This window comes from Grammomys surdaster, unplaced genomic scaffold (assembly GCF_004785775.1).
Source record: "Grammomys surdaster isolate TR1022 unplaced genomic scaffold, NIH_TR_1.0 126278, whole genome shotgun sequence".
Classification (NCBI taxonomy): Eukaryota; Metazoa; Chordata; class Mammalia; order Rodentia; family Muridae; genus Grammomys; species Grammomys surdaster.
In genome coordinates, this window is record NW_021621078.1 from 4,052,330 (window position 1) to 4,124,418 (window position 72,089).

General features: G+C 46.1%; 1 protein-coding gene and 1 pseudogene across 1 annotated transcript; both read right to left on the bottom strand.

Annotated features, from left to right (window-relative positions):
- Window positions 1-22,313: 22,313 nt before the first annotated feature.
- On the bottom strand, window positions 22,314-35,621 carry Lyrm9 (LYR motif containing 9). The gene is made up of 4 exons (XM_028759396.1): window positions 35,578-35,621; window positions 25,651-25,791; window positions 23,584-23,676; window positions 22,314-22,472 (listed from the first exon to the last, which is right to left on the bottom strand). Exons 2-4 carry the CDS (start codon window positions 25,774-25,776, stop codon window positions 22,455-22,457), a joined length of 237 nt encoding a protein of 78 aa, XP_028615229.1. The 5' UTR covers window positions 25,777-25,791; window positions 35,578-35,621; the 3' UTR covers window positions 22,314-22,454.
- Window positions 35,622-38,479: 2,858 nt separating this feature from the next.
- Window positions 38,480-38,616, bottom strand: LOC114613992 (annotated as a pseudogene).
- Between the last annotated feature and the right edge of the window lie 33,473 nt (window positions 38,617-72,089).

The following is a 72,089-nucleotide window of genomic DNA, read 5'->3' on the forward strand; positions in this document are numbered from 1 at the left end:
GCTATACACTCATTATCTGATACTTGTAACCAGGGTTTGCTAGCACTAGACATCAGCAAGTCTGTTCAGACACCAGATTCTTCTCACCCGTATGGCTTTTCAAATATGCGCTATATTTCTTCATTGATTGGTGGTATTGGTATTTTCATGATGGGCACAGGACTCTTGGTATCATGGAGTCATGGGATTGCTTCATCCTCAACCAATGGAATCCCTTCTATGGGCATATTGTATTTTAGCAGGATCTTTGGTGTTTGAAGGAGCAACACTTCTTGTTGCCATAAATGAACTTCGCAAGAGCGCCCAGGCCAAGGGCACATCATTTTACAAGTATGTCATAGAAAGTCATGATCCAAGTACACTCCTGGAGAGCGACCCATCAGTAAGAGCAATCCATAATGTCAAAGCCACAGACCTGAGATTAGCCAAAGTCAGATTTAAGGCAGAAGTTGATTTAGATGAACGAGTTGTTACAAGATCATATTTGGAAAAGCAAGATTTTGACCAAATGATGCAGGAAATTCAAGAAGTGAATACTCCTGAACAATTAGAAGCCTTTACGCTTAAACATGGAGAAAACATTATTGATACTCTAGGAGATGAAGTAGACAGGCTTGAGAAAGAGTTAAAGAAATGAAATCCTGAAATTCGGCACATAGATCTTGAGATCCTATAGACAAGATGAGTGAGTCACTTGGGCTGTGAAGAATGCTTTTACCTTTTCTCCATATATTGCAACCTAAAGTTATTAAGCCCAGGACAAGATGTTTCCTTTTTACCCATGCCAGTATGCATGTGGCCCCCCTTTGTGTTTTTTGTATATAATGGTAGTTATAATGGTAGTTTTTTGAGTTGTGATAATAGTACTTGCTTTTATGCTGTATGTTGGAATGTTTCTATATTTTCCTTTGCTATGGTTGCCCGAATGCCTTGTTATGTTCCTTGGCCTGTGGAAGCTCCTTCAGCTATGACGTTAATTGGGCCTAGGAGGGATTTTGACATAGAGATGGCCCAATTAGGTTGCCAATGGAAATATTCTGGCTTGTGTGTTGCTTCTATTTCATATCAAAATGTAAGTCATGCTGCTAATCTTTCTAAGGAAATTTCCAAGTATCTTTCAGGAAATTGGTCTGTGGAATTGGATAAGAAGATGAGAGAACTTCTCAAGTCGATTGTTCATATTAATTCAATTAGAGTGGATGCCTCCCTGGCCTCCGGACTGACTGAATGGATACATCAAGCAATGTCCCACCTTAAGGAATGGGCGGGTTTGGGAGTTTTAGCCCTGTGCCTATTACTGATCAATGGCCTTGCCTGTTGGTGTATGTGCAAAAGGAGAAATCAACACAGCAGAGAACAGGCCTTGATAGTGCAGGTGTTTGCAGCTGTGGAGATGGGACTATCTCCTCAAGTGTGGCTTGGCATGCTAGAGAAGTAGTCAGAGACGGTTAAGACTCCTTGGGCGTGTTACCAACCTAAGATAGGGACCAAAACAAAGCTGTTTGACTCCCGATGACGGGTAAGGAGCATTGTCTCAAGGGGCAACCTAAGACAGGCATTCTCTCTGCCAAAATTAAAAGGGGGAATTGTAGGAAGCGGGTATGGTGGCCATTCCAAAATGGCACCTGAAGCTAACACCTGACTTCCTCATACACCCCTGAAGAAGCCATGCCCACAGGCAATATTGCATAGGCTCACTGCTATGCATAATCAGGCCATCTGCTATGTAGGGCAACATCAGATCTTGCCATACCCACTGTCCTATCACATGCACCGATGTGGCAGGCTCTGATTGGAGAAGGCAGAGGGATTTAAGGGCGGTGGAGGAGAGGCTCGGGGGCTTTTTGAAGAATGTAAGGGTTCCTGAATAAACTGCATTGGGAAGAAGAACTCAATGTGTCGCTGGTTCTTTCCGCGGGTTGGTGTGGGCAGCGACAGTATACCACCCCATCTCCCCAATAAACTTCTCCTGTGAGATCTTGCATGCTGTGGCTTCGTGGTGTCCACTTAAACCATAACAATCTCGGCTGCCTTTTGGAGTTTGGGAAATTGGAGTCTCCTTTGGACCTGACATTCCAACCTTTTGTTGATGATAAGGGGCAGCACAATCGCTTCTATAACTTCTCAGCCAAGATCAGATCGCTGTTGTCAGGACTCAGGAAGGTTGGAATTCCAGTCAAAGGCCAGGATTGGGAAAGGGAGTGAAACAATAGCTGAGTACATCTGATTTTCTTCAGGACCACCTCAGGTAGCAAAGCACAGGCTACTTTGAAGAAGTTTGGAATGCTGGTCCAAAGAAGGAGCTTAGGCAGATAGGCAATGGTAGAGACCAGTGGAAATTACGTCAGAAGCATGTAGTTTACATAATGATGGGTAATTTTACCAAGTCTTTCCTGAAATAATCCAAAAAGATAGGAAATGATCATTCTTACAAAGAGTATGAAAATCAGTGGCCAAGGAGACAAGAGCCAGGGGCCCAAGGGAGATTTAAATGAGAGTTCTGAAAAAAGAGTTGGCCCCTGGAAGCCATAGAGTTTTCACCATCTCACATAAGGCTTTAATCCTTCCTTCCACCTGGCCAGACTAGTTTTACATCAGATTTTCAGCAAGCACAAGAGTTGCTGGTTCTGTGGGACCACCTGAGGCTGGCAGGTTGCAGGCTTGTTCGGAGCAGTTTGCATCCTGCCGTCAATTCCTGGATTGTGTCTATCAGCTGAGTGGAAGTCTGCTGGGACAGTTATAGATTAGAGATAGAAGGTAAAGCTCAGGAGATGTGGAGGAAATCTCTATCTTGGTCTGTGATGGCCAAATAAGTTCCATTTTATGCTAGGCATCCATTCTGGTACCCATCAGCCATTTGTCTCTGATTCCAGTCCCTGGAAGATAAGCTCCCAGTAACCCTGACTCAGTGATCCCACCCAGAAATGGAGAGCCGTGACATCCGCTCTGTTGTGATGTGACTAATTATTTTTGGCTTCAGTAACCTGCTTGTGCAGACATTTAAGGGCTATTTTGAGGTTGCCTTGAAGACCTAGTCCTGCTTGTACAGATACTCAAGGTCTTCTTGTGGGTTTTGCCTTTAAACATTCCTCCTTCACCACCCTTTGCACGGCAGCCTCTAGTGTGGCTCAGAGATTGCTGTCCTGCTTGCCGTTTTAATAAATTTAACTAGTTATAATCCAGACTGTGTCTGTGGACTTTTCCCTGAGCTCTCAAATCCTACAACAGGTACATACTTGAAATTTCCAGGCTTGTGGTCCTGGTGGATGGAAAGAGTCCCAAAAACGGAAAAAGGAGAACCCACCAGGGAGGATAGGCCATAGGAGAGAAAGCTTCAGCTGCTGACTGACAGGAACACTTACCTGGAGTCCTTTTGACCAGTGACAGGTGAATCTAAGTTGTGACTCCCTGAAACTTACATGATTTTTTAAAAGTTTACAAAAACAGATAAAACAGGTAAAAGTTTTAGATGTATTAGCAGGACCACTGTCTTCAGTCTGCACTGGAATCCTCATTATGGAAAAAGCAGTTATTAGCATCTGTAAGTAATGAGAGTAGACTTATGCATTTGAGTCATAGCAAAAGCTTGAGTCCTCAAAAGGATGCGTCAGGGTTACAAGCTTGAACAGTCTTTCCTCTCTCCAGAGGGCTGGAGATCTAAATACATCCATATAAACATATATATACATATGCATACGTGTATATATATATATATGTATATATATGTATATATATAACATATACACCTTATACACATGCATATGCACACGCACATGTGCATGCACTCACTCAGGTACATGCACACACGTATATGTCAGAGACGTTTGCAGCACGAGAAGCATTTTTAAGTCTATATTTGGAAAACAACCAAAGGAAATTTCAAATTTTTGAGCCTGTGAATGTGATAAAAGTAGCTAGAACTTAGAAGAACTGACCAGCCTTGGAGAGGCAGAGCAGGGTGGTCAACCGAACAGTGTCCGCATTTGGCCAGGGCCCTGGTGATGGGCAAGGCATGGGGCAGCTCCTTCCCCGGTGATTGACATTAATTCAATCCATAGAGTCCATTTTGAGAGTAAAGAACAGAAAAGGTTTATAGATAAGAGATGTTGGCACTATTTGTTTGTGCAGTGGCAGATTGTTAAAATCTGGGAGAATTTGAAATTCTAGCATGCCATCTTGGGCTATTGCTGTACTGAGGCCGAGCTGTTTGCATACATTTAAGCTTAAGGATGCTCTAAGTCCAAAGAGGAAAGGGAATTAGAGAAGACAGGTTAGAGACAGAGCAAGCTCCTAGAGGGATCTGAGAACAGGCTGGGAGGGAGAGAGGAGTGTCAACAAAAGCTTCAGTCTGGGGTGTCCCCAAGCAGAGCCAAGGGACTTGTCACAAAGAAATGTCTCCAATTACAAAGGAGAAGTGTCCCTTTCCTGGTGACAGATGGCCAATAGGATTAGAGAAGCTTCCTTAAACTATGGTGTGGCTTTTTTAGAGACAAAATAAGATCCCAGAGGGAGTTGAGCAAGGAGGATCCAGGAGCTGACACAGCAGGCAACTCCCAGGTCACAGTTACCGAAGTAGCAGGAGAAAGCAAGGGGAGAGAAGAACCAGCTAAGGAGGTGGACTCTAAACTTTGGAGTTGAATATAATACAGTTGACAACAGAATCCAGACAAAATAGATGATCCAAATCTTAGGAGAGTCCAAGCAGCAACTTGGTTCAGCTAGGAGATGTGGGTCCTTTGGAAAGGGGTCCATTTGTGCCCCTCTCAGGTTTAGGTATCAGATGTTTAATGGAGAACATGGCCACTCCATAGGTTACAGGGAAAGTTTTTATTACGGATGGCAGACATCCAGAAGCATCTGGAAGAGTCTAGAACAGAGAGAAAAAGAAATAGACTGAGCATGGCCAGCAGACTGGACCTAGCCAGGAGAGAAGCAACAGACACAGACACAGACACAGACACACACAGAGAGAGAGAGAGAGAGAGAGAGAGAGAGAGCACGCAGAGACAGTGAGAAGGAGCAATAGAGAAACAGAGAGACAGAGACGCAAAAGCAGCAGGGTTAAAAGGGGAATGAGTAGCTGGGAGAGGAAAGGAAACTCCATTAGCTGGAGGAAGTTTAGGGTAGGGGAGGAGGTAAGAAGGGCTAGGATGCTAACTAACTTTAACTTTGAAGTCCATAAAAGGTACTTGTGATACTGAGGGAGACTGGAGGCCAGCATATGCTTTGGTATGCTGATAAGCGGCACAGGTAGCTGTTTGTTCCTTCAGTCAATGATGAGGGAGATGGCTCCTTTGGAAGGGAACCAGCCTCACACATTCCTGAGGAATGCTGTCGTCTATCTAACGTCCAGAAGACCCGCCATAGTCCAGACTGAGCTTCTCTCTCCACTGCCTTGTGGAGTTGAAGAACCGAAGTCTCCTTTGGATCTAACAGTTATAAGTGGCCACATTTGGGTCCTGGGAACTGGTCTTGGGTCCTCTGCAGGAACAGTAGGCATTCTTAACTGCTGAGCCATCTCTCCAGCCCTATGCTATGTATTTTTAGTCACACTGTCCTGCTGGCCCAAGCTCTGGCCATCGTAGTAGTTTAGTCTTCTCAAGATGGTCACAGAAATGGGACATTGCAGATATAACCTTCTGAGAATGCTTCCTTTCACTCAGTGTAATGCCTTTGGGGATTCTTTAAGGTGATGCATATAACAAGTTTTTGGATTGCAGAGTGGTATTCCACTATTTGCACTCCCTGAGGAGAATATTCTGATACCCTTGGATGTTTCTTAGGGAAATTTGAAGTTAACTGGTTCAAAATTACAGGGTGTATTTTTTGAGTGGGGTGAGGGGACAATTTATCTGTTTTTTTCCAAAACATTACATATTTTTATTAATTATTTGGAAATCCCAGCATCCAAATTGCTGCTCACAACTGTCTGTAACTCCAGTTCTAAGCAAGTGTGACATTGGTATTTTTAGAGAATTTCCCCACTCATATACCCTAAAGTATTTGCTTGACAGGGTGTTCCCCCTGACAACCTGGCACCTAAAAGTACCGTGCTTCCCCACGTGGGACTAGTAGTGGTCGGACTCAGATGGTCAGTAGGCACTGGGGTCCAGTTCCTCTCAGTTTTCTTTTCTCAATAGAATTCAGGACTCCATCTTCAGCCACAAATGCCAAAGCCACTCCATGCTGCCACCTGGTGGTCACAGCCACAGCTGCTGATCCCTTTAAAAGAAGGCTTCCTTCATCTTCAGGTTCACTGCCAGGAGTACATCACTCTCCTCAGTCCACTAGTGTAGCCCCAGTGGACACAAAAAAAACCACTCTAGTCTCAAAGAGAATAAAAGACACCTTGTCCTTGAGCCAAATATAAGTGACCATGGCCCAGGGATGCAGGTCATCACAAATGCCATGAAATTTGTATAGTTATAGAACAAAAAAAAAAGTCAAGGATCGAGGCATTTTCCAAATACATTGATGACAGGCTCTGGCAGGCAGGTTACACCAGAGCAGAAACATCAACCCGTTGATGCTATGACAGCATTCTTAGCTTTGGGGTTGGTAGAAGTTAACACTAAGAACACATTTCAGAAGTTTTAGAGCTGGGCAACCAACGGCTATCAAGGGCCATTAAGAAAGATAAGCTAGGGCTGGAGAAATGGCTCAGTGGTTAAGAGCACTGACTGCACTTCCAGAGGTCCTGAGTTCAAATCCCAGCAACCACATGGTGGCTCACAACCATCTGTAATGAGATCTGATGCCCTCTTCTGGTGTGTCTGAAGACAGCTACAGTGTATTCATATATAATAAATAAATCTTTTAAAAAAAAAGAAAGATAAGCTAATTAACTGTTCTTGATCTTTAACACCCCAAACTCTGTAAGTTAATCAGTTGATCAACCTTGGAGAATCTTTAACATAGGCATGGCTTTTCTTTTCTGGGAACTTCAGTTTATAGTTTCCCCTGTTGACTAAGCATTATGTGTGTTCATGTAGAAGTCATACATTTTATGTCCCCACCATATGCTAAGAAGGCTTGTTCCTAGGATCCCACGTAGCTAAGGCAGCAAGTGGGTCTTCCTTAGCTACACAGAAGGGTTGAGAAGAACCTGGAATAAATAAGACTCTGTCTCAATAATAATGAGAAAATAATCATAATAAATACTTTGATTTGTCCTGTGATCTTGCTTTTACAACAGATTCCAGCTTAGAGAAATGAATGGATTATCACTTTATAAAAGAAACTAAGTGGCTACATAGTATCATTTTAAATTTCTTTCTAAAAAATTGTTGTTCTCTTTTTGTACCAGGTCTTACTGTGATAGGGGTAGAAAGAAGGCACTAGATTTATAAGAAATCAAGATTTTATAGTTTTTTTTTAAAAAAAAATATTTATTTTCACTTTATGTATATGAGTGGTTTTGTCTGCATGTATGAGTACCATCTGTGTGCTCTGATCTTCTGATCTTCTGGCCTGTGCCTCCCAAGTGTTGGCTTACAGACAATTCTGCTAGGCTCCTCCTCACAGTGACCTAGCAATAGCTGGTGTCATCACCTGCCATCATTGCCTGCCAGGCGCTAGCCAGGTGTGGCAGCTTATAAAGAGGACTTCTTGCTCTCCCTGTCCCACCTACACCTCCCTCTCTCTTTCCCCCTCCCTCCCTCCTTCCATTTCTCTCCCCTCCCTCATTCTCTCTCTCTGTTCCCACAAGCCTCTGTCTTTCTGTCCTTTATCCCGGCTTTCTCTACCCTCATGACGCTGTCTGCCTCTACCCCTTATCCAGGTCCCCAGTCTTCTACCTTCCCTGACAATAAACCTCCCTTACACTAGGTCTGTCATGGGGCGAGATTTCTCAGTGGGACACCTTGGCATGGGCCCCCTGGTATCCCCCTCTTACTCCCACTGCCTGCTTTATAACACCAAGCAGGCCATGGGAGCAGTAAGCAACTCTCCCTACTTCCTGGTGTCTATTTTCCCTTAACCTAAAACATTAAAAATGTCTGAATGATCTAGCTATGGTGGTGCATGCCTTTAGTGACAGCACTCTGGAGGCAGAGGCAGACACAGACCTCTGAGTTCAAGGCCAGCCTGGTCTACAAAGCAAATTCCAGGACTACAGAAAAACCCTGTCTTGGGGGAATAGCAGGAGTGTCTTAATGAGCCCTAACTCTGCTTCACACTTGACTTGTCCTAAAACTCTTTTCTGCTAAGAATTCTAGGTTTGCTTGAATGGAGATCTCTGTAAAGAACTCTGGGGCTGCTGTGAGTGACTGTGTGGAGCTGTGTCCCTGTCCCTACTACCACTGATATTTGTCTTTACTTAGACAGACATGGTGTGTACACATGTAATCCTAGCATTCAGGAGCCAGAAGCAGAAAGTCCATTAGTTCTAAATCAGCCTGAGACCCTCTATCTTTTATTTAATTCCTGACCCAAGATTATTAGATTCTCTTAGAGTTGAAATGGGGGGAGTGCTTTTAATGTTGTATTTTAGTGTTGCTTCCAAAATAGTTGTTCCCTCACCCAGTGCCTAAGGACTGACTAAAGTGTCCTGTTTCTACTCTTCTCAAAATGGCTCCCCTGCCCACCATGTGTGGTAGATGGCCAAAGTGGCCCCATCACCACCTCTCCTCATTATATGTGCATTTCATGCCTTCCTCAAGCCACAGAGTCTGTTTTTTTTTTCTTGCAGCTACGCTAGTGCTGTGACATGTTCTGACAATAGAGGTAGAAACCCAAAATACTCCACCCCAGTCTCAGCCTATCAGAAAACATAGAAAGGGTCTGAGAGGGGGATCGGTGGTTAAGAGCATTTAGTATGCCTCCTGAGGACCAGAGTTCAGAGAACTGGTGCCCTCTTCTGGCTTCTGTGGGAACCTGCACACACTTGGTACACATACAGAAATGTAGGCACACACATACATAAAAGTAAAAAAAAATCAACACTACATTCTGGAAAGATGGTTACTGGTTAAGAGCATTGGCTGCTCTTCCAGAGAACCATGTGTGGTTCCCAGCACCCACATGGTGGATCACAAATACCTATTATTCCAGAGGGATCTGATGTCCTCTTTGCCCTCTGTGGGCACCTAAATGCAAGTGGTACCCACTTAGACATACAGGCATACACATACATCCATAAATAAAAATAAATATAAATTTTCTTTTAAAATAATTTTTTAAAGATTTATTTATTTATTATATATGAATACACTGTAGATGTTTTTCAGACACACCAGAAGAGGGCATCAGATCTCATTACAGATGGTTGTGAACCACCATGTGGTTGCTGGGATTTGAACTCAGGACCTCTGGAAGTGCAGTCAGTGCTCTTAACCACTGAGCCATCTCTCCAGCCCCTAAAATAATTTTTTTTAAAAAAGCAGGAAAGCAAAAATCCCAGCTCCCACTCCCCTTAAGAAGCCAGGAAGCAGCTAAAAAAATGTGGGGAGTCTTCTGAAAGGCAGACCATGTAAGGAGACCAAGGTGCCTTAAGTTCTGCTTCGTGTTCTACCCCAAAACAAACAAACAAACAACAATGAAAAGACAAGCATATTACAGATGTTAGTGGGGGAGACTGGTTTATTCAACTCTGAGCTAGAGAAAGAAATCCATCTTTTGTGAGGAGCACCTAGCTTTTCAGGAGTTTTCCTTCCATGAGGGACCGGTAGGAAATCCTGCTCATGCTCCCTAGAGGCATTCTTGTGCTGCCGGTCAAGCCCTCCGCCTTTCTGTGACTATATCTACTGGACTAGTTCCTTCTCAGTCTTTTCCTTTGAAAGTCAGGTTCAAGCTGGATATGAGAGTGCATCCCTATAATCCCAAGAGCTGAGAGGCAGAGACAGGGTGATCATTGCAAGTTTGAGGGCAGCCTGGTCTATGTAGTGAGCTCCAGGAGAGCCAACATAAAAAGGTTGGGCCGGGGAGACCTGGGAAAACAGCAGGTAAGAGGCGTGCAAGCATGAGAACAGCATTCAGGCCCAGTATCCAAGCACTTAACAAGCTGGCTCTGGTCCTGTGCATGCCTGTAACTCCAACATAGCGGTTCTCAACCTTCCTAATGCTAAGACCCTTTAATACACATGTTGTGGTGACCCACCACCAAAAAATTATTTCTGTTGCTACTTTATAACTGTAAACTTGCTACTGTTGTGAGTCATAACGTGAATATCTGATATGTATGATAGATGGTCTTAGGTGACCTCCGTGAAAGGATTGTTTGACACTTCCCCTCTGGGAGTCACGACCCACAGGTTGAGGACCATCGCTCCAACACTCAGAGGAATGGACCAAAGGATAGTTGTGTCTTCCCAGTTTCCAGCCTAGTTAAAAAAAAAAAAAAAAAAAAAAAAAAAAAAAAAAAAAAAAGTGAGCTCCAAGGAGAGAACTTGCCTCAAAGGAATAAGGCAGAGAATGGTAGAGGAAGAGACCTGACTGCAGCGCCCTCCTCTAGCCCCTTTTCTACCCACACCCACATCTGCACCCCCTGACACACTACACACACACACACACACACACACACACACACGAGCATACATGAGAAGGAAACAGATAGAGAGGGGGTGGAAACCATGTTCAAGTTCAAAGTAGGTTTTCTAGGTCAAAGCTAACGTTTGACTCTTTTCCAGGCAGCTGGGGTTAGTGGTGGGGAGAGGGGAGCATCACAGATGCCTCTTGAGAATTTTGAAGGGAAGGGTAAATTAAATTATACGACCTAGTTGGGAAAGAGCAAAGCTATAAGGCCTAAGCATTCATAAATAAATCATAAGTGTCTGTGTCACTATTGGAAGCTGGCAGGTTGAGACAGTCCAGTGATACCATGTAATTGAGGATAACCTTGAACTCTTGATTTTCCTACTTGTAGTTCCAAGTGTTGGCTGGGATTATAGGAGCACAACAACAATAACAGTAACCATTATTTTATTATGTTATTGTTATTATAAATAAAATGTCACTTAAATCAATAAATAGCCGGGCAGTGGTGGTGCACGCCTTTAATCCCAGCACTTGGGAGGCAGAGCCAGGTGGATTTCTGAGTTCGAGGCCAGCCTGGTCTAAAGAGTGAGTTCCAGGACAGCCAGGGCTACACAGAGAAACCCTGTCTCGAAAAACAAAACAAAAAAACACACACAAAAAAAACAATAAATAGAGGATGGAGAAATGACTCAGCAGTTATGAGCACTTGTTGCTCTTGGCAGAGGGCTCAGCTTCCGATCCCAGAATATACATGGTGGCTCACAACCATCTGTAGCTATAGTCAGGCCCTTCACAAGCATGGCACACTTAACATGCATACGAGCCAAACACTCATACTTTTAAAATAAAGAATAAATCTTGCCAGGTGGTGGTGGCACACCCAGAATTCAGGAGGCAGGTAGATCTCTGAGTTGGAGGCCAGCCTGGTCTACAGAGCAAGTTCCAGGACAGCCAGGGGTACACACAAAGAAACAGTCATGAAAAAACTAATTAGTTAATTAATTATAATAGAAGTAAGCTTGCTACATAGTAGCTTATTTTATAGAAAGTTACTGTAATCTAGGCCGGTTTTGAGCTCCTTGCAGCCTCCTGCCTCAGCTTCCAGATAGTCTTCTTGATACTACATCAAAACTGTAAGTACTGATAAAATAGTAACAGCGACACTTGCAGGAACAAGAGGCAAAGTTCTCACGCCCTTAGTCCACGGAACACGCTAACCAGTGAGTTTCTCTCCTCCTTAGCAAACAATGTACGGTGCACATCTGCCTCTATTTCCTTATATCTTATCACAAGGAAAAACCCAACCAGGTACAGGATGGCGATCTGATGTCTGCAGTGACAAGATGGCCATTGACTCGTCTTACATGGGAAAGTCCCACCATGAAGAAGGAAGTTTATAAAGTGCTAGCCAGTCCCCAAAGTCCTAGCCCCGCTCTGGCCACCTTGCTGTCAGCAGCAGCCCCATGCTTCTTCCTTAGTCCCATTTCTAACTAAACCTTTGCTTGACAGCTCATACTGTAGCTTCCGTGTTTTGTTTCTGTGATCACAGGGATGAGTTCTCTGGCATTCGGGACCATCTGGTGATTCTGGTGGGTGTGGGAGATGAAGACAGGGCAGGTGAGATGCACTACACCTCAGGCCTCCAGACACCATCTCCTCCAGCAGCTAAGCAACCTCCCTGGTGTGCTCTTACCCAGAGTAGGATGGTAATGTCCCCAGCAGGAGAGAGACATTAGTGCCTCTCCTTTCATCAGTTAGAATATTTAGACTATGGGTCCCAAGGAAATTCCTTCAGAAGTCCCATGCTGGGAGAGGCAAAGGCAGAGGTGATCCATATCTTTCTCCCCCTTCCTTCCTCCATCTACCCCACTGGTCCCTTTTCCTCTTTCCAGATACCAAAGTGCTGGGGAATTCCAGAGATCTGAATGGTAGAGGGCTACCTAGCTGCAGACTCCATAGCTCGCGGTCCTGGAGCCCCAGAGATTCTAGACTCTGGCTGAGTAGGAAGAAGACACCCCACTTTTTCCTGGAATTCTTTCCTCTTCTCTCTTAATTCCCATTCAAGTTAGGTCACAAGATGCTGGTCTGTGGTGTTTGAGTTGGGGCACATTTGTCCCTTTTGGATCTTGCTATCAAATGTCCTACAGGTTAGAATGCCATAGCCCTGCTGTGTTCAAGTCAAGAGGTGGCAGGAGGCAGACCTCCCTAAGACTGGTCATCATGGGTTAAGGTGGCATGTGAAAGTCCCTTGCTGTGGTTTATTTTTATATTTTTTTCTTTCTCTTTCTCGTCTTCCTTTTCACACTGGCTCCTATTTCCCACAAACCTGTCTGTCTGCTTTCATAACCTCTGAACAGCCTTTGGGGAAAATAATTTCTTGATTGCTATCAGCTCCAAAGTCACACACACACACACACACACACACACACACACACACACACACACACACACGCTGACCCAATGGCAGTGCTGGTGACAAACTTTCTAAATAGAAGAACTTTGGTCAGAAAAACACAAACCGAAAGGTAGGTTTCAGTTTACTGGGAACCTCCCTTAATCCATTATCTGCCAGGATCTTTCCTTATCTACCACAAGGGTCAACTACCTCAGGCAAGAGCATCTAGTTCCAGGTCAATAATGCTTGTATCTCTCAAAGTCCCCCCACCTTTGCTGACTGCCGTACAAATCTGCTTGCCTTTCACCGTTTTGCTCTTCTCTCTGTCCCCGCCCAGAGGTAATTTGTTCCCCAATAAACCTTTCTTTTTACCCGTAAGAGGTCTAGTTGGGTGACTTCACTGTGCAGTCCCTTAGAGTGATCCAGCTGAGACCTGTCAGCATGAGATCCAGAGCCTTGTGCTGCCACCTGGGGGCCCAGTCTCTGTAAGCCAGGGCTCTACACTCACTGGTTTTGCTTCTAAAAATGCCTTACACTAGGATGGAAGAGACAGCTTAGAGATTAAGAATATTGGCTGCTCTCACATAGGACTAGGGTTCAACTCCTTCCCAGCACCACATGGTGGCTCAGGATGGTCTGAAACTCCATTTCCAGTGAATCTGATGCCCTCTTCTGGCTTCTGTGAGCACCAGGCATGCTAATGTTGCATAGTCATACACACAGGCAAACATTCACATACATAACGTAAAAAACGAGTAAGTCCTCAAAACACCTTGTACTATCGAGTTTGTTTGTTTCTTTTTGCTGTTAGTTCAGTCAGGGTCTTGTGTAGCCCAGGTATCCTTGAACTCCTTGATCTTCCTGCTTTAATGTCCCAAGGGCTGAGATTATAAGCATGGGCCACCACACCTAATTTGTTTTTACTTTGTAAGGCCATCTGAATACCCTAAATGGGACCACATTCATGAGGTATAGGGAGGGAATGAAGCTTTTCACTGCTGTGTAACTGGGTAGAAGGAAGAGCATAATTAAACCAATAAATCATGGAAGACAGCATCCAAGTGATCACTCAGTTATCAGACAACACAGCTGTACTCTCCTTTTCAAAGATTTATATATATATATATATATATATATATATATATATATGTATATTTTCTAATTTTCTACAATGTGTGCATACGCACAGGTAGTCACAGAGGCTGGAAGAGGGCATCAGAACTGGAGTTACGGGTGATTGTGAGTTGCCTGATGTGGATACTGGAACCAAACTCAGGTCTTCTGGAAAGAGCAGCAAGCACTCTTAACCACTATGACATCTCTCTAGTTCCTATCTTCTGATTTTTGCTAGAATTTGGCTGTTTGCTTCTGGAGGACAGGTGGTCAAACCTGGCTTCTTGGGGTAGAGCCTATGACCCCAAATTATGTTGGTTTACTAATAAAAGCCTGGCATCTCTGTTTCATTTAGTATCTGGATTTTGGGGGCAGAGAGATAAATCACTGTCCTTAACTTTTCCTCTTGAATCATCTTGAGTTCCAGGAAGAGCGACTTTTTTAAAGACAGACTACAACATACAAGTGTCTGCACTCTCAACAATGAACAGATGATTGACAGATTAACCTGTTGGATCACCGAGCAGAACAGAGCTAAGTCAATGATGGGCTGGACCACCTCTTGACTTAGACTGCTCAGTTATGCACACCTCTGGACACAGGAGGTAAACCTCATGTCAGCATCCCGAAGATGGACTTGAGGTTATTGAGAGGCAGGATGGGAAGGCAGGAAAAACTTCTGAGGCCACGGGAAGGAAAGCATGAGAACAGAATCTGGTTTGCCCTTTCTGCTCATAGAATTAAAATTTTTCAGCAAAGTAAAGCAGGGTAAAGGCAAAGTTGCCCTCAGAGGCAAACTGCATTTCCCTGAAGACATCTTGTCAGGGGTGGTAAGCAGGCGGTGCTTACTCAAGGCTCTAGCCTGCCCTTCTTTTCCCAGAGCCTCCACACTCACCTCACAACGGTTGTTGACAACAGAGGGTATTCATTCTTTTATTTTTTAATTTTCACTTTGTTGTCCTAGAACCCCATCTGTAGACCAGGCTAGCCTCAGACTCATAGATCCACCTGCCTCTGCCTCCCAAGTGCTGAGATCAAAGACATGCACCACTATGCTCAACTGAAATTATTTAAGTTTTATTTAAGTTTTAGCCATGTTGCAAGGTATACTCTTTAAGCAGTGTTAAAGGGTGAAGGGGGAGGGGTTCTTAACTTTTAAAGATGTAACCTCAGAGCCACCAAAGTCCTCCACATATCCCCACTGTAAAGACATCTTCCCCTCCCCCACCCCGAGAAGCCACTCTCCTTTCAGGTTCTTTCCCTCTCCCCCTCCTAGCACCTTTTCTCCTGCTTTTAATAAATCCAACTTTGCTTCATATTTGGCTCACTGTAGGAGGAGCTAAGGTGGGAAGAGTTAGGAGAGGAAGAGGAGGAGGAGGAGTAAGGTGAAGAAGAGGAAAAGTGTGGGGCTGCGTAAGGGTATTCTGGTTCATGGCTGGGCATGGGCATAGAACCCCAAGACTCTAAGTGAGAACCAACAGGAGTTCAGCCACATTCCCAGAACCCAGGGTCCTGACACACAGTCTCGTCTCCATAGACTTACATTGTTCAGTCACGGAAGCCATTACAGTCCCTCCCAAAGTGCACAGGTAGAGGGTGTGACTAGAGGCCTCAGGCCCTAGGGATTTATATACTAATGAAGGCCAGAGGGCGGAGGAAATTAAGCATGCTTCCCCAGAACCTCCCCCTTTCTCCCTCCCTATTTAACTCAAGACTGCCCTGAGTTTCACAGGCATACTTCCAGACCCATCCACCATCCGCCATGACAATAAACCCTTTTGGAACCAAGGACTTCCTCGTGTCATTGGGGTCTGCCACCACCAAAGCCTCCAGCCTCTGGAAACCTTAGATTTCCTCCTGTATGTGGGATCAGCCGTGTGGAAACCCACTGGGACTCCTCTGCTGCGGCCTATTTTTCCCACAGAAAAGGAAGAGGAGGAGCTAGGAACAAGAATGAGAGATGTAGGAGGATGGAGAACCACACAGGTATGAACACACTTGTGGGGAACAACTTATAAACTTATAATTAGGTTAGCTCATTGGGATACAACTCTCTTTGTATGGGCATCTTGTTATTAATCATTATCAAACATATAAAGCCTTTGATTAATCTATAAGAATTAGAGTCTCATTCTCTTACTCGGCCCGCATGGATGGCAGAATGGTCTGGGCAATGCCCTGCCTTGCAGAGACAGCATGGAAGATTGGCAGAGCCATCTCTCATGCTGGCATCTAGTGGGTGGCAGGGCTGGTGTTTCTGGCGGGCCAGTTCTAGCTGCAGCGCAGACGTGGCCTCAGGCCGAAAAACATGGCGGCTGGGCTAGGCAGAGCCGCTGCGGCTTAGATAGTCGGCCTGGCTGGTGGCCACATTAAATAATTAACGCAACAGCTCACCCTGACATTCATTTCTTTGTCAAAACCATAGGTTTTGCCAGGGTGGAGTTCTCCAAAATGGATCCCTCAGGCAGGTGTCAGTGCGACTTGGAGATGCGTCTCTTTTGCTAATGACAATGAGGCTACTTTATTGCTCTCCCTCCCAACATGACCACTCTGACTAAACCTTCCTCTGCCTTTCACTATGACTTGCCTTTTCAATTGGTTTATTGGGGATGGGTGACTAATACTAGTTTGTTGGAGCTCCAAGTGTCCAGTCTTTTACCTGAAAACTTCAAATAACAAGTGAGCAAGTCAATGCCCCAGCTTCAGGAAAGCCTTTTAAACTCATATACATTTAAAACAAAACAAAACAGAAAACTAGGTTTAGCTTTGGGGATCTTAACTTCCCCACACTGGGACCTATCCAAATTAATGTTCCATTTTTCCAAGCACTATACCCAATGACCCAGGGTGCATGGGGACAGGGGATGGGAAAGGTGGCATGGTTCAAGAGCAGGGGCTGCTAGTGTAATGATGGTGTCTCCTCCAGATCAAATGTGTCCACCATCATTCTGAAGCAGAGTATTGGTGACGATCCCACTAGACCATTGCAAGAAGGGACTTATTGACATTTTATCAAGGAAGGAAGGGGAAAGACCCAAATGAGACCCCTGAGATTCCAATCACAGCCACTGAGAATGGGACCTCCCAATGGTGATTCACCTGCCCATGCTCCTGAGACAGCTGGGTAAGGATCCTTGCCCACGCTTCTCTGAAGAACCCTCCTTTCCTACAGCTGCTTGCTGACCTCCATTGCTGACCCTACTTGGAAGTAATGACTTTCTTCTGCGTTTCTGTGCTCCAAGTATCTGCCAGCAACTATACTTTGCCCTGCCACTTTCCTCTCAAGCTTCCTTCTGCCTTTGTTTGAAATTCTTTTATCAACATGACAAAGAACCAGCAAAAGGGAAGCCCAAGTCGCCAGAAACATGTATATTACTCCATCATTTGGTTGAGCTATAAAGGGGCATCACAACATGCATGGGATACCTTGAAACCCTACTCTGGTAACACTCCACTACATAACCCAGATAAGTTCATTGGCTCGCCAAGCTGAGTCCTTTCTTCAATCTGTCTGCATTCTCTTTCTCTGAGATAAAAAGATGTTCTTGTGTCTCCCCAGGAAAAGACACACAATAGCTAATTATCAAGGTTTCCAGACTAACCTTGGGACAACAGACAGAAACTCAGAGATGACCCCAAATCCAGACAGTTTAGATATCACTGGCTTACTGGGGACTGACAAAGTACCAATCCTACTGTTGACCATTCCCAACATTACACTGTAAGTGTGTCAAACTAGAAATCCAGATACCAAGTTCCCAACCTCTGCAGACCCCTATCGACACCAGTGTGTAAAGATCACTGAGCAAACCTACTCCAGATGACCAGACTTAGAGATGTCCACTTTCATTACCTGAGGCTAAATGGTTTAGAGAGTAGTAGTTTTATTTTAAAAGGCATTGGAAACTCCAGGTATACAGTAACTGTTTAGTGTTGCTACTGTGCCACAGAAGCAATGCCCACTCTCCTTACAGCTCTGTCCCCCAAATGAGCTCACTGACCTTACTTATCTGAGCCCCACAATTAGAAGGATGACCTTCAATGTTCACAGGCTGGGGGGGTGATGGTTCTTGCACTCAGCCCACACTGCTGTTTGGGTGAAAAGGGAAATGTTGATGGCTAAAGTTTCCCCCAGTAAAGCAGTAAGATCTAACCTTACTGCAGCCTTGAGCAGTACTAAATAGGTGGCAATAACTCACTTCAAGGGACATCAATGAGACGGCTACTAAGTCAGGCAAGTTGATGATACAGGAGATTACAAAGCTCGGGACAATGAGATGGCTGAGTGGGTAAAGGCACTTACCACCAAGCCTGATGGCTTGAACACTTTGGTGCATAAAACAAACACTCAGTAAAAACAAACAGACAGATACATAGATAGATAAATAAATAAATAAATGAATAAATAAATACCCTGTCCGGGCACTAGCTGAGCATCCTTCCTGGGGCTACCCTCCCCACCAAAATTTTATTATTATGTACACAGCATTCTGCCTGCACGTACGCATGCAGGCCAGAAGAGGGCACCAGATCTCATTACAGATGGTTATGAGCCACCATGTGGTTGCTGGCAATTGAACTCAGGACCTCTGGAAGAGCAGCCAGTGCATTTGACCTCTGAGCCATCTCTCTAGCTCCCTGGGCTGCATCTCTTGCTGAATTCCTCCAAAACTGAAGATTGTCTAAGTCTTAGTTACATTACTAACCAAGATGTTGTAAAAAATTACTTTTGGGGACTCACTGTACCTGGGCTAGTCATTTATAATAAAACTAGGAGTGCTGGTATATGCATGCTGTATAATTAATTCCTTTGTCTTTTGATAATTTTCTAGATGATTTGTATGGGTATGGGTATGTGCACCTGAGTGGAGATGCCTGCCGGGGTCAGAGGTGTTGAGTTGTTCTGGAACTGGAATTACAACAGTCGTGAGCTACCAGATATGGATTTAACTCTGGTCAATGCCAGAGCAGTAGGTGCTCTTAGCTACTGAGCCATGGCTCCAACCCCATAAAAGTGAAATTCTTATAGTCATATTGTGTGTACGCATGATATGTGAATGCAGGTACATGTGTGCCACGGTTCTTATGTGGAGGTGAGAGGCGTTGGTTTTCTCTTTGCTCCTTAATACAGAATCAGGGGATCAATTGGGGTCGTCAGGTTTGCACGGCAGTACCTGTACCTGTTGGAGCCATCTTGCCAGCCCCTAGGAGCTAAGTCTTGCAGGAGACAATTACATCTGTTGCTTGATAGGGTGGCTTTGTTTACCATGAGGTCACATTACAAGCCTTAACTAAAGCCCTCGAAAACACAGGAGATGCACTAACTGGCTCCCCTACACCCCACTCCCACTCAATTCTGTGGCCAATATTGGAAGAAAACCAGAGAAAATTAGATTTCTTATTAACAGAACAAAGAGGGGTGTGTGTCCTCCTGGATTCTACTTGTTACACTTAGGACAATGGCCACACCCTGTGAGAAGAGGCTCTTAGGGAAGGATGGCACCAGATACTGTTCCATCTGTGCCTGGCTTTTGGCACTTGGGCAGCCATGACTGGCCACTGTTCTGCTGAGTTCAGCCTTTTGTTAAATTTAACATGCTTGGGGAGGATGTCTTCTCCACACTGTCATGTCCAAGTCAAACTGATGCCCACTGATGGTCCACCCACTGCAAACTGATGCTGCCACTGATGGTCCACCCACTGCAGACAGAGCCCGTGCCACTGCTCTTGTCCCCATCCCATCAGGCAAGGCCAGCAATCCCAAAGTAGCTCTGAAGTCAGACTTCCACCTGCCACCATTAAGAACAAGAAGGAAAAGCTGGGGAAGACAGCTCAGTGATATGATTAAGATCTGAGTTCAGACCCCCAATGCCCACATAAAAGCTGAGCTCACTGGCACACACCTGAAGCCTGGGTAGTGTGTGTGTGGCAGGAGAGAGCATGAGTTAGAGCCCCGGAATCTGCTGGCTAGCCAGTCTTGTCGATCAGTGACCTACAGGTTCAGGGAGAGACCCTGTCTCAAAATGTCAAGTAGTGGGCAACAGAGGAGACAACTCAACATCAACCCCTGCCCTCCTTGTGCAGATGTATACACAGGTACCTGCATATATATGTGCACATATACACACATGTGCGTTCATGCGCATGCACACACACAAGACTGGAGAAGACATCTTGGAGAGGGATAAAATAATAGAGATACATTCATGGAGACTCACTTAGTTTTTTCCCCACGATTTCAGTAAGTGAAATAAGCCTGTCTCTGAGCCCTTATTTTACCAAAAGGGACACCCCACTAGATATAAGTTGATGTCAATGCCATAGGGACAACCTGGCCACTGACTTGTATCTTGTCCTCTGAAACCATCCTCCTGACAAAGGGACCCCTCACCTCTCACCCACTCACTCTCTGTGAGTGGCAGCCCCAGGTCTTCAGATCAGTGTTAGCCCTTTCTCCTCAGCCCCATTTTAATGAACAACTCTGCCTAGGGCCAGACGTGTTGGCACACACGGCTACTCTACATCTTGGATCAAATGGTGAGGCTTGGTCCCTGGGGTCAGATGGCCTGGATGACAGCAGTGGGGATGGAGGTGCCTTGGCTTTGCTTTGCCCTTTGCCTTGCAGTCATCCGGGAGGGCAAACCTGAGGCCCTGGTTGTCTCTGGGGAATGATCCTTCCTGGCAAGCGGGTGCCTGACTCACCTAAATCCTTAGCGTTGTTTGACAGCGTGTGGCGAGGGAACAATCCTACTCAGAGAATAGCAGTCAAGAAGAAATAATACAGGGCTAGAGAGAGGGTTCAGTGGTGAGCGCTACCTGCTGGCAGAAGATGCAGATTTACTTCTCAGCACTTACATCAGACAGCTCACACTGCCTGTAACTTCTGTTCCAGGGAGCCCAATGTCCTCCGGCCTCTGAGGGCACCTGTACACATGTGGTATGCACAAATAAATAAAAATCTTCTTTTTTTAAAAGAAGAAATAATAAGAACCAACAGATAACTCAGCAGATAAAGGCATTTGCCACCAAGCCTGATGACCCGAGTTCAATCTCTGGGTCTCACATAAAGGAAGAAGTGAATGCCTCCTGCAAATTGTCCCGACTCAAACATTTATCATGGTTTGCATATTCTCACATGTGTATATGTACAAATAAATAAAAATATAAGAAGAAGAAGAAGAAAAAGGAGGAGGAGGAAGAGAAGAAGAGGAGGAGGAAGAAGAGGAGGAGGAAGAGGAAGAGGACAGAGGGAGGAGGAGGAGGAGGAAGAAGAGGAGGAAGAGGAGGAAGAAGGAGGAGGAAGAAGAGAACAACAACAACAAGAGGCAGCGGCAGCAGCAGCAACTGTAGGTATTGTGGCAAACCTGTATCTAAGTGCTTGAGAGGCAGAGACAGAAAGACTGCTGAAAGTTCAAAAGTTCAAGGCCTGCCAGGGTACACAATGAGATCCTGTCTGAAGTAAATAGAAACAAGAGGAAGAAAACTGTGAGCTTCACAAATGGACACACGTGCTTCAGGACTGTCAGTCACTTCTGCATAGACAGAAGTCACATCATCCCCCCGCATAACTGCAAGGACACAGGCAGGCACTAGCTCATCCTGCCCCATGGATGTTCAACTCCCAGTGTGGCTTCTCTGCATCTTCTGGCTACTTCGCCCATTTGGGCCACCTCTCCTTGGACCTGCTCTCCTCTCCTGTGAGGACACACTGTCTATATTGACCACTTGTACCTTTTTGCTGGAACTCATGTGGTAGGTGTTTCCTCACCTCAAGGGCCAGGGCTTCTGCCTGGAGCATGTTGGGAGGGAGTGTCAGGAGGAGCGGCTACTTAACAGACTGACAGACACAGTACGGTTACAGATAAGAGGGCCCATGGGACTCTGAGAGGGGACAAGACAAACTCACAGATGAGTCACTGAACAGGACGAGGAGCTGGGGAAGGGCACCGCAGCGGCTTCCTTGCAAGGTCCCAGTGCACGAAGCTGGTGTGAGGCACATCACTGTCACCTCACCCAGGCTCACCCAGGAGGCACCTGACAGAAGCTGGGATTCAGATCCAGACCTGCCTGGTTCTCAAGCCCACTCTTTTCTTTCTATACAGGTGGTCATCTGAGGGGACATCTCTTCTGGGGCTCGGAGGTGGGTAGCGGGACCTCCAGAATAAATTAATTGCCTTCAGAGCAAAGTAAAAGAAGAGATAGGCCAAAATGAGAAACACAGAGAAGAAGCAAAAGAACACCAAATTCTCCCCAAATTGCGTATCGTTTCTGTCTGGAAAAGCAGACATAAAGGATGCTGGAGACATGGCGGCAATGATGAGAACCACCTGACCAAATGTCAGCTAGGATTTCTTGTTTTCAGCCAACAAGGTCAAAGAATATTCCAGAACTGATGCTGCTCCTTAGTTCCAAAAGCAGGGAGGTTTCTCAGTTCCAAGAGTCTCCAGGGCGCTGCGCTGTGAGCTCCAGATACTCAGGTTTGTTTCTTATACTATAAGACAGAGAGATGAGAAATGGGTGATAGAAGCCATGGAGGAGGGCTCTGTTGTGTCACACAGGTCTGCCCATCCCCGCAGTGGTTTCTGGGAGGTGGTGTGACTCCATCAGGAAGTCTTTTACTGTCCTGTCCTAAGTTAGTGCCTAGACTTGTCTTCTTTATTGGGAAAGCTGAGGGGCTCTTGGGAGGAAGGCTGGGAGGCTGAGGGCACTAGGACTGAGCATGGAGCTTACCAGGGCTTGTCCTTATTCTGAATCTTGTTTGCAGAAGAAAAGTCCCAGGCAGAGGAGACCCTCAGAAGCCCAGGGTCTCCAGCCAATCACCAAAGTTTTCCTTTTTCTGTTTTTGATTTTTTTTTTCAGTCAGGGATTTTTTTCTGTCAGCCCCAGGGGCTTCTGCACTAGGCAAGCAATCTACCACTGAGGTCAATGCCCTATCAAAATCTGGTTTTTACAAAGTAGACTTTAAACCCTATATCTGGAGCATCTGAGTTAGGAGGACAAGGATCTGCTGGTACACTCCACTTCTGCACATTCCTGACTGCCTTTTCCCACCTACAGTCTAGGTGTTGGTCCTAGACCGCAGCCTAGTCCCAGGTATGTGGTCCAGGAGTGAATAAGGTAGCTGAGGGGGCCACAGGAACAAGCAGGCTTCCTCTGTAGCCTGCTCCAGTTCCTGCCTTGGCTTCCCTTGGAGATGGACTGTAGCCTGTAAGCCAGATAAACCCTTTCCTGCCCCAAGGAGGTTTCTGTCTGTGTTTTAATCACAGTAATAGAAAGCAAACTAAGAAACCACCCCCAAGACAGCCTCCCTCCAAGCCAGATACGGCTATGCCATGCTGGACAGTAGAGTTGTCTTTTCAGGGAAACACAACAGTCCCTGTGCCCAGGTCAGCTCACTCAGCACTGCCTGGCAGTGATTGGTCTTTCAGGTTTAAGGGTGACCCTCTCACTTTTGGTGAGAACGGAAAGAGAGTATCCTCTTACTTGGGAGGAGGGCAGGTGCCTCCGTTTTCAACTGTGGTGCGCAATCGCCCCCTAATGGCCAAGGATGTTACAGCATCTCCATTCCAGTGCACAAGTCGAGACCAGAGCCACTTACTTACCTTGTTCATGATCCAGTCGGCATCTTCAATGGCTCTTTTAATAATCTGCTGGATTCTCTCAGGATTGTCTTCGTCTGAGTGAACTTGGAAACTCTGTACGTTTCAGAATAAAAGGACAGGGCCAAGTGAAATTCAGAGCTTCATAGCCCAGTCCCAAGAGACTGTGGGGCACTGGTCACCTCTTGGGTCTGCTGAGGTGCGCTCATCCGGCCCATCCTGCTCTTAGACCGCAGTGTTTGAGCCCTAGTCTGTCTCTCAGCAGAACTGGCCGTGCAGCCAGCAGAGGGGATGAAAAGGGGACCCAGCCACTGGGCACACAGGCTATTTGACAGGTGATCAGGACCAGGGAGAACCACAATCTCTGGGTTTGATTTGCTCAGCATAGGAATCTACATCGATCAAAGTGTGCTGGGGAGGGATTGGCCTCGCCACCACCAGGTGCTGGTGCTGGGAAGCAATGGGGAAGGGAGAGAAGGCATAGGGCCAAAGGATCCTGGGAAATCCTGCGGGGCTTCTGACCAGTGACCTGAGATGTGAATTCACTTGTGTGAATGGAGTCCTCCCTCCCTCACCTGTGCTCCGAACCCCACATTCACTCTTCGACTCAGCCTAGGAGCCCACTCCTTGCCTGTCCAGGAAGTCTCCCCTCGCTGCCCCAAAGCTAATCACTGCCCTCTGTTTCCCCTCAGCCTCTATTGCTACCACTGTTTCTCTTTTACTTTTTGAGACAGGATATCACTATGGAGCCCTGGCTAGCCTGGAACTCACTATGTAGCCCTGGCTAGCCTGGAACTCACTATGTAGACCTGACTGGCTTTGAAATCAGAGAAATCCACCTACTTCTGCCTCTTGAGTGCTGCGATTAAAGATGTATGCCACCACAACATGTCTGTATGAAATATAATTTTTAGCTCTTTATTTGGAAATCATTTCCTTTTTAAAAGATTTATTTATACGTATACAACAATTTGCCTGCATGTATGCCTGCAGGCCAGAAGAGGGCACCAGTTCTCACTATAGATGGTTATGAGCCACTATGGGGTTGCTAGGAATTGAACTCTGGACCTCTGGAAGAGCAGATGGTGCTCTTCACCTCTGAGCCATCTCTCCAGCACTGGAAATCGTTTCTTATAACATTATTAAATTTTTATTATTCTGTTTGTGGCATGGTGTTTTGCCGGTGTGTATGTCTGTGTACCAACTACGTGCATGCAGTACACGGGTGGCTAAGAATAGAACCTGGATCCTCTGGAAGAGCTGCAGTGCTCTTAACCTCTGAGCCATCTCCCCAGCCCTAGAAGTGATTTATTATAGAAAGGTAGTATAGGGTACACAGAGCTTCCAACCTTCCCATTGTTAACACTTTACTGGTTTTACCATCTTCTCTACAGAATCTCCTAAACAAGGTACTATGCCTTGTTCCCTAAAACCCTCACTGTGTGCTTCCTGACAGAGGGACCCTCTGATGCAACCACAGTACTCAAACTCAGACACATCAGCATCGATGCAACCATCACCTAACCCACAGCTAGTATCCTTACTCCCACTGCTGCGTTCCTCTCTGGCTTAGGGTCTGGATCAAGCCTTCCACTTACTTGTGACATCACTGGAGTCACTGTTAATGGAGAGCTGCTTGCCCTTCCTGGTGGTCCATAAAACTTTGTTCTGCTTCTATTTATTTATTGTTTTTTAAATGACAGGTCCTCTTACTGGAACCTGGGGTACCCAATCCTCTTGTCTCTGCCTCCTCAATGCTAGGATCATAAGTGCAGGCCATCACGCCAGCCTTTCTGGGTGTTGAACTCTGGTCCTGATGCTTGTACGGTAAGCATTTTATCAACTGATTTCTCTCTCCTGCCTCTATCCAGTCTGTTTTAATATCCTTGGAGCTGTCTCATTCAGGCCCCAGCACAGCACTGATGCCAATGGATACAGCCTCTGTGCCGCAGATAGAAGCCAGAGGCCACCTGCCTATGTTTGCAGTGCCTCTTATGAAACTTCTAGGCCTGCTCCCTGGCAACTGTGGCTCTGGCCCCCAGTGGACACCTCCCCCAGACCTGCTCCCACCTGCCTGACAGCATGCTTGTAGTACTCCTGGATGCCCTTGGTTGGCAGCTGCCGGCAACAACGCAACAAGTAACGGTACAGCTGCAGCGGTGTCTGGACCAGCTCTGCCCCTGGCAGAGGGGCCATGTGCAAGCCCCAGCCCTGAAAAACACAGAACATCATCACGTTCTTAGCCATCAGACCAGTTCCACAGTGGTACTGGTCTCCAGTCCTAGCCTTCTGTGTGCACAGAGGCTAGGTCCCCCTGTGGCCCAACCCCAGAAGTCAACACCCTGAGCTGGGGCTAGCCTTAGCATACAGCAGGCCCATGAGGACCTAATGCAAGAGTAGAAGGAGGTGTGCCACCTCGGCCCAGAGTCTCGCTAAAGTTCAGCTTCGGGTGGCAAGTGACACGGGGAAATGAGTAGAAAACCCCAGGTGGCAATCCTGTCAAGGCTGCCGACAGCCAGGCACATGCTAGTGAGGGCATCAGGCAAGAAGACAGGAAGCCTGAAGGTCTAAACCTGTCTAGTCAAAGTGATGTTCCCAAAGCACTGGCAAGACCGAGGCTCTTTCAGGAAATACAGTCTTGGGCCCTAGACGGGCAGACGCATGTTAATGAGCAGGTCGGGATGCACATTGTGGCTCCCATGAAGAAGCAGCTGTAGATGGAGTGACCAAAGGGAAGCCAGGACTAGGTACATGACTTCACTTTACTGAGTCATTAGTAACAATGAGCACAATATTCATTTAACATACAAATTAATGCAAACATATGAAAACTAACTCAGAGAGGTAAGGTAATTTGTCGCAGCTCACACAGCTGACAAAAGGTCTGTCTGAGATTTCAATCTTGGCAGTCTGGCTCCAGCATCCAGTAACAAAAGAAAGGGGACCTGCAGCCTTCTGTGAATTCCAGGCCAGCCAAGACTATATAGTGAGACACTGCCTCAAAAACAATTTTTGTTTGTTTGTCTTAGGGCCTAGAAAGTGGTTCTGCAGTTAAGAGTACTTGCTGGCCGGGCGGTGGTGGTGCACGCCTTTAATCCCAGCACTTGGGAGACAGATGCAGACAGATTTCTGAGTTCGAGGCCAGCCTGGTCTATAGAGTGAGTTCCAGGACAGCCAGGGCTACACAGAGAAATCCTGTCTCAAAACAAACAAACAAACAAACAAACAAACAAACAAAAAAGAGTACTTGCTGTTCCTCCAGAGGACTGGGGTTCAGTTCCCAGCACCCACATGGCTGCTCACAACTGTCTGTTACTTCTGTTACATCCAGGATCTAATGCCTCTTCTGGCCTCCAGAGACACCATACACATGGTACACACACATACATGCACACACATGTGAGCACTCACACACACACATCAACACAAATGTTCCTGCACACACGAGTTTCTGCACACACTGGCATGCACACACACACACGAAAGCAAACACTCATACTCATAACATAAAATATAATTTAAAATCTTTTAAGTATTAGGGGTAAAGATGCTAATAACATACGAGTATTCACAGGGAGCCATTCAGCAATTTTCACACGTCTACTTCTGCAGGAACCACCATCACAATGAAGAACAAGCTTATCCACCCAAAGTTACCTCTGCCCTCCCTCCAGCTCCTCACTTCCCAGCCTCCAGCAGCTGCTGACTGGCTTCCCCAACCCAGGCTCCTTCACATGTTCCCAAGGTTTGTGTCAATGGAATGGTCTGCCATGCTTCCTTCCGTGGCTAAGGAATCCATTTATCTGTCTTCTGTATCTATGTCTGTCTGTCTGTCTGTCTGTCTGTCTGTGTATCTATCTATCTATCTATCTCTCTATCTATCTATTTTGGCTTTTTTTTTTTTTTTGGTTTTTCGAGACAGGGTTTCTCTGTATAGCCCTGGCTGTCCTGGAACTCACTCTGTAGACCAGGCTGGTCTCAAAATATTTTGGCTTTTCAAGATAAGGTTTCTTTGTAGGGCTGTATGTCCTTGAACTTACTCTGTAGACTAGGAGAGCCTCAAACTCAGAGATCTGCCTGCATCTGTTTCCTAAGTGCTGAGACTAAAGGCATGCACCACCACCGCCCGGCAGGATATTTCAAAACATGTTTCTATTGTGATTTTTTTAAAGGCTTATTATTTTCTAACTATAGTATGACTGTGTCTGTGGGAGGGTATGCACACGTGAGTACAGGTGCCCAAGGAGCCCAGAAGCATCAGATTCCTGGAGCTGGAGTTCCAGGCAATTGTGAGTCACCTGATGAGGATTCTGGGAACTGAACTCAGGTCCTCTCGAAGAGTAGTATGTGCTCTTAAGATGAACTTGTGTGTGTGTGTGTGTGTGTGTGCGCGCGTGCGCGCGCGCACCCCACAGCACACATGTGAAGGTTAGAGGACAACTTACAGGAGTCAGTGCTCTCTTTCCATGAGGTGGGCTTGAGTTTTGAACTTGGGTCATCAGGCTTAGAGGCAGGCACCTCCCTTCACCTGACTGAGCCACGTCATTGGCCCAGCTTTGTCTTTTAAAGAGAGTACATGTGTTTCTAAACGGTAGGCTTCTAAATAACAAGATTTGTTACCTTGCATTTAGTGCCTCTAGCCCTGATCTTGCCCATGTGCCCACTGCTCCAAAGGCTCTTGCCTGAGCTGTGTTACAGCATCCTCCTGGCACCCAATGTCAGTCCATTCTCTTCCACACTTGATACCAAGTGAGCTCTGACCTACTGTTTTGGATGCATGCATCTATGTCAGTCCTGGGAATTTTCCTCAGAGTCTCAGACTACCAAGAATGTCAGTTCTCTACAGCTCTGCACGGTGGTGGCTCCCTTCCCAGCCCCCCAGTGGAAGCCCTCTCTCACTGCCTGTGCTCCAACCTCCGTGGGAGTGAATCACTCTGCTGCCACAGGAGGCTCTCAGAGCTGAGCTGGGCCCAAGCCGCAGCACTGTGTCTGGCCCCCAGCAAGCTTCACAGTAGATGAACTGAACCAGCCAATCGATCCACCCTGTTATCTCACTAGCTTCCTGTCTAGGGGAGTGGGGGGAGAGCCTCTCTGTGCGCCAGATGAAAAAGCTCAAAGAAGGGCTGGAGAGATGGCTCAGTGGTTAAGAGCACTGACTGCACTTCCAGAGGTCCTGAGTTCAAATCCCAGCAACCACATGGTGGCTCACAACCATCTGTAATGAGATCTGATGCCCTCTTCTGGTGTGTCTGAAGACAGTTACAGTGTAGTCATATATAATAAATAAATAAATCTTAAAAAAAAAAAAAAGCTCAAAGAAGGGACAGAGGGACAGAGGGACTGGTGTTAGTTTTAAGGTTGCAAAGAATGTGGAGAATGCTGCCAGAACCAAACACTAGAAGTGCGGACGCCCCTGCACTAACATGGGAACTGTGGAAGGCTGGGGTCAGAGGCTCCAACGTTCTATTTCAAGAATGTCTTTTCGAAGCGAAACACGCTCATCACCACAGCTAAACTGGCCGTCTCCTCACGGTTCTTCCGGCTCTTGCTCTAACACTGGAGTTGTCCGCCCCCATCACAGTTCTCCTTCCTAGTAAACGCCAGTTTTGCAGAACTCGGTGCACAAGGGCCCAACCTGTCTGACCAACCAGAACCCAGGATTCATATCTCCTCAGGGATTGGCTCACAGGTGAGCAGCTGGGACTCTAAGACTCCCTCCCCAACTAGACTCAGTAATTCTACAAGGGATACCTACCATCTTGCCACCTCTTGATTCCAAGCAGAATGTAGAGCTGGAACTTGCCAGAACAAAGTCTTAAAATGTCAAATCCATAGGAAGCCAAGGCCCCAGAACTAATACCCTCGCCATTTACTCCAACTACCAAAGCTGCTTGGAAAGGCGATTCTGTAATTTTCTTTTTTTTTTTTTTTTGTTTTTTTGTTTTGTTTTGTTTTTCGAGACAGGGTTTCTCTGTGTAGTCCTGGCTGTCCTGGAGTTCACTCTGTAGACCAGGCTGGCCTCGAACTCAGAGATCCGCCTGCCTCTGATTCTGTAATTTTCAACCTGAAAGATTCTGATAGATCGTTGTCCCACCTCTACTTCTAGGGGTTGGGGTGTGGCTCAGTTGGTAGAACATCTATCTAGCATTCAGGAAATTCTGGGCTCAATCTCTTAACACTGCAAACAGAAAGCATGCTGGTGCAGGCCTCCACTAAGGAGGTGGAGGCAGCAAGATCACAGGGTCATCCTTGGCTATGTATGTAGTGAGTTTAAGGACAGCCTGGGCTACATGTTTCAAAAACCAAAACAAAACCACTTCTATGATCCATTTCAACGGTTCCATCTGTAAGGAAGTGTAGACAGGACAGGGCTCTTCAACCCTGATCTCACCAGGCTCACTGGCCCTGCCTTAGTCTAGCCCACAGTGGGGAACCTTTAGCTATGATGGGCAGGACCCTGAAGGGCAGCCACAGAGGACACACTACACTCCCAACGTGACAGGCAGCTCCCCTGGCAGGCTTCCCCAGACTATATAAAGTGCTAATCAAATATTGTAAAATGCTAGTCCGGAACAGATGGTTACCATCTGCGGTCCTCAAACTTAACATTTGGAAAGAGCACAAGTTTGCTTCACTGCTTTAAAACCCAAGCAATACTTAGTAACCAACCCAGCAAGTATGGGCGGAAGATTATTTTCAGCTCAATTATATTACTTAGTCATTCTCAGTAATAACCAGCAGAGAATACGTGTGTGGGTCCACTGAGAGGAGATGAACTAAAAAATGTTTTAATTTAATTTATAGTGTGGGTTTACTATCATTCAGGGGGCATGAACCTCCCCACACCATTACCAAAACCATAGTAGTTAAACCCAGGCCCTGGAAAACGCTCACTTTCTGCTCTTTGGACTTGACCTCCGACTCCAACCCCAGCTGTGCCTGGGACAGCTCCATTTTCCAGGCAGCCATGCTAAGATCGCCCCTCACAGCCCAACCAGGCCTCTTCCTCCCATCCCCAAGCCGCTGGATCAGAACTCCTATCAAGTCCTACCTCTCTGTGCCTCTTAGATTTACAGCTCCCTCTAGTGCCGATTCCTCCTGTCTCTGCGGCCACTGTCTAGAGCTGGCTCTCTGCTTTTCCATCCATTTCCCTACCTGCTCTCCACCCAACAGCCCGAGTGGATCTCAAACACAAATTTCAGGGTGCCCAGTCCCCTCCTAATTCCCTAATAGCTACTCCAACACCATGTCACTCCAGCAACTGTTCTCAAAATGTTAAATTTAAAACTGTTTTCGGTTTTGTTATTGTTTTTAAAGAATGGGTACAGAGATGTACCAAGCAAACAGAGTTGCAGTCACAATGAGGAACTGGCAGAAACAGTACCGTGGCACTGAGCAGGGAAAGTGCCAGCCTACAGAATACACCCATGTCCCTTTCCGTGGCCCAGGGAGTCCTGTGTCTGCATCACCCACCCCTCAAGTGGAGTGGGGCAGTCTGTGTCTAGGGATGGTCTCTACTCTGTGACGGGACAGATAGGTTGACATGGAACAGTCAGGAGCCTCAGAGAAGCAGAACACATAGGATATAAGTGTGTGTCAGTGTGGGGTGTGAGTGTGTGCAGGGTGTGTGCGTGTCTGTCAGTGTGGAGTATGTGAGTGTTATGTATGTGTGTGTACGTATGTGTGGGGTATGTGTGTTGTAGTGTGTGTGTGTCACTGTGGGGTATGTGAATGTGTGTAGGGTGTGTGTATCAGTATGGGGTATGGGAGTATGTGCAAGATGTGTGTGTGTGTGTGTATGTCTGTGTGTGTGTCAGTGTGGGGTATGGGAGTGTGGACTGGATATGTGTGTCAGTGTGGGGCATGTGCATGCATGTATGTGTAGGGTTTATGAGAGAGAGAGAGAGAGAGAGAGAGAGAGAGAGAGAGAGAGTAGGGGATAAATTTGTGTATGTGTGGAGTATATTTGTGTGTCTGGGGTATGTGTATGTGTGTGTGTATGTGTGTTACAAGGAATTTGTCATGTAATTCTGTGAGCTGCCAAGTCCAAACCCTGCAAAGCCAAAATGTCCTGACTCTAAGACAGAAAGTTGCCAGGAAACAGGGAAGAGTCACGGTTCCAGTTCAAGGGGCTTCATGAGAATTCTTGTGTAGGAAAGGCTTAGACTGTTCATTCTAGTCCCTTAACAGTGTAACTTGTAAACATCTAACACCCTCCAGACCATAGAGACAGTAGCAGTAACTGAGGCCAGGTACAACCCCTGCTCCCCCAGGACTGATTAAACTGTGTGGCAGGTAAATCTGCCACATCTCCTGGCCTACATTTCCTGGTGCTCTCTAAGTGTAAGACTACCACAGGCACAGGCAGAACAGGTAGACAGGAAATGGTTCAGATGCTCAGGAGGAAGCTGTGGTGACTTCCAAAAGGCCTTATCACCCCATTTCACTCTAGCCCTGACTTCCAGTTCAGGCTCTCACCTGCATCAAGGGAAGGACATCCACCTGTGTGCAAGGAAGGCCCTAGCAGCCATTTTCCAAGGGTGGTCACAGTGCTTTATCAACCCCTCAACCAAACCTTTCTACAGCTATGCACCAGCTGACACTGTCCAGCTGGTAGGAACCTTCCAACATTGTTAGGAATCACGATGACACTGTGGCTCTGTAGTGTTTGCTCTTATCCTCAGGTGATTCGGGTACAAGTATTAAGAGGAGATACGTGCTGGTGGTGGTTGTGTGAACCTTTGATCCCAACACTCAGGAGGCAGAGGCAGAAGCAAGCGGATCTCTGAGTTAGAGGGCCAGCCTGGTCTATAGAGAAAATTCCAGGACAGCCAAGGCTACATAGAGAAACTCTGTCTCGAAAAACGGGGGGTAGGGGGGGTGGGGGGGGGGAGGAGGAGAAGGGAGAGAGAACAAACTAAGAAGCACAAGAAATGTTGAGTGTTTCTACTCATAGTCTGAGCTCTATCCTGATCGCCAACAAGTCCATCGCACACAGCCAACTCCCTCGGTCCCTGTCATCCCCTTTCCAGCACAGGAGAAGACATTACCATCTCCCCGCCCCGCCCCACTCAGTGCTTCTCATCCTCCCCACTCCCCCTCATGTCTGCTTTCCCTCCCCTCCCCTCTCAAGTACACCGAGAGTGTGAGAAACAGCGGGCTGATTGTGTTCAGACCAGTTCCATGAACAATGACCCTGTCAACCCCCATGACCTGAGAATTCAAGGAATGCAGCCCAGGCTGCATTCTCTGCTCAGACCTTCGTGACCCTGGCATCCACTTCAAAGTACCTTTCTCCATGAACTATTATTAAGTTGGCATCCCCATCTTGGACTAATACAGAGTCCCAGTCGGCCACACAATCTCTGGGATGCCTGACTGTTGTTCAAGTCATCTCTACGTAACGAAAGCACAGAAACAATCACACACCAAGACAAAGGGAATTGGCCTGAGAGCTATCCTCAGCATAGCTCATCCATGCAACGTCTTCCCAAGCATCTGAGTATATAGAACCACTAAGAAGACCAACACCTTGTTTATCCAGAATCTTCCGCAAAGCTGATGTCATATTTTATCACTTTATTGCCCAGAAGCTAATTAGTCCATTATGACAGCTTTTCACATATTATCTCATTAAACACAATATTAGAGAAGGTATTGTCAGCCCCATTTCATAGATAAGGAAACCAAGGCTCAGAGAAGCTGTGACTTGTCAGTGGCCACATAGCTATACACAGTCAGGCAAGGAACTAACCATAAGTCTATTTGATTCTAAAGCTCACAATCTTACTTGCATCCCGACATCTGCTAAATGGGTATACCTAAGAATACTAAGGCTGGGGCGGGGGAGTAACCCAAGGTTAAGAGCACCTCCCGAACATATGTGACTCCCTGAATTAAGTCCCCAGAACTAAAACAAAATGCATGACTAGGGACCCCATCCATAAAGAACTCTTCTTGGCTGATGCAAGAACTTGATCAGTCACTGATAAGCTTCCTTAACTGGGCTGTTATTCACAACTTGGCCACAAATCTTTGTTCCACACCTTTCAAAAATACAAGGGCATTGTAGCACCCTCTCAAACACAGATGGAAAAAATCAGACGGACTTCAATTACATACACACACAAAAAGAAATGCTTTTTAAAAAAAAATCTTAGATAGGATGGATGACTTAGACACAACCCTTACAATCTGAGTTCAAACACCTGGATCCCACAAGGTGGCAGGAGAGAACCAATTCCCAAAAGTTGTCCTCTGACCTCCACATGTGACCACACACACACACACACACACAAACTGAGTGGGCCTGATGGTATATCCCTGTAACAGCACTCAGGAGGTAGAAGTAGGAAGCCTGGGAGTTCAGGGTCCAGTCTAGGCTACATACATAACAAGCACAAGGCCAGCCTGGGCTATCCATGGTCCAGTCTCAAAACTGAAACAAAATCAATTTATAAACCTTAAAGAACATGACCTATTGGGAGGGTGCATAAAGAGAACTTCCTGGGTGCTAGGTGATACAGCTGGCACAGAGGGTAAGAAGAAAGGACTAGTCATATGTCCTTATCACTAACCTGTGTCCTAACACGGGTCACCTAAAAATAATTGGAAAAAGAGTCATACATTTAAGAAGATAATGGAACTGCAGAAAATAACCCAAAATTATGCCCAATTGAGTACTGATAAAAGCTAAATTAAGCCTGCACCAGCCATTTTTTAAATATGCAATTAATCTTCATGATGGAGAAAGTTGAAAATAGGAATGGTTTGCTCCCTGCCCCCGCCCACCCTAGGCCTCCATCTGGCATATTTATGTTCTTCCAGCAATCCTGCCTCCCCTCGTCCCTCTCCCACACAGCCAAGGTCAGCCCAGCCTCCCTACATTCCCAGCAGTACAACCTTTAGTCCCAGCTTTGCGTCCATCCCTGTGGGAGGTGGGAATGCTGGAAATGAATCCTGGGGCTTGACCCTGCCTGGCAACCTTTTTACCACTGATCTGTTTCTAGCTCCTGATTAGCAGCTAAGCTAATCAGTCTCTTTCTTCCTGACCAATTCCCAAGTGCCACCCGAGGATATTTCACACTTTATCCTTCCCTTTCTTTGGCCCCCACTACCGTATACCCAGAAGACAGGTATGTAATAGGAAGGATTTCAAATGAGTCCCAAGAGCCATCACTGGGTGCACGGAGAGATAAAATCTGATCCAAGCAGACCTTAGAAAATTATTCTGTAATAAAGAGAATGAAGCGCTTACATAAGGCTACCACGTGTGAGCCTTGAAGGAGGCATGTTAGACGCAAGAAACCAATAACCGGGGCTACATATGATTGATTCCATTTCTGTGAAATGTTCAGAACTAACAAAATCTATGGAAAACAGCTAAATGGTTTGCCTAGTGCAGAAAAAAGGGAAGAGACTGGAGAGGGGTGTTGCCAGCTAATGGAGATGGTTTTCTATGAAGGTAAATGTTCTAAAATCGACAGTGGCAGTAGATGCACACCTGCGCACATTCAAAAGTTTATTAAACCTGTGCACTTTAGCACTGGCCGGGAATCCCAATACCCCTGGGAGGTTGGGGCAGGAGGATTACGAATTCAAGGCCAGATAGGGTTACGTATTGCACAGATTAAAATTATTCCAGTTACTCCTGGTAACAGGGTGTTCCTGCAGACCGAGTGAGAGTAGAGCGTCATGTCTCCTCTTTGAAAACCATAGAACCGGGGCTGCCCCAGCCGAGTGCAGATGCCAGCAGCACATGGCGGAGACCTGGCTCCCCGTGTCCTCCGACACCGCATCCCGGCCTCCCACGCTCCTCCACGGCGCTGCAACTATGGCTGCGACAGGTGTCGCTGGCTCTCCGGGAAAGCCTAGAGCGCCCGCAGATCGCCCCCAGGGCTTCCACAGATCCCGGCCCTGCAGGCAGCCTCGGTAATTCCCAGCCCGCCCCCGCCGCCCCCCGAGTCCCCGCCCAAGGGCCCGCGCAGCGCGGCTCACCCGCCTTCCCGGCGGACGCCAACTCGAGACACCGTGAGCGACACGATTGCGCCTGCGCGGCGGAAGCAAGCGCAGCCCCGCCCCCGCCTGGTACCCGAGCGCCATCTGCCGGCCACCCGCGGGACTCGGGGTCCTACTGGGTGCGGGCTTCCTGATCCGACCCCACCCAGTTGGCTAGACCCACACACAGCCTGCTTTCCCTTGTCTTTCTTACTACCTTGAATACAAGCTCTGATGGCAGGCACTTCCTCATGTTCCCACGAATGGATAGAATATTAGGGGTGCTCAAGATGTGTGTAAAGGCTTGAAGGACGTGTCCTTCCTGTTGTCATGTTGATGACAGGAATTATGTTTGGAAGAGAGTCTTCATTTTAAGTCACTTCATCAAATTACAGTCCCACAACACCTGTCAGAAGAATACATATGACAGTAATAGGCATGCTTCCTTTCAGACTCTGCTCTAATTATAATCGAGGGAAAGAAAGCAGAATCTTAACTTGCAGCTACTGCCAGGATCATTCTTTGAAAATGAAATAATGCTGTTTCATTAAACGGGTTCTCCCCACATGCGCGTGTTTAAAGTCAGAATACTTCTCTGAATTGATTTAAATACAAGTTTTATATCCTGAAAGAAATAAAGATGGATCTTTTTCAGGAGACAAACACCCTGTTCAATGAAGCTTCAAGCTTCTCCGGGCCGCTGTCTGAAAGGCAGCAAGGTACCTGTGGATAACGTTGCTTCCCTTCATCTCATCTCTCTTCTCTGGGGCTTTTTAAATCTACCTGTAATGAAAAGTCCGATTTCCTTACACACGCCCCTTGTGTAGCTGCTTTAACAAGACAACTGCTTACAATGTCTTTTTTTCTTCATTTTTAAAAAGAAAACATTTCTGTCTAGCAGCACTCAGAAATCTATTTTTCTTCCTCTTAGGAAGCAGGGGCTATTTCTTTTTTATTTTTTTTATTGGATATTTTCTTTATTTACATTTCAAATGTTATCCCCTTTCCAGGTCTCCCCTCCAGAACCCCCTCCTCCCCATCGCTATGAGGATACTCACCCACCCACCCACCCACCTACCTACTCCCGCCTTCCTGCCCTGGCATTCTCCTACACTGAGGCATCGAACTCCCTCAGGCCCAAGGACCGACCCTCCCCCTTGGTCCAAAAAGGCCATCCTCTGCCACATATGCGGCCAGAGCCATGGATCCCTCTATGGTGCCTCTTTGGTTGGTAGTCCAGTCCCCGGGACCCAGGGTGGGGCCAGTTGACACTGTTGCTCCCCCTATGGGGCTACAAACCCCCTCAGCTCCTTCAGTCCCTTCTCCAACTCCTCCATCAGGGACCCCGGACTCAGTCCAATGGTTGACTGCGAGCATTCACCTCTGCAGGGGCTATTTCTTAACAGAACCTTTTCCTTTCCCTGATTCTTCTTCAACTCTCTAGAATCCCACCGTCTCCTCCCCAAACACACACACACACACACACAAAGCACTCCACTTCCTCCTCTTTAGCTAACACACTACCCTGTCTTCAAATCTGTGTGGGAGGATTCGTCCCCTGGAATACTCAAATAATTACCTTCATTTATTTTCAATATGTAGACTTGGACCAAATATATCTGAAAGATCCAGTTGCACACTCATAAATCAGTCTTCTTATTTACCCATGCACAATCACGGCGTGTCACTAGTGCAGGTCCAATCAATAAATCTATGCTTTCAGAGCCCTCACTAGGAGCAAGCTGCTGGGACGCCAACCCACCCTCTCATTCAACATTAAGATCCTTTCATAGTTTTAAGAAATTTCAGTCTGTTCTCTCAGCCTCAGTCTTTTGTTCCCAGATCTTGGTGTTCCTGCTTCAGAAACATCATTCGAATGCCTAGGTCATAAAATAATCAGGGAGCAAGCTGTTAGCTTTGCCTCAGAAAGGCTCCACCTTCCAGCCTCTTGCGTTACTTCTGTCTTTACAGAGATGCAACATTTCTCTTTCTCAAAACCTCCTTGTCGACAGCTAGGAAGCACAATAGAAGAACAGGAAAGATTTTTTTTTTTTTAAACCTGAGGGAGAGATGTGGATAGTAAGTTCCTTTCTTTTACTGAGTCACAATGAGAACTTGGATTTAAGGATAATCCAAGCCAGGCATGGAGGTGCACACCTTTGATCCCAACACTCCGGAGGCAGAGGCAGGGGGAGCTCTGTAAGTTCAAGGCCCATCTGCTCTACAAATCGAGTTCCAAGACAGCCAGGACTGTTACACAGAGAAACAGGGTTGTTTTGTCTAGTAAAAACAAAAACAAAAGAAAGAAAGAAAAAAAGAAGGAAAAAGAAAGAGAGAAAGAAAATCAAAAACAAAAAAAGAATAAGGCAATAGTGATTCTTCTTAACTTGACAGGAACTTTAGATTTCTTTGCATTTTAGTAGTAAAACTAAAAAATTCTTACCAGTCCAAGCATTCACTGAAATGGCACCAGGTCCATAATCTAATTAAAACCCAACTATTCTTATTCTATCATTTTCTTCCACACTGAAATTCCAGCAGCAGGGTGCCCTTGTGTCAGGCTGCATGATATTTACAGGTCAATGGAATGTTTTTTTTAAAGAATTATTTATTTGCGGCCGGGCGGTGGTGGCGCACGCCTTTAATCCCAGCACTTGGGAGGCAGAGGCAGGCGGATTTCTGAGTTCGAGAGTTCGAGGCTAGCCTGGTCTACAGAGTGAGTTCCAGGACAGCCAGGGCTACACAAAGAAACCCTGTCTCGAAAAACCAAAAAAAAAAAAAAAAAAAAAAAAAGAATTATTTATTTATTTATTTATTTTTATTTATATGAGTACACTGTAGCTGTCAGCTCTTAACCACTGAGCCATCTCTCTAGAAAAAAAAAAACTCCTCAGAATTTTTTTTAAATATGGAATGCTTCCCGAATTTGCATGTCATCCTTGTGCAGGGACCATGCTAATCTTCTCTACTGAAGATAATAGAGAATGGTAATAATAGCTATTGTTCCAGTTTTAGTATATGTGCTGCTGAATCGAGCACAGGTCAATGGAATTTTAAAAACCTTTTGCTCAAGAAGTTTATCACTCAAGAGTTGGCTGTGCAGGAGAGTCCTCCTCACTGGGGAATTTATCAGCTTTCCTCGGTACTACAAGGCCATGTTCTCTTGGTTTGTAAACTCATGTCATGTAGCCAGCCCGACAGTGGCAGCTTTGGAACCACTCTGTAGAGAAAGAAGCAAGAAATTTTGATGCTTTCAGATTAAGTCAACCTCCAGATTTTTAAAATTATATGTATTTGTTTATCGTTATGTATATGTGCTGTGGTGTGTGTGCATGTGTGTGTGTGTGTGTGTGTGTGTGTGTGTGTGTGTAGGTCAGAGGAAAAAGACTGAGGGAGTTAGTTCTCTTCCACCATGTGGGTCCAGGAAAATGGACTCAGGCTGGAGGCTTGACAGCACGTGCCTGTACTCCACACTGAGCCAGCTCCCTGGCCCCATTTCCACATTTCAAAGAGAAATGATGCATTTGCATGCTTTGATTATATCTGGTTATTGTCTCAAATGTTGACCATGTAAATAATTCAAATTAATTCATAAATATACAATGGATGTAATAACCATGATAAAAATACTTTGAAGAAAATCCTTAGGCCCTTGGATCTGCCCTGACTCTCCGTCCCCCTCGGCTCCGATTTCTCCGAGCACGCAGGATGAGCACCACCTTGACGTTCCCGTCTATGCAAAGTTGCTATTTACCAAGTTGCCATTTGCATGACTCAGATTCTGCCAGAACACAGGGAGAGGGGCACGAAGTGACAGGTGAACCTGCCAAAAGAGATCACCAAGGCAAAGACGGGAAAATCCGGTGTACAGATCTTTGCCGCCCTGGGGTGTTGTAAAACAGCCCCCGCTGACTACCAGAGAGGGTTGTCAGTAAGACAATGAAAGTATCGGGTGTAAAAGGTTATGTGAGATCTCAGGCATTTAGTGTCTTTTCTTCTGTAATTGCTGGGTGGGAGAAGGAGATGAACAGGGACTCAAGGTTTTTATAAAAAGGAGTGTGAGGGGAAGGCAAACCAGGACTAGTCACAGCACACGCGCTACAGGGTGGAGTCTGGTCTGCCAGGACTTCAGGCTCGTGTTACTTTCTGCAGCACAGTGAATCTAACCCACCTGGCTGGTACACGACATTCTACCCTTCTGGTGTGTTCTGTGGTAATTTATTCATGGCAGCTGCGTGTGAAGCCACATAGGTAATCAGGTGTGTACTACCTCTAGGCTTGGGCCTCTGCTTTTTTGTCTCACTATAAATACATTTATACCAATATCCACAATTTCTGTATCAATTACCTTTGGAATGGATTTTTTTTTTTTTTTCCATGAAAAGAGCAAGCGTAGCCAGGGATGGTGATTTGTGGCTATAATGTCGGCACTAGGGGGCGCTGAAACAGACTCCTGAGTTTGAGACAAGCCTGGACTATACAGCAAGAATCTGTAACAACTACTGAAGAAGAGGAGGAAGAAGAGGAGGGTGAGAGGAGGAAAAGTTGAAAGAGAAAGAGGAGGAAGAGGTAGAAAGGATATGGGAGAAGAGGAGAGGGGAAGGAGGAGAGAAAGAGAAAAACAAATGCTCATGTAGACAAATGCTTGCCACAGGCATATACATACCAGTCTTACAAAGGAGTGGGTGTGCTTGTAAATGTGTTTCTTTTCTTTTTCGTTCTTCTTTTATTTTTATTTTTTTGTCTTTTGATCCTGTTTAATGCAAACTCTACTTTTAAATGACCTGGTTCAAATCGCAGTTCTGTTTCTACTGGTGACATATGCAGAATCTTAAGATGGTCACAGATTCCCAGCACTCAGGAGGCAAAGGCAGGCGGATTTCTGAGTTTGTAGGCAGATGGTCTACAGAGTTCCAGGACAGCCAGAGTTATACAGAGAAACCCTGTCTCAAAAAACTAAGATGATGATGATGATAAAATGGTCACAGATAAGAATTCAATGCTGCCGGGCAGTGGTGGCGCACGCCTTTAATCCCAGCACTTGGGAGGCAGAGGCAGGCGGATTTCTGAGTTCGAGGCCAGCCTGGTCTACAGAGTGAGTTCCAGGACAGCCAGGGCTACACAGAGAAACCCTGTCTCGAAAAAAAGAAGAAGGAGAAGAAGAAGAGGAATTATTCAATGCCAAGAGCTTGGAGAGATGGCCCAGCAGTTAAGAGCACTAGCTGGTTCTTCCAAAAGACCCAGGGTTCAATTCCCAGCACCCACATGGCAACTCACAACTGTCTGTAATTCCAGTTCCAGGAGATCCAACACCTTCATGCAGACATACATGTAGGCAAACACCAACACACATAAAAAAATAAAAATAAATGAAACATGAAAGAGAAAAAAAAAGAATCCAATGCCACCGAAATGGAGGAAGCAATTATTTACTAGAATTAGTTGGAGAAAACCAAGAAGAGTGACAGGAAGGAGAAGGGATGAGAAGAAACTAGAGGAGGGGAGGAGGGAAAGGAGGAGGGGTTTAACCTTGGGAATACTGTTCTGAAGAGAAAGGGCTGGTCAAGTGAAGCCACCAAGGGGAAGGGAGCAGGCAGACATCAGGGACAGGAGATCATTCTTTGGTATAGACAGGAAATGGGGTGTTCTGGTCAATCAAGAATGTAGTTAATAGTTAACTGTCCACTTTGGCAAGCACATGCTGATACCCTTCCTAGGCAAACCAGCACTAGAGCCCCAAGTCATTAAAGAGACGAGTATCCCTTTCCTGTGGGTTCTCTTCTGGCTCCCCTCTGCCCTAGCCTCCCTCCCCCACATCTTGTTGCTTGAGACAGGTCAAATCTTGTCTTTGACCTGTGATAGACCCCTTACTGGCTCTAGGAGTTCTCTGAGCACATAGGTCAAACTCCTGACTGCATCCTACAAAGTCCTTTAGGGTCTGGATTCCAAAGTTTCATTTCCTGTTCCCAAGCCTTTGCCACACAGCCCTGTGGTAGTTTCAAATGCACTCTGTCCCTTCTGACATTCTCGTTTAGATCCCAAATATATCCTCCTCCACTTCCCTCACACCCACACTCCTATGCTGGAGCAGAGACCTGCCACCAGATGGTAAGTAGCCTGTCCTGCCTCTATGGCAGGCATCAGTTTAAAATCCCCAGAAAGCACTGAAGCAAGAATTTGAGGGCACATAGCTTGTCTGGACAGGGATCTAGAAAACACCCAGTAAGGGACAGGGGACGTGAGGCAAGCTGTCCATACAGAGCCCTGCCAAGCAAGCTAGCACCACATCAGACTTCCCTGGAAAGCTTCCTTTGGGATCCAATGTAGTTAGTGCCCTGGGGTTCTTAGAGGGTCATTCCTTTTACTTATTGGTTAAATGATGCTCTCAGGGCACTGACTCCCTGGTAGGGCTAGACTGCCATGATGTTTGGAGCAGTAGGAAATCAGTCAAGTACTGCAGAAGGTAAAACTCAGGTTAGGGGCAAGCCACTGACCAGTCTGCTGGTCATAAATAGGCATAAATGTACAGACGTAAATCTGTACATTTACATTTAGCGTGTGCAAGTACATGCAAATGTGTGTTTGTGTGATTATATAGAGTCATATCCATCTTCCAACTGCAGCTGCATGAGAACAGAGCCGAGCAGCAGGGTCCCAGCCAGAGTCGCTCGACACTAAAGGCTCCCTCCCCACACCCTCAGCCCTCTGTCTCACTCCGACTGAATCTATCATCCTCCTCCAATCTGCCCCCAAGCAGATTAATGTTGAGAAAATTACACAACAGAGCTGATGGGTCTGACTTTAAATGCATCCTGGATACTTCCTGGGAAGAAAATGACTGCTCTTCAGAGCTCCCACATGCCACCTCCACCCTGACTCTCAGCTAACTGCCCGTGGGAAAGGTCAAGGCCACCAGATGAGAACACCCCCTCGGAGTTCTCAGCCTCTCTCCTTTCCTGTTACAATGAGGCGCAGCTGCCATGTGCCTTTGACAGCTCCTTGCCCCGTGGGTATCCTGGCTCTCTCCCTTGAGAGTTGTTAAAGTCTCGGCTGCTAGTTACTTCTGCTTCATCCCTAATTAGTCTCCACTTCTGCACTTGCTCGTTCTAAGCAACATACTGAAGAGGTCTAGAGCTTCGCCTCTCGAAAGGTGATTTGTGGACTCTCCGTCTGAGCCTCTCGCCTGGGAGCCTGTTAGAAATTCGGAATCTTCATCCAGACAGCAGAATCAGAATCCACATTTTAACAAGATCCCAGGATGACTCCCAGCTATGTGAAGGTTCGATAAGCACCAAGCCAAGTGAACCAAATGTCATACACTCTCTGTGTCCTCTGTCCCCCACCATACAGATTCCTTTCTTTCTTTTTTTTTTTTTCTAAATATTCTTTTTTTTTTTTTTTTAAGGTTTTTCGAGACAGGGTTTCTCTGTGTAGCCCTGGCTGTCCTGGAACTCACTCTGTAGACCAGGCTGGCCTTGAACTCAGAAATCCGCCTGCCTCTGCCTCCCAAGAGCAGGGATTAAAGGTGTGCGCCACCATTGCCCGGCTCAGATTTCTTTCTTTATTCTCCACTAGAGCCAAAAGTTTAATCCAACACACATATATAGAGGCCCTGGCAGATACCAGCCCACTTCAATGTTCTGAGGAGACAGAATAAATAAAGCATATATTGGGGCTGGAGAGACGGCTCAGTGATTAAGAACACTTGCTGATCTTACAGAGGACCAGGGATCAGTACTCAGAACCCACTTTGGGCAGCTTACAACTGCCTGTAAGTCCTCCCTCCTCCAGGGGAACCCAAATGCCCTCTCCTGGCCTTCAAGAGCAAATGTACCCTCAAGAACACACACCAACACAGATACATATGCATACATATAATTAAAAATAAAAACAAAATCTTAAAAAATATAAGTAAGTAGGGGCTGGAGAGTTGACCCCTCAGTTAAGAGCACTTGCTGCTTTGCAGAGGACCTGGGCTCCATTTCCAGCATTCACATGGAGGCTCATAACCATCAGTAACTCCAGTTCCAGGAATATGATACCCTTTTCTGACTCCACAGACCCCACATATGAACACAGTACATATGCATTCGTAAAGACAAAACACTCAAAAATAAAACAATAAAACAATAAAGCGGATAAATAAAGCGGGTAGACCATCATGCCGATGGTGTGTTCCAGGGGCTGAGAAAATGAGAGAGTAAGAAGGACTCGAATCATAAACAACTAACCTGCAGTCAAATACAAAGTGACAGTGTAGGTTAGAGAGACGGCTCGGAGGGAAAAGCACTGGTTACTGAGGTGAGTTCAAGCCCTTGGGCTCCCATGGTGCAGAAGAACCAACTGCAAACTGTCTTTAATCTCCATATCTATACATACATGGGCACAGACATGCATGTGCGCACACACACACACACACCATTAAATAACCAGATGGCTACTGTAGATCACTGCAAGTGTGTGACATTTAGTCTGAGATCTAAATGTCAAGCAGCCACGCCACCCAGAGATGAGGAGCTGGCTGGCTCACTGAGACCTGTGCACGCGGATCTGAGCTCCGTCCTAAGCACCCACATTAAAGCTGGAAGGGGCAGCCTGCCCTGGTGGTCCAGCACAGGGGAGATGGAGACAGAATGTTGGAGGGGCTGCCGGTTAACCAGTCTAGCCAAACTGGTGAGCTCTAGGTCCAGTGACAGAGCCTGATTCAATAGCAAGGTGAAGAGTAATTGAAGAAGATAGCCAACACCAACCTCCGGGTTTGACATTTGCAAATGTGTACTCGAACACAGAAGCCACTGTTACCGTTGTCCACATGCCCTCCAGTCGATTCCTGACTTCTCTGCTCTGAACAAGACTTCCAGTGGCTTCTGTGGTGTCATAGGTCATGACCACCTTCTCTGCCTCTATCTTCCTACACTTTTCAGTAGCCTCTGGGTCATCTGACTGGACTTTCCTACCAGAGGTATTGGAAACTAAGCCACCCAGTTAACCCTTTCCATGCCATTCTCTCACTAAAATACAATTTGAAGACTTTTCCTGCAAAAAAGCGGAGAAGGCAGAGAAGATCAGAGGAAGGAAATTTTAAGCATAAAAATGGCATTCCATTTTCTTAAAAATATACTTTATTTTGTGTCTTTGGGGGGTTTTGTTTGTCTGTTTTAGTTTGGGTTAGTTTGGTTTTTGGAGACAGGGTCTCCTGTAATCCAGGCTGCTCCTAAACAAATCCTCCTGCCTCTATTTCTGTGGTACTGGGGGATTATAGGCCTGTCACTATGATGTGTGTTTGTTTGTCTGTTTTAAAATCCTTTATTGTGTCTGGTGTGTCTGAAAATGGGGGGGTATACTTCTCTGAGCCAACAACTGCTCTGATGTAGCCACAAAGGGCAAAGCTGGCCCCACCTTTCCACCACTGGTCAGCTGGTCTTCCCAAGCTGGAGTTGAGAGTAGCTGAGCAGGAGAGAAAGCCAGAGAGGGTTAACAGGCCTCCCACAGCTCAGCAGTCTGAACTTGCTCACACCTACCCTTTTCCCTGAAGGGCAGGCAGTGCAGAGAGGGCTGTGGGGTATGGGAAGGACAAAATTGCACTAGCTAGAAACCTTGGAACCTTAGAATCTCAGGGAGATGGATGGATGGAGGTTATTATTAGCTAGCCACTGCTCAGAAATTCCCAATTCAGACTAGGCAGGTGGTTTCAGGATGTCAACATATATCCTACCAGAGTGGGCTTCAAGGCTTCCCCAGTGCAGAAGACTGTACACCTCTTTTGTCTATGAGAAGTGTCCAAATTCTTGCTCAGTTGTTTGTTTTTCATTGTTAAATACTATTAGTGTTCATCAAGAGCGTGTACCCCACCCACTCACCCACTGATGCCTCCTGGCTTCTCGCTGAAGCTCGATCCCAGGCACACAGCGGTGATGGAATCATGACCACCAATACCCATAAGCACCATTGTAACCATTTGACCCATGGGCCACGTGTCCCCCTTGGTCCATTCCCACCTTGCACCCGACACGCTGCAGCCCTTGCAGATTTTCATTAAAAAAGACAATAGAAACATTGAAAGATGTGTGAAAATCACGAGTAATTCACAGCTCAGTGGTCAGAACGTTTTCTCAGGCACGACCATGCCCATTCACTTTCATACTATCTATGGCTGCCTTTGTGCTACAGTGGCAAAGGTGAGTCACTGAGACAGAGACAACACAGCAGAGCCATCTACTTATTATCTGGCCCTTTATTTTAAAACGCCACCAATCCTTAGTCTAGAGAAAGTGCTGCAATGTGTTAGACTCACAGTCAAGACTCGGCAAAGACCAAGATGAAGGTCTGCCCCACCCTCACAGGCTCAATGGCTGCGCTGCCTCCAGCCCACTCACCTAACACCCCAGTAAACATCTTGTTCCCTCATTTGCATTTCTTGCTGTCCCACCTCCGTGTTTTCTTCTGATGCTCCCCTGTCTGTAAACCACACCAGTGGTTTCCATGTACTTTTAAGACGATTTCCCCAACCTTGAAGCAAGCTGTTCCAGAATCTCTCCACTAAAAATTTATCCTCTCTCTCTCTCTCTCTCTCTCTCTCTCTCTCTCTCTCTCTCTCTCCCCCTCTCCATAATTCTTTTTGTACTGTTTCAGGACACACCAGTTTTCTGCTTTGCATTCTAATTATTTATGCACATGTTTTATTCCCCCTCTAGACGATAAACTCCTTGAAAAATGCATTGGCTCATTACAAAATTAGCATTCTGTGAACCCTTATTTGCATCACACATAAGATCTCTTGTCTTCAGCAAAAAGGAGTATACTTATGACACGTATAATTGTCACTTATCACACAAATCAGTGATAATGGGGAAGCAGGGCGAGATGGCTAATTAAAAACCACAGCAAATTCTTCAAAAATTCATCTTTGTCTTCCCTTCTCTTTCTACCAATACAATATATTACTGGGCTACATTAAATTCTCTTTCCTTTTTTTTTTTTTTAAATTGTTCTGTAGCTGTGTAACTGCAGTGACCATTGTGCGGTTCATTAGAACCAAAGGCCAGGCAAGAACAAGCCTCAAGCTGGAGCCATCGTCCAGCTAGTGACGGAAGCCCTTTGGAGCACTCTTCCCAAGGAAGCTGAAATTTCTATCCCCAAGAAAGATTGATGTGTACACTATCTGATTGGAACCCAGGGCCTTAGGCCTGCCAGGCCTCTATCACTAAGTGGCACTCCCAGTCCCCTGCTTGCATTTGGAACTTAGACATAAGACAATAAATCTTTAATATGTCCCTCATATTCTGAGTAATAGGTGAATTTAAAGTAAATGTTCTTTCAGTTTTCTGCACCCACGCTTCATTAGGCATGTCCAATAGTCTATGGCCAACATTAATTGCACTCAAAGAATGGTAAGGAAATCAAATAAATATGAAGAAGAACCTGGCTTGCCAAAGCAACATATGCGTTTGGGATGAGCCTTTGCACCCGTGACTAGTGCACACAAATATTGTGCTAAAGCCCTTCTCTTAATAGCCTAGTTTCTCACATGCTCTTCAGAGGGAAAAATGTGACGCTAATTTAAGATGACTTATCCTGCTAAGCGCATAAATAAAAAACAGTTCAGAATTCAGAACACGACAGAAGTCCCCTTTCACGTCTAATTAAGTACTTTTAATTGGCAATTCAATTGGCAGACTGCATATTTGGGGCTGGAGAGATGAAGGCAGAGTAGACCCCTCGTAAGATACAAATGAGGAGATGTGGGGCGTACGCAATCGCTTTATCGCATGGGATGCAGAAATGCCACGTTAGGCAGAGGGAAAAAACCCAACTCTACATCTGGGAAGGAATCGGCAATGAGCAGGGCCAGTGCTAGAGGGTCTGATGGTGATTATAAAATGTCATTTAGAAAGATATTTACATTGTTAATTAGGCAATGAAGCTGATAACTGCTACTGTGTAAATTGTGCTAATTACCCCAGCGCCTTGGAAGGCTTTCTAATCAGCCAGATCAATAGGCTCCGGGTTTTATGCTAACAATGCAGTGTCATCTTCCTTGAGAAGCCCAGTTCAGCCTCCACCCACCATCCCACGCAGCATTCATCTGTCTGTCCACATTACAATGGTAAAGCTGACACCCATTCACCCTCAAGGCCCACAGCCAGGGAAATAGGTTTCAGTCTCCTCAATTGTCCAAGAAAAAGGCCCAAGCTTTTGTATTGCTTGGAATTCTACTGCAGCCACAATCCTCTTGCTTCTGACAGAAAAGATCCATCAAATCCTGAGGACCATGGACCATGAGGGAGACCTACATACACCTCTCTGCCATTTTTTGACTTACCAATTGTTTCGGTGGGCATGTATGTGGATCAAGACAGAATAACAGCTTGGGTTTTTGGGTGAAATTTTGGATTTGTTTTCAGTTAATCAACTGATCATCAGTACAAACAGACCAGTCTTTTTAGTCTAGAGAAATACACATTCTTGTCTCTCAGCACTTGGCCAACCTCATTGGTGCTCAATATCCCAGAAAAACAACTGGAGCCAAGAAGATGGCTCAGTAAGCAAAGGACTTGCCTGGCAGGCATGAGGACCTGAGCTGGACCCCCAGTATCCATGAAAAAAGCTGAGGGTTGTAGTGCACGCTTATAAAGTCAGTGTAAGGGAGGCAAAAACAGGTGCATCACTGTGGCTCACTACCAGCCAGCTAAGCTACTTGTTGAGTTTGGGTCAGTGAGTGACCCAGTTTCAAAAAACAAGGTAGATATCTCATAAAGAATTCATACACCTCTGGCCTCCTCTGCACTTGAATGTGCATGTGCACACACACGTGCTTGTCTGTGTGTGTGTGTGCGCGCGCGCGCGAGTGCATGCATATGCACACGCCCATGCACTCTGACTTTGAAAGAGCTCTAATGTAAAGAATCATGAAGACAGTCTAACAGAGAGTGTTCAGCTGCCTCTTGGTCAGCCACAAGAACAAAAAAGCGTATGTAGGAGAGACCCAGCAATAGTTCATTTACCTCACAGAATCTTATAATTTCTTTCTTTTGGGGCTTTGTTTTGAGAGAATCTCATGACATAGCCCCAGGCTGGCCTCAAGTTTAAAATCCTTGGAGATGGAGAGATGTCTCCGTGGTTAAGAGCACTGGCTGCTTTTCCAGAGGTCCTGAGTTCAATTCCCAGCAACCACATGATGGCTCACAACCATCTATAATGTGATCTGATGCTCTCTTCTGTCATGGGGCATACATGCAAGTAGAGCATTCATATACATAAATAAATAAATCATAAAATACTACTACTAATAATAACAACAACAATAAAATCTTCTTAAAAATTTACAATCCTCCTGCTTCAGCTTTTCAAGTGCAAGGATAACAGGTGTGCAAAATACCTGGCACAATCTATAATTCCTATCTCCTTCCTCATCAAATAACAAAAAGATCATCTGCTGATGGCCACGTGGCCTGAGCTAAAGATCTTTTGATTTGTCTTTCTCACTCCCTGATCGTGTTCTCAAACAGTAAAACTCTCACATGGAAGGTTGAAGGGTTTTTGGAAAAAGAAAGGACCTGGTTGACTGGAAGACTGGAGAATCAAGCCAACAAGTAACAGTGTGCTGCCTACAGGCAACAAGTAACAGTGTGCTGCCTACAGGCAACAAGAAACAGTGTGCTGCCTACATTTACCCGTGGCTAAGGGCAGGCTTGCAGTGAAAAGCCACAGTGGTCCTTGGGGCAATTTTTGCAGAAAGCTGCTGGGCTCCACTTCTGGGTAGCCTTCAGTACTGATGCAAGGGGCTCCAAACCTTCATCACTGGCTGCCCAGCCACAGTAGGCAGAGCCTGTGAGTTCAAGGCCAGCTCCTGGGGGAGTTGGAGGGTGGGCTCTGGGATGGGGCCAATTTGTTGAGTTGTTTCAGTGCTTTGATGTGTAAACTAATCATCCTTCATTGTGCTCTAATTAAACCTAAGTGGTGCAATGGATTTGCTGTCACAGAGGCCAGGGCCCCTCTTGGATGGGGGAGGGGGTAGCATCTGTTGAGAGCCACAAAGCCCCAGGAGTACAGACAGGGAGGAAATGCCAGGCATGAATAGGAAATGAAAGGAGTTGGAAACCCTGTCCAGGTCCAGGATGCTGGAGAAAATGGAACAAACCAGCAACCCCTGGTGGGTCAGAGAGTCTCTGATTTCCAGGGCACGGTCACCCCTGGCATAGAAGTCTAGACATAACAAGCTGGGGTCAAGTGAGCAACCACAAGGTGACCTTACTTACCATTCTCCATGGCAACATATCTCTCAGGCCAGCTGGCCTGTCACCAACAAAATATAACCCAGTTTCACGAGGCAGAATGCAGGATTTTCATCTCCACATTTGAACAAAATGACCAGAATGTACAGGAGGGCAATGCCCAGAATCCAAAAGCTGTTGATCTTTGAGCATGCTTTCTTCTCCCCCTGCAGACTATCTGTCTCTCTTAACTACAGTCCGTCTAGAACCACTCAGGGACAAGTCATCCTCGTAGCTAGGGAAAGAGCAGAGCAGTGGCAGGGAACCAACACTGTGACCTGTGACCTGGGCAGATTCTCTAGTCTCAGGTCCCTCTCTTTCCTGGCTCCAAAGCCCAGGGTTGAGGATGTCTATGTCCCACACTGCTCCACCTGAGATCTCAACCCAATAACACGAGAATGCAGATTGATGTCTCTATTGCTTCAAAGTCATTAATACAATCCACTCCGTAGAGGGAGGGTCACAGTGTAAAGAGGAAGAAAAAACTTCCCTTTTCTCCACCCACACATTCACTCAGCAACCGCTGGTTGAGGGCTAGGTAGGAGGCATGCCGGGAGAGTAAGGTTGTGTGAGTTACAGCATGGGCCACGAAAGAACTCAGAGTGGCAAGGGAAAGATAAAATGACTGCCTGCAACTTTCTCATTTCACACACAGCTTTTCCTTGTGATCACAGGTGCCAAAAACCTGTGGAGGCTCCAGTCCTTTCTATAAAATGCCATGGTATCTCCATACAACCTGTACATACCCTCTAGAGTGTCTTAAATCATCTCTAGATTACTAGCAATGTCCAATACAATGTAAATGCTATGTAAATACTTATTACTACTAGGTAATAGTGTCAAGAAAAATGCGGCCGTTCAGCACAGATGTCATTTGTGTTCTGAATATTTTCAATCTGCGGTTGGTTGAACCCGAGGATGTGAGGCCTGCAGATATAGAGGGCCAACTATAATTCAATAATAAATGTACCTCGGAAAGCACAAGTAGGTCAAGCGTATCATGAGGAACTGTCTAGACACTTACCATGTGGCGGTATAGCAAACGGACACTAACATTTATTAACAACCTTTCTAAATGCCAGGCATGATGCACAGACATTATCTTGGTCAATACTCACAATCACCCCATAAAAGGAATATTATTATGCCATATATATATATGAGCAAGATGAAACCAAAATGTCCCTAATAAATGACACATAAAAGTGTGGCAGACACTCCATTTTGGTCTCTGCCCTTCCCGTGCCCCCACAATGTTCGCCCTTTTTCTCTGGTAACAGGAAATTGAGCCTTGGACAGTGGCCTAGATATTCAGGGTCCTTCCCACTTTCACATCCAGCTTATCGGTGGGGCTGCACATGGGATTGGCAGTGGATGGCCTTAGATGTTATAAGGACAACTTCCATCTTATATTTTAACTAAAGGCAACAACCTGTCTTCCCTTTCTTCCAGCTTCCTTCTGGTTCCTTCAGCTCCACAAAAGACAGGAGGGGTGATCAGCAACCAGCCCACAAGACCCTGGACAGGTCACAGCAGGAACTCAGTTGGAATCAATACTGAAAAACCTTTAATTGCATGTATTTGAGTGTTATTATTTATTTATTATGTGTATGTGTGGCTGTGTGTCATGGCACAGTGTAAGGCCAGAGGACAGCACGTGGGAGTCAGTTCTCTCCTTCCATCATGGGGTTGGGGCACTAGGTTTCCCATAGACTAGACTCAGGTCATCAGGGTGGCAGCAAGTACCTCTACCTACTGAGCCACCCCACCAGTGCCCTCCCCTACCCCTCATGTAGCCCAGCCTGTCCTCATACTCTGTTACACTGTGTAGCCAAGGATAACTCTGAACTCCAGATTCTCCTCCTCCCCTCCCCTGGTGTTGAGGTTACAGGAAGAGTGGGGTCATGTCCTGCTGCTTCTACTCACTGTTTGGTAGCAGCAATGCACTTATTTGGTTAAATCACTGAAATAGTGACTTTTACCGTGTCAAGCGCTAGTGTCAACCAATATTGAGGGCAAAAGCAAGTAACAGAAGGAAGCCTAGGAGATGAGGGGTGGGAGAGGATTCAGGCTGTGAATGCAGGCCCAGAAAACCAGTTTAGATTTTAATGGTGGCGGTGAGCAGAAGCTGAACTCAAGGCCACATAGTGAGTTTGAGGCCAGTCTAGGATCCGTGAGAATTCTAGGCTATAGCAAACCTCCAAACTAACCAGCTCCCCTCTGCTCCTGTTAGTTTGGTCTGGCTTGAGAATTCCACATCCCTGAAAAAGTGTGATTTTTTTTTTTTCCTCTTAAACTCTACTCTTGGGCTGGAGAGATGGCTCAGCAGTTAAGAGCACTGACTGCTCTTCCAGAGGTCCTGAGTTCAATTCCCAGCAACCACATGGTGGCTCACAACCATCTGTAATGGGATCTGATGCCCTCTTCTGGTGTGTCTGAAGACAGCTACAGTGTACTCGTATACATTAAATAATAAATAAATCAGTCTTTAAAAAGCTCTCTACTCTTCCCCCACAGTACAGTCCACTTACTTAGAGATTAGTTTTTCTCACAAGACCACCTGTTCCCTCCATGAGTAGCTAAAGGAGAATGAATATTCTGGGCTACTTTACCAGGCATAAGAGACCCTTCCAGCGTCCTGCATTTGGGAAAGGATCTCCATTCCAAGCCCTCTTTTCAAGTGGACCCAAGCCCTGAGGCCGGCCCCAGAGGCATGAAAACACCTGCCCAGGCCACGACCGTGTTCTGGAAACTAGATAGTTCAGTTCAATTTTGTTTTGTTAAGCTTTTTAATTTTAATATGAAAGTCATTTCTATGGCGCACGCCTTTAATCCCAGCACTTGGGAGGCAGAGGCAGGCAGATTTCTGAGTTCGAGGCCAGCCTGGTCTACAGAGTGAGTTCCAGGACAGCCAGGGCTACACAGAGAAACCCTGTCTCCAAAAAACAAAAACCAAAAACCAAAAAAAAAAAAAAAAAAAGAAAGGAAGGAAGGAAGGAAGGAAGGAAGGAAGAAAGAAAGAAAGAAAGAAAGAAAGAAAGAAAGAAAGAAAGAAAGAAAGAAAGAAAGTCATTTCTATATGTTTGTGGTGGGGCAGGGGTATGAGAAATCAAAGGAGCCCCACCCACTGGACCAACTTACCTTGTTTCTAGGCATCTTTGAGGACTAAAGGCAGGACTGAAGTGTAGTTCCACAAGAGAGGGCATGTCTACATGCTCAGTGCCCTAGGTTGGGTCCCAGCGCAAAACCGAACAAAGGCTCTAAAATTAGATCTTATTCCCTCAACCGTCACATTTGGGACAAGCCCAGACTTTCTGTGGCCCTGACTACTTAGCTCCCAGGCCTATATAGCTCCAGCCCGCACCTATATAGCTCCTGCCTCCGCCTGGAAAGCTAGGCCCCTTTCTCCACAGGCTTAGTTCCTTTGATCCTTCACAGTCTGGCTCAAGTGTCTCCTCCTCACACCCACCCCCTTTCCAAGTCCCCTCAAGCCACTCAGCCACCTGGCTTATTTTCTGATTTATTCCACCTAGAATGGTCATGTTTACTGCTCATATTGTGTTCCCCTCCTCGAACACAGACTCCATGATAGTGTAATAAATATCAAATGAATCTTTTTTAAAATCACGTATTGTAAATCTTGTGTTTAGGAGAAAGGATTAAAATCTTTTATGTTTTAATCCTCCACGCCCAGTAAAACCTTTGTTTATGCAAAGGCTCACAGCTCTAGTCTAGGAATTTAATGGCCTGAGCTGTGACCAGGTTCCCCTGCTTGCTTCATTTCCTAGGCTCCAATTCTTTCCAGACTAGTCAATCAAATAAGACTATAGGATTGGATCCTAGCCAATGGGGAAAAAGACAGAGCCACCCTGTAGGTTACAATGAAACCAAAATGCACTTCCTGTTTCAGTGTGTGCGCTCTTCAGAGCAGTCACTATTGGTCAATGGTGAAATTTGCCTTGTCCAGGCACTTCACTTGGAACGGTGGTCTCTCTGTGACCCCAAATGTACTTATTTATTTGATTTTTCAAGACAGAGTTTCTCTGTGTAGTCCTGGTAGTCCTGTAACTCTCTCTACATAACCAGGCTGGACTTGAATTCAGCGATCTGCCTGCCTCTGTCTCCCAAGTGCTGGGACTAAAAACATACACAGACTTCCCCCAAACTTATTCTAGCACAGACCCTGGAACTTCATGAGTCCTTTTGTTTGAGTAACGGGGTCACTAAAAGAGTTACACCTATCAATCATCACGTTGTCCAGGAGGCAGCCACTAGCCATTTAAGGCTTCAGGAGCTCACAAGTCGTGAGTTGTTCAAACTCAGCTTCCAGTTCGGCATAAAATGTACACTGGATTTCAAGGACTTAGTATGAAAGAATGAAAAAATATAAAATGTCTATATTACTTTCTGTCATTTTGCTACATTAAAGTATCTAATAGATGTCACTTAAGAAAGACAGGGTTTGCCGCGCAGTGGTGGTGCACACCTTAATCCCAGCACTTGGGAGGCAGAGGCAGGCAGATTTCTGAGTTCGAGGCCAGCCTGGTCTACAGAGTGAGTTCCAGGACAGCCAGGGCTATACAGAGAAATCCTGTCTCGAAAAAACAAAACAAACAAACAAACAAACAAAAAAACACCAGAAAGAAAGAAAGAAAGAAAGAGAGAGAGAGAGAGAGAGAGAGAGAGAGAGAGAGAGAGAGAGAGAGAGAGAGAGACAGGGTTTGGGCTGGAGAGATGGCTCGTCGATTAAAAGCTCTGACTGCTCTTCCAGAGGTCCTGAGTTCAATTCCTAGCAACCACATGGTGGCTCACAACCATCTGTAATGGGATCCAATGCCCTCTTCTGGTGTGTCTGAAGACAGCTACACTATACTCATATACAATAAACAAATGAATGAATGAATGAATGAATGAATGAATGAATGAATGAATAAAAAAGAAAGGCAGGGTTTATTCTGGCTCAAAGTTTGAGGGTGCAAGTGTCCATCGAGGTAAAGTCAGAAGGTCCCCCACTGCATCCACAGTCAGGAAGCAGAGCTGAATGATATTGCTTGGCTGGCTTTTTCCTTTATATACAGCCCACAGAGTGGTACTGTCCACATTTAGGGTGTGTCTTTCTACCTCAATTAACTCAAATACATAATCCCTCACAAACAAGCTCAGAGACTGGTGTCTATGATGATTCTAAATTTAACCATTATAGTGTCTTATTAACAAATGCTTATTTAACCATTAACATATTGAAACGATAACATTTTTATACTATCACATCAAGACCACTCTTAAAATTAACTTTACATTTTGATAAATATGGCTGCCAGGGAATTTTAATCGTCCTCAGTGGCTCATGTTTGGTTTTGCTTTCCATTTTGAAACATATCCCAGGCTGGTCTGGAACTCGCTGAGGGTGACTTTGAACTTCTGACCTTCCCATCTCCACCTCTCAAGTGCTGGGATGTAGGCATTCACTGTTACACCTAGTTTATGCAGTGCTGGGATTGAACCCAGGGTTTTGTGCACACCAGGAACTCCACCAAGCCATAGTCTCAGCCCTCAAGTTCTGTTTCTATTGGAAACTGCCTGGAAGCTGAGGTGGTAGCTAGCGTTCCTTGAACTCATTTCTGTTTGCTCTGAGAAGCAGGCGATCTGGGAAATGATTCTTTCAGCACTGAGTGACTTCTGGGCTCATTCCTAGCTGTGTTGAGGGTTGGGCAATCTCACTAGGGAAAAACAAACAGCCCAGATCTGGCTTTGTTCTTAATGCTATTCCTAAGTGCTGATGACTCCCCTGCTGGTCCAGCCTCAGGGGAAACAGTGGGGAGCTGATTGACAGCCATTAAGAAAATGGAGCTGAGTTCCACAGATCAGACGTCAAGGCTGAATCTCTATCAGTTGAGCATCAGCCCCCAGGAGCTTTCCTGCTAGAGAAAGTCTTGCCTGGTGGACCTGCACTGGCTGTGGGGCTGTGCGAGTCTTCCATCATCTTCCGTACTCCAGGATGCAGATAGTAAATGGGCATTATTGTGGGCGGCTTGCCATTTGCTGACCACAAGGGCAGATCAGTTAAGCTCTGTGGACCTCAGCTTCCTCATATGTAAGGCGAGGGTAATAACTGTTCCTGCCCCCACCAGGCTGTTGCAAAGGGAGAAATAGACATAGACAGTGCCCAGCACTCAGTGTTGGATGGAGATCTGTGGTTATTACCAATTGCTATTTATATTTCATGCAGGAACATTTGTATAAAAAGAGCCTTTCCCCACAGCCAAGAAATCTTAAGCCTAGAGATGCACTTCACAACATCCCACAAATCCTAAGGGCCATTTGTGGGGATTAGCTATGGGAACATTCTAAATCACTTTCTAAATGAGATCCTATCTAAGAATCTTTTCCTGCTTCCTACAATGGTCATTCATTATGGTGGCTATCAAGCATCTGGTTCTCTTCTTAATACCCCATCTCCTTTTGAGAAATAAGGCCACTCTCATCTCCATGGGAAGTAGTTCATAGCCCTCTCTGATTTAAAACCCATCCACCCTGGCAGTCCCTGAACCACTGTGCTCTGTAGGCTGCCCAACCTTCCCCTAATCTTTACCTTGGTGTGTAACTTCTGTGGCTAATGAAACCAAAACCCCACGAATAGAATCCCTACCTCTCTCTTTCACGAATAGAAACCTCACCTTTCTCCACTGCACCAGGCTCCCATCTTTCTTCCAAATACCGTCAGTAGGCAGAGCAGACCTCATGACTGAGATCCCTCAGTCCTTGAACATAAGAAAGCAAGCTGGGCAGGGTAGCCTTTAATCCCGGCACTTGAAGGCAGAGGCAGGAGGATCTCTGTGAGACAAGGCACTCTATATAATAAGACCCTATCTCAAGAAGAAAGGAAAGAAAGAGAAATAAATTTAAAAAGTAAATCATGGTTCATAAACAGAGTGCAGTTGTGGTCCCTTCAGCTGTAGCTGGTGCTAGGATCAGAGAGAGCATCCTACAGGGCAAGAGGCCTGGGTTCAGATCCTGATGAATGCTGCTCAGTGACTTGCATAATCCCCAGTTTTCCTGATCTTTTGTTTCTTTGTATACATATGTGTGTGTGTGTTCAAATGCATACATGTATATATGCACATACATATATTATTTTCTAAGTCAGAGCCTCCCTTTATAGACTAGGCCAATCTAAAAGATTCACAATCCTCCTGCCTCAGCCTCTCAAGTACCAGGACTTACAGATGTGCATCAATATACTCACTCTTGTAGTGTGTGTGTGTGTGTGTGTGTGTGTGTATTTAAAGATATTTAAGGAATCAGTTTACAGGGCTAGTAAGTCTGAAAACTGAACATAACCACCAAATATTTGAACAATCACCTCCAGATTAGTTTATGATTACATAACTGGATATCACAACCTGGGTAACAAGTAAATTCTGCCATTGGAGGGAACACAGCATGACTATACATCCTCAGGGTTAAATGATGTCAGTGTGTCCAAACTGGGTACATGTCTGGCACTTAGTAGAAGCCGGATAGATGGTAGACTCTGTTAGGGAGGCAGGGAAGGAAAATCAGTGGTGCAAAGCTGTGCTCTGGGCTCTCCTCTAGACACTTTGTAAATGCTAAACGGTGTCATTTAATCCCCCAGCAGTCCTAAGAATGAGGTAATATGATTTACATGAGGAACGAGAGAGCCAGAGGGATTACATAATTGTGCATTATTATGGTTTGAATATAAAATGCCCACACCTCACCCGCCCCCAACCCCCTCAGACTCCCGTGCTGAACTCCCGGTCTCCAGCTGGTGGAGCTATTTTTGAGGGTTGTGAGGTGAGGCCAAGCTGGAGAAAGTAGGTCCTAGTGGGTGGGTCTTTGACCACTACCTGGACTCCTGGATCTCTTCCCTTCCTTGCTCTCTGCCTCCAGCCTGCTTTTGCAGCAAACAGCCTCTTCCCCCACTCACACTGGTGTGGACTGGAAACACAAGGGGGATAACTCTTCTTCCTTTTGGGTTGTGTTGTCTTAGCGAAGAGTAATACAACCAGGGTCACACAGCAAGCTCACAGTGAGCTAGGACATGCCAGCCTTCCCCTTCTTAATCAGATGATGTTCTAGAGATCTCTACAGGACACTTGCCAGTGCCCTTAGCCACTAAAGACTTAGATACAATGTTGCCCTGTTTTGTCACTTTAAGGAAAATTCCACCCCGTTGCACAAACACAGCCAGATTTAGCTGCCGGCATATTTCAGAAAAAAATATTTTAGGGTAGAATATCACACCCCCTCCACACTCCACCCTCCTCTACCACTGTCTCCCCAGGATAACAAAAAGCCAACACCTTTCCATCTAAGAAAACGTGGCAGAGGTTCCCTCCCCACATCAGGAAGGCTCTTTCTGCCCACTGCCACCAGTGAACTTTCCAAACAAGGGAATGAAGTCACTGGTCATCAATTGTGGCTTTCCTGCAATGGATGATTGTGTGATATCTTAATCCAAAAAGGTAGAACCCAATTTCTATTTAAGTAAAAATGCATTAGAAAAGAGGATAGAGGTCTCGGGATGTGGCTCGGTTGGCTGAGTGTTTGAATAGTGTGCACAAAGTCCTGAGTTTGATCATGTAGTGTGAACCTGTAATCCCCAGCATTTGAGAGGTAGACTGAAGGATCAGAAGTTCAAGGTTGCCCTCAGTTACATGAGATCCTTCTGTGGGGAAGACGGGGTTGGGGGAGAGATTTTCATAAAAGGAGACTCTGAGGCCCTGGGTACTTCTGTCTGGAGGTTCCTCCCTTCTGGGTGTGTCTTCCCAGGCCCCATCACCCAGACAAGAACAAGCATCCACCAGGTCTGGTTTTGGGTCCGTTTAGGCTCTAGAGAAGACTCCTAAAGTCAGTTGTCTAGGTGTGTGTGTGTTGGGGTGGGGATGAGTTGGTAGGGAGTGTGGGGGTGTGACAGGTGGGCAGGTGAGAAATTCTGCTTCCATTGTGAATTCATAGCACTCACGCAGCTTCCAGACCTATCTGCAGTGCGCTAGAGTTCTCTCTTATAGTGGGCATTTTTTTTCTTTTTCAGGAATGTTTTGGAAATCAGGAGCAGGAGGTATAGCTCGTCCACAGTACAACACTTGCTTAACATGCATGCTTCAGGCCCTGGGTTGAGCCCTAACAGAAAGAGAAGGAAGGGAGACCACAGTGGGAAACCACTGAAAAATCAAAGGCTAAAGAGTTTTGTGTGGTTTTTTTTTTGTTTGTTTGTTTTTTGGTTTTTCGAGACAGGGTTTCTCTGTGTAGCCCTGGCTGTCCTGGAACTCACTCTGTAGACCAGGCTGGCCTCGAACTCAGAAATCCGCCTGCCTCTGCCTCCCAAGTGCAGGGATCAAAGGCGTGCGCCACCACCGCCCGGCTGCTAAAGAGTTTTAATAGTGGTTGCTTTTGTTTGGGTCAAAGACAAGGCTGGATGTAGCAAGTGCTTCGAGGTACTTTTCCCTGGGATTAAAAAGCATCTCCCCCAGGCCATAAGCCAGGGGCCATTCGAGGAGAAACTAGACTGAGCTCTTATATCCAAGAGGCTTCACCACATTTTCCTATCTTTTTAAAATTCACTTTTTAAATATTTATCTTCTGTTGTGTGTATGAACAGTTTCGCCTATATGTATATATGTATAACATGTCTGTGACTGCTACCCTCGGAGGTCAGAAGAGGATGTCAAATTCTCTGTTGGTGCTGAGAACTGAACCCAGGTCTCTGCAAGAGCAACAAGAGGTGTTTTTGTTTGTTTGTTTGTTTGTTTTTTGTTTTTGTTTTGTTTTTTGTTTTTTGTTTTTTTGAGACAGGGTTTCTCTGTGTAGTCCTGGCTGTCCTGGAACTCACTCTGTGGACCAGGCTGGCCTCGAACTCAGAAATCTGCCTGCCTCTGCCTCCCAAGTGTTGGGATTAAAGGCGAGTGCCACCACTGCACAGCGCAACAAGAGTTCTTAACCACCGAGCCATCTCTCCTGCCTCTTCTCTTCTCTTGCTCCTCCATGACACTAATTTGTTTCCTCAGACACTGGACTCTGGAAGCCACAGACCTGGTGTTTAGGATCTTCTAGACGGACAAAGGGATCCTCTACATGGGGATTGCTAAAGCCAGTGTCCACTTCCATATCAGGAGGTGGGAGTTCTTTTTGAAGGCAGGCAGAAGCCCAGGTCTAGAGGACTTGCTTGCTAGGATTTGAATGGCACCTTCTGGTCCCGCCCCAGGGCTTGGCTGCCTCTCATGTCGTTATCTGTCAATGTCAGCATCAAATTAGGGAGAGAAACAAAAGAGGACAAGCCAAGGGCGGCTTTCTGGGAGCTGTGCCAGGCTGGCGAGATGCAGCAGCCAGTGCCACATGGTGGCAGGAGGTCATGATGGGGACAAGTGATAGAGAGAGGATGGGCAGTACAGAGATGACACTTTGAGTCCAAGGACAGAGGGCAGTTAAAGGTGGATGTCAGAGCTGACCTAAGTTGGAGCCATGAGAGAGGTGTGTGAGCACAGAGGCAGGCTGGTCACAGAGAGAAGCAGAACCAACATGCAGCTGTGCTGGCCTTCCGCTCCTGGAAGAAAGGGTGGGAGTAGTTACCAAACTTCTCTGTTCTTCATCCCTGGCAGCTCCTTCAGAGGCCCCTGCCTCCTCATGCTTCTCTGTGGCTGTGCTTTGAGTGACAAGCTAGGATAAATACGTCCTCTTCTGTTTTAGTTTCTTTTCTATTGCTGTGATAAGAGACCGTGGCCAAAGCTACTTAGAAAGTGTTTACTTGGAGCTTACAGTTTCAGAGGGTTAGAGTCCAGCTGGATGTCCTGTATGGCACTGCAGCAGCAGCAGCAGCAGAGCTCGCATCCTAATCTGCAGGCAGGAGGCAGAGAGAGAGAGAGAGACAGAGACAGAGACAGAGAGAAACAGAGAGACAGAGAGAGAGAGACAGAGAGAGACAGAGAGACAGAGAGACAGAGACAGAGAGACAGAGAGAGAGAAAGAGACAGAGACAGAGAGAGACAGAGAGAGAAACAGAGATATATCTATAGAGAGAGACAGAGAGACCGTCAGAGAGGGGGAGAAGGGAAGAGAGAGGGAGGAGTAAGGGAAGGAAAGAGAGATGGGGAGTAAAGAGGTGAGAGGAAGAGAGATTAAGCCTCAAATGGTCTTTTGAAACCTTAAAGCTCACCCCCAGTGACACAAGTCCAATAAGGCCACACTTCCTAATCTTTCCCAAAGGGTGCCACCAAATGGACCAAGCATTCAAATATATGAGTCCTTGTGTGTGTGTGTGGGGGGGCATTCTTATTTAAATCACTACACAGCCTATCTCCCTGACACTCTTCTCAGAAACTTGATAACGTTGATCAGGACAGGTCAGTGGCTTCCCATGACATCTTGTTATAGACAATGCCCACATGATGGGCACAAACTGCCCCTGGCACTTCCTCTCTGACTGCTCTGCTCCAGCCACAGAGGCCACCTGGCTGTCTCTCACTCACCTCTTGTTCACCTTAGTGTCCTGCACTTGCTTCCTATGTGTCACACCCCCACCCCAGGGTGGCTTATCCCTTGTCATTGTCATTCAGGGTTCACCTCCAAAATCACCTTCTGTAAGATGTCTCCCTTGATCATTTACTCTCCAGGAGCCCCGAGGTCACCCCTGTGGTGTTCTTTAACCTGTCGATCTCTGAATCTGGACTTGTCTGTTCATTTTATGCTCCCTTCTGACTCCTGCGCATAGAACAGTGCTCAGCGCACTGTAGGCACTTGGTAAATATGTGTGGAGTGAAGAAAGGGAAAAGGAAGAGAAGGAAGGAAGGAAAAGGAAAGGAAAAAGAAAAGGGAAGAGAGGGAAAGAATTCAGGTGTGTGAAGTAGCTCAAGTGAAAGCCACAGCCTCACGGTGATCCCAGTGAGAAATAGAGGCAAGATGTCCCCTATCTTGGGCCAGCAAGATGGCTCCTCAAGCAAAGGCACTTTCCATAAAACTGATGATCTGAGTTTAATCCTCTGATCCCACATGATAGAGAGAACTGACTTCAACAAATTGTTCTCTGACCACAACAGCCATGACATATGTGTGTCACACACACACACACACACACACACACACACACACACACACACACGATATAAAGAAGTAATAGTAATTAAAAAGGCATCCCCTATTCAAAGATATTTATATCAAATACTATCTAAACACTTTATGGCCACAAGCTAAGCTGGTCTTGTCTGGGCTGCTAATTGGAGGCAGCTAATAAAGAACGAGGAATTTCCTTGCTGCCCACCCCCAGGAACATGACCATCAAAGGGGCACTAGGAGAGTCTGCACAGGAGACTGGGGAGACAAGGAGGCAGGAAAAAAAACAAGAGAAATTGGGGTGAGGTAGAGCATGGAAAAGCAGTCACCATAAAATGTCACTGTTACTGGAGATCAAGTGCTGGGACTCCAAAGGGCCCAGTGCGGGGCTCAGCACTGAGCTTGAGTAGAGCCATTTCAGCAGGAAGTAAAGTGAGGGCGAAAGCAAGAGAAGATGAATGAGGAAATAGTGGGGGAGGGTGTGGCAACAGTATGAGGTGACTATCCTCCCAGGAAGCTCATGCATGAAGGACAGGAGATACTGCACAATTTTACACCTGGGCACTCAAAAGAAATGAACATTTCTGTGCTATGCATGACAAGTACAGAAAGCTGTTTTTTATCAGAAATTATCCACAGTAGCTGAGAACCAAAAGCTACCATGGGTAGTCAATAAATAGCAGTGGGCTAGATAAACAGGCCATGTATAGTCACACACAGGTATAAGAAGAGCAAACCCATGCTGCATACAAGTGGAGAACTCATATGGACAAGAGGTGGAGAGAAAAAAGCCAGACAGGAAAGACTACATTCGATTCTTTTGCTACATGAAGTTCAAGAAAGGAAAGATTCCTCTGTGGTTATGGAGCTCAACGTGATGGCTGCCAAGAGAACCAAGAAAAAGCCCAAGGAACTCAGCTAGGTAGCCAGAGAGAATCTGCAACTTTGACATTGGGTGGTGGCTCTGTGGACTTAGACATATTCAAAAAATTTTAAGCTAGTTTGTAACTTGGTAATAGTACACATACGTATCATCATGTTCAAGGCCCTAGGCTTAATCCCCAGCACCACACACACACACACACACACACACACACACACACACACAGTCTAAGTTGTGTGTAAGCTCTGTATGTAGGTAGATGTATAGAAACTACAGATAAATTCAAACCTGGAGAGGCTGGGAATGTAATCCACCCCAAGCATACTTGCTTAGCATGCGTGAGGCTACTTTCATACCAGCACTGCAAAAACCCAAACAAGAATGGTCAAAAGGGCCCAGCTGCTGGCTGACAGCCACCCAGCTAACAGGGGTCGAGTCTGTTCTACAGTTAAGACCACTGAGTTTGGCTCAAAGACAGAATCTGAATAGTCCGGAGGGTACAGCCAAATGTTGTTGTCCCTTACTGGGTCCAGATGGGGACTGTGACCAACAGTTGCCCAAAGTCCCACCTTCCACCAAGCCTTCTGCAAGGCTGACTGGTTAGAGCTTCGGTGATGGTGGAGAGCTTGGAATGTTACAAGTCCAGAGCCAAATTATCCTGGGCCATCTTTAGTCCTCTCAAGAGCCATGCATTGCCCTCCTCTGCATAGGAGCTAACGTCTTTGTGGTCATTATGTAAATCCTTTGGCATGTACAGACACCTAGCTCCAGACCGAAAGGTTGGCAGCAGATAACATCTGAGGCCTAAGCAGAGATCTCTCCATTTACTGTGACCAACTATCTAAAGTTTCCCATCAGTGTATTGGTAAGGTGCTTTGAATGATGGCTTTTATTGTTTCATTACTATAAAAACTCCATCAAACTGTTGCTACTTTGGAACACAGCACTCGGGATAACATAAATCTGTGTTCCTGGCCTGTGATAACTCATATTTGGCTCCAGAACCAATTATCTCTCATCCCTTTCGAAATGCGAGTTGGTTCAGCAGAATCAAATGAATTCCAGCGTCAAAGAGACTGCAGTTATTCTGAATGGTTACCAACAAAAGTATTGGCTAAGATACTTCAGTCTGGGGTACAAACTGATACCACAATTGGCACTGACTCCCAGATGGGCCTGGATGCTTCAGGAAGAAATGTCCCTGACCCAGAAGCAACAGCTCTTAACCGTGAGCCCTGGAAGCCATCGTGTCAATGGGATGGGTACCAGTGGTCATTTGTTTTCCACTCCTGTCAGTAGGAAACAGTAGTGACATGTGGAATCTAGAGCAGGAGTATGGAGGTGAGGGGGGATACAGACAAGAGAATCAGACTTAAGAATCATCACCAAAATTTGCCATTGCAACATTAGAGGGAAGAGCCAGAAGCTGGACCTCTCAGGATGGGGAGCAGGTTACAAAGGGAACTAGTGTTTGCTAGGGGCCTTGTATTTGACCCAATAGCTAAAGAAACTGGAAGGATTCTCAAAGATCTGATGCATATGAGACATGAGCCAGACAGTAGACCAGACCCAGGCACCTTATCCTAAAGCTCTTATGCTAAGAAAGGTTACAGTTATGTTTATTTCAAAACAATCTTCAGTCTTTGCAGATGGCCTTGAGTGAAGAATGTCCCTACGCATTAAGAAACAGATCAGAAGAGCACTGACTGTTCTTCCAGAGGTCCTAAGTTCGATCCCCAGCACCCACATGGTGGATCACAACCATCTGTAATGGGATCTGATGCCCTCTTCTGGTGTGTGTGAAGAAGACAGTGACAATAACTTTATATGCATAAAGTAAATAACTAACTAAATAAATAAATATTTTAGCTGGAGAGATGGCTCAGCTGTTAAGAAACAGATCAGACATCACTGTGCGACTCAGGCAGAGACCTTCAGTTGCATTTGCCTCTGCCACGCCCTCAGATACAGAAACAAGACTCACCTATCAGCAGAAAACATAAGTGTGGGGATGCTCTGGGGCTTTACACATGCTAGGCAGGAACTCTATCAACCAAGCCATATCAAAGCTCTGGCTAGTTTTATTGGTTGTGTAGAAGAATTTTAATCCAGCAATATGGCTGCTCTGGCAAGGAACTACAGCCAAACACCTTCTAGAGTTATGTGATCCAGCTGAATACAGACATGTTCTGGATTACAGTATGATCAGGCTGTAATACAGACACACCCTTAGTACATACCTTTAATTCATAAAATGAAAGTAAGATTAGTTTGTGGAAGGAAGCAGCCATGTTTGAAAATGACTTCTAATTGAGGAACAGACAAAGTGATGAATCAGAGAAAGATTTGACAGAATGAGTCAGAGTTGTTCTGCCCAACTCTCACAAGAACAGCACAAGAAGGAAAGGCTGCTTTAGAGCAGCACAGGGAAAGGTGTGTGTGTGTGTGTGTGTGGCAGTTTTAGCAGGACAGTTTTACAAAGACAAGTGGCAGAGAGAACAAGCTAGACACAGGTGAGGACAGAACGAAAATGAGAAGAAGCAAGAAGATTAGAACATACTGCCAAAGTTAGTGTTAGGCCAAGCAGAGCAATCCAGAGAGAAGCCAAGAGAAGCCAGATTGAGTCAGTCATCTTGGAAGATAAGATTTTACAGAGGTTAAAAGCTTCCAGGCCGAGGCCTAGGGATAATTAGAACAAAAAAAGAAATGCCCCAGGCTCAGCCCAAGCTGTGTATTTGCACACCTTGGGTCCAGCTCTTATTTCATCCCTCCATTTGAAGAAATAAAAGTGAAATTTACAGGTTGGGTTGTTGTGAGACAGTAATATGAATAAGGAGTAATAGCTAGGAATGAGGCACAGATCCAAACACCCCCAAGACCTTGGTATATTTATTTTCATGGGCTTTTATTTACTTAGCCACAGAAAAAGGGTCTAGGGAAGGAGATATGGCTCAGACATTAAGAGCAATTCCCTTCCCATGATGATTCTGGAGTTAGAATCACGGTATCCAGATTGGCAGCTCACAACTGTCTGTAACTCCAGCTCTAAGTAATCCAATGCCCTTGTCTGGCTTCTGTGGGAACCCATACATAAACAACCTACATATACACACAGACACAGACACAGACACACACACACACACACACACACACACACACACACACATAAATCTTAAAGAAAAGTAAAGAACCTGAGTCTGTGACAAGGCCCAACCTGGGTCTGAAATTTTAGATCTGTGCATCCATGTCAGCCATCCCGGAAGCCAACAATTCTATTTAACCTCACACAGCTTCCTGCCATTCTGGTCCTCTGTCAAAAACTCCTACCAGGAAATCTCTGCAAGTCCTTGTTCTGTCCTTCAAGATTTGGGGGAAAAAAATGATTGTATCAGTCATGAAAGCTCAAGAAGCAGGGGAGAGTGAGGAATGATGTTTTATAACCCAAGAAATAAGTCCAAATGTTCAGTTACTTCTCTGAAGCATGTGGCCAGGGTAGGCCGGACAACTCGTACCTCTCTTTGCATCATCCATCTGCGGAGGCTCTGTGTTCTCAGAAGACAGACTTGCAAGTGAGTAACATTGCCTTGCTCTAGGCTGTGTCTACAAGTGTGCAGTCTAGCTAGAAGAAACATTCTATATTATTCTTGTATGTCCATAGACATGTTTATGTGCAGATTATGTGCATGTATAAGTAGAAGCCAGAAGTCTCAGGGTTTTTATTTACAATTTTAAATGTATTTATTATTGAAGTTGGAGAGAAGGCTCAGCAAGGATTTCTATATTCCAGTGCACTCTTATATTCTTTCTTTCTGTTCCCCCATAGTAACAGAACTTTTATCTTAGGTACGTGGCCTTTTAGAATAAAGACTACATTTCCCAGGCTTCCTTGCACGTCAGTGTAACCATGTTTAGGCTAAAAAGAATGGCAGATATTAGACTCTGGAAAATTCCTGTCTGAGATACCTCATACCTTCTACTTACCTTTTTAATTCATCTTTCCTCTATCTTACACTCTGGAAATTAAAAGTTTCTTTGAGCCGGGCGGTGGTGGCGCATGCCTTTAATCCCAGCACTTGAGAGGCAGACACAGGCGGATTTCTGAGTTTGAGGCCAGCCTGGTCTACAGAGTGAGTTCCAGGACAGCCAGAACTACACAGAGAAACCCTGTCTCGAAAAAACAAACAAACAAACAAACAAACAAAACAAAAAACAAAAACAAAAACAAAAAAACCACAGGTGTCTCAGCAAGACAAAATTTACTTCTTGAGGAATGAGGCATCGTTCAAAAAGCTGAAGAGCAGGCACACCTGGCTACAATGGCCTTCATCATTTGTCCCTAAGGGAAAGGGAAAGTTGTCTGTTCCTCATTGGCTGAGTGATTTCTGCCTGAAGCAGGTGTGAACTGTGTCTCCCACCACTGTGGACCTGCTAATGACTGCTGATGCAAAGTCCTCAGTGAAGGACTGTGCTGGGGAAAGAGAAAGAGCCCTCTACATGCAAAGCCCAGTGGCCAGACGTTGGCTTCTTTGGTTTGGTTTGGTTGAGGCAGGGTCTCAGGTATCCCAGGCTGGCCTCTATTTCCCTGTGTAGTAGAGGATGGACACTTGATCCTTCTGCCTCCACTTCTTACGTGTTAGGATTACAGACAAAGACCTGGTGTTGCTCAGCTCTCAAAGGCTGAGCTCCGAGCTAGTAAAGGGCCCAATGCCTGGCTTTAATAACATCCCAAAGGGAGGCTACCAGCTGAGCCCCAGCTCTGAGAGCTCAGGTAAATCGGGGGTGCTACTGTTTGCATGTACAATGTACTCCATAGGGTCATGTGTTTGATCACTTGGAACCAAGGTGGTGGCATTGTCTTGAGACCTGGGAAACCTTTAGGCAGGGAACCAGAAAACAAGTTCTGGCAGGCCATGAACACCGGCTCACCAGCCATGCTGAGGGGGGACCCCCCATCCCCATGTCTGAGGTGTGAAGACCTCCTGCAGAGCACCATGGGGCTTGTGAACATGCATCACACCCTAGGCTGGATTAGAGTGTGGGCTCCCTCACACACTTTCAGCAAGTATGTAGCTTAAAGAAGCCTTCTGCTGTTTCACATAAACGCTCGGCCAGGGCCCCATGTTTGTCAGAGGCAAGATACAGGGTGATCAGGGAGATGTCTGGTGTGGAAGTGCCTACCAAATAAGCATGAGGGCCTGAGTTCGAATCCCCAGACCCATGTAAAAACCCAGATGTGCTGGTGAAAGCCTGTAATTCTACTGCTGACCAAGTGGGGACAGGAGGCTCCTTGGAGCTTGATGGCAGCTTGGTTTGCTAAATGAGTGAGCTTCAGTTTCAGTGGAGAGTGATAGAGGAACGCAGCCAGAATCCACCTCTGGACTCCACATCCACACACATGTGCACTCACTCACCCCCACACAGGTATATACAGAAATATGCACACACACACATCACATATGCTTCCACACATGCACACTCTCACATGCAAAGGCAGAAGCCCACCTTCAGAGAGCTACTTTAATTAGACCAACCTCTGTCTGCACACACTGTGTCCACCATGGCTCATGTTTGTCTCTGATGTGTGTGTACACGTATATCCGGTAGGAATCTTTCATTTCAAAAGTCAGTGATAGAAACTCAAAGTAGACAAATCAAAAAGGGATTTTCATAAACTTATATATTCAACAAATATTTATTGAGAGCCTACTGTGTGTCAGGTTACTGGAAAGTTTGGAGGTGTTGTGTTCTTGCTTCAGGCAAAGCTTGATCCAGCAACTCATAGTTTCAGCAAAGACTTCCTTTACTTCTGTCTGCCTATTTTGCTTCCCAATGACTCCTTTTTAAACTCTGCACAGTGCTCTCACTTGGTCTACCCAGCAGGCATCTTCCTTACAGCCTCACTGGCCTGTAGAAGAGGGAGTTTCTATCTCAGAAACTCCTTCTGGAAGACTAATATTCACGTTCTGTGGCCACTTGCCTGTCTGCAGCCAATCAGGTGAGTGGGTATTCCACTTGGTCTAAACCACTGAAGACCGACCGATTGCAGAAGCTCAGAGTGGAAGGCAAACCACCCCAGCCACCTACAGAAGTGAATTCTTTAAAGAAGAACAGGATGCCAGGTGGGGGTTGGGGGGTAAGCAAATGTGGGCGAGCGAGTAGCAAAGTCAGCATCCTGTTGTTTCAGCTACTGTATGGGAGTCCCCAAAGTGACCAAAAGCATAGGTGGGACCAGCCTGGCCATGTTTGAATTCTAGGCATACCAAGATTTGATAACCTGTGTGACTTTATAAACTTGTTTAACCTCTCTGTGCCATGGTGCTCTTGTTTGTTGATTCAGCAAGTGTTGGCATCAAACCAGGAACAAGTTTTCAGTCCAGGTTTCCAACTCTCAGGGCTGGTCTTCTCTTGAGTCTGTTGTTTTGTGGGTATATTTTCTCAGGAAGCTGGTGCCCAGTTCCTCCAAAGCAGGAGGCATCCTGAGAGCAGTATTCTTTCCTATAAATACCGAGAGTCCTGGGGCCAGTGACTGGATTCATTAACCACAGGTGCCACCGTGGTCTGTGCTGATTTAGGACCGCACTATCCAAGCCAGTGACTTTTCACGCTTCTCAAACTGTATAAAAATGAACCGTCATCGGCGATCTATACATAGAAAGTTCCCGTTTCCGCGATTGTGCAAAGAGGGTGGGCGTGCTGAGACATTTGCATAAAGCTGATGGATGCGGAAGGCTATGGGCTTTGGGGGGAGCTTGTTTGCTTGTGGTTTGAGGGGCTTCTGTGTCCTCCCAGTAGAGCTAGGAAAGACAAGAGAATAAGAATAAATGAGATAAACTCGGAAAGAACCACAGCTTTTCCAAATGAAGGAGGAGGAGGCAGGCGTTCCAAAATAGCAACGTTCAGTCTGTAAGAACAGGCAAGTTTTAAGAGAGATGATACAGGTCAGGAAACCTGGCCTCCAGGTGGGCTTCGAGGACCAGAGACAGGCGTGTGAGATCCGCCTTTCCTATCTGCCCCCTCAATGCCCTCTCCCTGTATTGTAGACATAAGGAGACGACTAACGGGCTGTGCTCTAAGTACAGGGATATTTAGACATGCAAATGAGTACAGCTTGTTAATGAGCGAAGGGTGATTAGGCGGCGGGGAGCTGCCAGCCCAAGCCGAACAATAGGTGAAAGGACCAGGTGTCTGAAAGGGGACCGCCACCTTCATCCCCAGTCCCTGCTGCTCGAAATCTCCAACAAGATTCAGGGAAAATCTGGGTGGGTCTTCTCAGGGACCTACCTACCTCAGAGTCTTTCGAGCTACTCCGGGGCCCAGAAGGGCTGTGAGGCAGCCATTGCCTCGCAGAGATTCCCTGGTAAAGTGACATGCTAATGGATCGGGAGAGGGGCTCCGTGGAGGGTGAAGGTTCCCAGGAACCTCTCTGGGCAGTGATCGGGAACCTCGGGAATTGAGAATGCAGGGAAAGGATCTGTGAGAGGAAACAGGACAGAGACGCTATGTTACTGGAAAAGGTACAGACTTCATATTTTATGGACCTGAATTTATTGAGCCAGTTCTATCGGATGTGTGGTATCCATGAGAGCTAGCTAGCTGAAGGGGGTGCCAACTGCAGAGCCAGCCTTCCCCCTCTTTTAAATTATGGAACTTGGCCAGTAGCGTATTACTTTCTCAGCCACTTGAGGTTTGCAGAGCATGGGAGGTCATTACAACAGACTCACAAACAGTCTAAGCCAGACTGGTGATGTACTTTCTGAGTTGTTCTGAGGCTGTCCAAAGTAAGGCCCCAGGCTTTTGTTATTTTCTCCTTCTTCCCTCCTCCATCAGCTTCCTGCTCTTTGTGATATGTAGATTTTAAAAAAGCATGACTTTGGAGATAGGGAAGTAGTTCAGGTGCTGGATTGTCTGCCATGACTTTGGAGATAGGGAAGTAGTTCAGGTGGTGGACTGTCTGCCATGACTTTGGAGATAGGGAAGTAGTTCAGGTGGCGGATTGTCTGCTAGGTGTGAACCAGGTTCTAGGGCCCGTCTCCAGCATAGGATAAACTGGGCATGATGGTGCCTGTTATACAGAGGAGAGTCGTGGCAGGTTGGTACTGAAGGAGCTGATGCACAATTACCTTCAGGAATGAACTTTGTTAGAAGAAAGAACCCTTAGGTCATGGTCAAGCTTCAAAATGGGGCAGACTTAGAAATAGACGGTGCCTTGTACCAGAGGCAGCATGATTGGAGTCTTGAAGGGAGGGAGGGACCAACCTCTCAAACCTGAAGGGAACCATCATTAAGAGGGATAGCTAAAGTAACAGCAAGAAAGATACAGAGCTGCCGTGATCTGGATGGGCCGCCATGAGCTGGTTGGGCTGACATAATCCGCATGGTCAGGGGAGGCCCAGAGGAGAGCCCTGGGAAATCTCACAAAGGAACATATCTGACTTTTAGATCTTTTCAGGGGGTAGCAGCAAGTTCCACACTGTGTGATATAGTCCCAGGCTGATGTGGCAAGGAGTATTGGGGAGAATGGTATTGGCTCAGGCCATAGAGTAAAGGCTTTGAGGCCTCAGCACAGCGTTTTAACTGTCTGTTTCAGAGAGAAGGAGACAGAGAGACAGAGACAGGGAGAAATGGAGACGGGGAGGAAGGGGGTTGCCCGGTTTCTTTGAGCTGTGAGATCTGGCCTCTTAGAACGACCAGCACCTTAGAGAGGCAGGTCTATGATCTCAGTGCGTGTTGGTGATCCCAGCTCTCAGAAGGCAAAGGTATGAGCAATGAACGAAGCTCCAAGTTGGTGCTGGTGAGATGGCTCAGTGAGTAAGAGCTCTTAGTACTCTTTCAGAGAACCTGGGTTCAGTTACCAGCACTCACAGTTGGTGTCTTGCAGCTGTCTGTAACTCTAGTTTCAGGAGACCTTATTCCCTCTTGTGATCTCTGAGGACACTGCATGCATGAATGCACTCAGGCACACACATGTTATTAAAAAAAAAAAAAAACAGACAAAACTTCAAGGTAACCCTTGGCTACACAGTTTAAGGCCAGCCTGAGCTACATAAGACCTTGTCATACATACAACAACAACAATGACAAAAATAAAAAATCTCACACACCCTCTCTAAAAAAAATGAGCCATCTTTTTTGCTTGCACATATACAGACACCCATAAAAGGCTCAAAAGCCTCAAAGCAGCTTAAATCTGTACTGGGTCCCCTCAAATCCTCCCTCTCTGCCAAGTGGCTTGATTACCACAGACTCATGCCATGGACCTAACCTTCTATTAAGGGCATCAGATTCTG

Excerpts from the sequence above, each read along its gene's own strand:
- Lyrm9 (XM_028759396.1), bottom strand. The coding sequence starts at position 25,776 with ATGGCCCCTCTGCCAGGGGCAGAGCTGGTCCAGACACCGCTGCAGCTG. Across the intron at positions 23,677-25,650 it reads ACAAGCATGCTGTCAGGCAG|AGTTTCCAAGTTCACTCAGA; the intron begins GTGGGAGCAGGT and ends TGAAACGTACAG.